The 72,089-nt window shown below is 45.5% G+C and overlaps 2 protein-coding genes across 2 annotated transcripts in view; both read right to left on the minus strand.

The window, feature by feature from the left end:
* Positions 1–4,591: 4,591 nt before the first annotated feature.
* Positions 4,592–34,029, minus strand: LOC139575400 (synaptic vesicle glycoprotein 2B-like). Its single transcript, XM_071400327.1, has 12 exons — positions 33,270–34,029; positions 19,015–19,195; positions 16,206–16,357; positions 13,786–13,919; positions 12,155–12,244; positions 10,738–10,851; positions 8,781–8,869; positions 8,377–8,541; positions 8,117–8,250; positions 6,099–6,302; positions 5,664–5,823; positions 4,592–5,362 (listed from the first exon to the last, which is right to left on the minus strand). Exons 1-12 carry the CDS (start codon positions 33,745–33,747, stop codon positions 5,179–5,181), a joined length of 2,085 nt encoding a protein of 694 aa, XP_071256428.1. The 5' UTR covers positions 33,748–34,029; the 3' UTR covers positions 4,592–5,178.
* Positions 34,030–70,114: 36,085 nt separating this feature from the next.
* LOC139575136 (aminopeptidase N-like) overlaps positions 70,115–72,089 on the minus strand; it is a 14,770-nt gene continuing 12,795 nt past the window's right edge. The window contains exons 8-9 of the mRNA XM_071400139.1: positions 71,560–71,641; positions 70,115–70,378 (exon numbers count right to left, since the gene is read on the minus strand). Of these exons, the coding sequence (XP_071256240.1) occupies positions 70,226–70,378; positions 71,560–71,641 (235 nt within the window). The 3' untranslated portion in view covers positions 70,115–70,225. The remainder of the gene's footprint in view (positions 70,379–71,559; positions 71,642–72,089) is intronic.

Genomic DNA, 72,089 nt, shown 5'->3' on the forward strand with positions numbered 1-72,089 from the left:
CCTTGTAACTTATGCTTTATGACTTGTATATTATGCTTTACGACTTGTATCTTATGCTTTATGACTTGTATCTTATGCTTTATGACTTGTATCTTATGCTTTATGACTTGTATCTTATGCTTTATGACTTGTATCTTATGCTTTACGACTTGTATCTTATGCTTCATGACTTGTAGATTATGCTTTACGACTTGTATGTGAGTCCATTGGTTTTACAAAGTAATTAAATCCACTTGTATTTAGACTCCAGTCTCAGACCTTTCTTCATCGTCTATTACTCCATCTCAACCATAGTCTCTGGTATATTGCTAATTATCTTTATGGAGTCAGATAAACATTTTTTTATAGACCAATTGCTTAGTCTTATTACGATTGGCACGTGAGGTACAGTATTTATAATATCATACATACTGTATATACACATTTTAAACACATTACTGCCCACTAGAATGATGGATGAGCTCCAGCTCCAGACATACTACAGCATTTCAACTCCACAGAGACAGAAACGAGACACACATTACAACACAATTTAATTGTTTTACCATCACAAAACAAAACAAAACAAAAAGGTTAGTATGTTTTCTTGTCTACCATCTCATAGTGGTCTTTCCTTTGGGGGGGGGGGGGGGTTCTGCAGGTCAGGGTTATAATAATGGGTTAAGGCTGACTCCAAATAACACATCTGGCTGCAGCTATCCTGAAGAAACTAGCTATTACCTTTAAAAGACGAGGTTTGTTTTAGTCAACTTTAGTTCTGTCCTGAAGAAACTAGCTATTACCTTTAAAAGATGAGGTTTGTTATAGTCAACTTTAGTTCTGTCCTGAACTTCCCTCCTTTTACTAGGACGCTGTTGTTCCTTTTGTGAATCAAGACATTGAGTAAAGTGAAGTGAATGTGTCCTGATATGACTAAAGTGAATAGATGTGTCCTGATATGACTGTACCACCATGAAGGGTTGATGTGACTTATATCATACAGCTTTTATTTTACAACTGGTCTAATATTGTACAACAACAAATACAACATTGGTCGTCAAACTAAAGTATTTACTAAATAAACAGACAGCATTTGGATTTAAGATACACACACACACACACACACACACACACACACACACACACACACACACACACACACACACACACACACACACACACACACACACACACACACACACACACACACACACACACACACACACACACACACACACACACACACACACACACACACACACACACACACACACACACATACACAGCTCAATCAAGTCAAAAAGTACCATTCTCCTTAGAAATGTGGATACAGGTTTTTGATGTAAATATAGCATCAACAACCTGGGGTGTACTGGAGGACCAGGGTTGGGGGTACAGGAGGACCGGGGTTGGGGGGGTACAGGAAGACCAGAGTTGAGATATTAGGGTGTACTGGGGGACCAGGGTTGGGGGTACAGGACGACCAGGGTTGGGGGGTACTGGAGGACCAGGGTTGGGGGTACAGGAGGACCAGGGTTGGGGGTACAGGAAGACCAGAGTTGAGATGTTGGGGGGTACTGGAGGACCAGGGTTGAGATGTTGGGGGGTACTGGAGGACCAGAGTTGAGATATTGGGGGGGTACTGGAGGACCAGGGTTGAGATGTTGGGGGGTACTGGAGGACCAGGGTTGGTGGTACAGGAGGAGCAGAGTTGAGATGTTGGGGGGTACTGGAGGACCAGGGTTGGGGGTACAGGAGGACCAGAGTTGAGATGTTGGGGGGTACTGGAGGACCAGGGTTGGGGGTACAGGAGGACCAGAGTTGAGATGTTGGGGGGTACTGGAGGACCAGGGTTGGGGGTACAGGAGGACCAGAGTTGAGATGTTGGGGGGTACTGGAGGACCAGGGTTGAGATGTTGGGGGGTACTGGAGGACCAGGGTTGGGGGTACAGGAGGACCAGGGTTGGGGGGTACAGGAAGACCAGAGTTGAGATGTTGGGGTGTACTGGAGGACCAGGGTTGGGGGTACAGGAAGACCAGGGTTGGGGGGTACTGGAGGACCAGGGTTGGGGGTACAGGAGGACCAGGGTTGGGGGTACAGGAAGACCAGAGTTGAGATGTTGGGGGGTACTGGAGGACCAGGGTTGGGGGTACAGGAGGACTAGGGTTGGGGGGTACAGGAAGACCAGAGTTGAGATGTTGGGGTGTACTGGAGGACCAGGGTTGGGGGTACAGGAAGACCAGGGTTGGGGGGTACTGGAGGACCAGGGTTGGGGGTACAGGAGGACCAGGGTTGGGGGTACAGGAAGACCAGAGTTGAGATGTTGGGGGGTACTGGAGGACCAGGGTTGGGGGTACAGGAGGACCAGAGTTGAGATGTTGGGGGGTACTGGAGGACCAGGGTTGAGATGTTGGGGGGTACTGGAGGACCGGGGTTGGGGGTACAGGAAGACCAGAGTTGAGATATTGGGGGGGGTACTGGAGGACCAGGGTTGAGATGTTGGGGGGTACTGGAGGACCAGGGTTGGTGGTACAGGAGGAGCAGAGTTGAGATGTTGGGGGGTACTGGAGGACCAGGGTTGGGGGTACAGGAGGACCAGAGTTGAGATGTTGGGGGGTACTGGAGGACCAGGGTTGGGGGTACAGGAGGACCAGAGTTGAGATGTTGGGGGGTACTGGAGGACCAGGGTTGGGGGTACAGGAGGACCAGAGTTGAGATGTTGGGGGGTACTGGAGGACCAGGGTTGGTGGTACAGGAGGACCAGAGTTGAGATGTTGGGGGGTACTGGAGGATGAGGGTTGAGATGTTGGGGGGTACTGGAGGACCAGGGTTGGTGGTACAGGAGGACCAGAGTTGAGATGTTGGGGGGTACTGGAGGATGAGGGTTGAGATGTTGGGGGGTACTGGAGGACCAGGGTTGGGGGTACAGGAAGACCAGAGTTGAGATGTTGGGGGGTACTGGAGGACCAGGGTTGGGGGGTACTGGAGGACCAGGGTTGGGGGTACTGGAGGACCAGGGTTGGTGGTACAGGAGGACCAGAGTTGAGATGTTGGGGGGTACTGGAGGACCAGGGTTGGGGGTACAGGAGGACCAGAGTTGAGATGTTGGGGGGTACTGGAGGACAAGGGTTGGGGGTACAGGAGGACCAGGGTTGAGATGTTGGGGGGTACTGGAGGACCAGGGTTGGGGGTACAGGAGGACCAGAGTTGAGATGTTGGGGGGTACTGGAGGACCAGAGTTGTGGGTGCTGGAGGACCAGGGTTGGGGGTGCTGGAGGACGAGGGTTGGGGGTACAGGAGGACCAGAGTTGAGATGTTGGGGGGTACTGGAGGACCAGGGTTGGGGGTACAGGAGGACCAGAGTTGAGATGTTGGGGGGTACTGGATGACCAGAGTTGGGGGTGCTGGAGGACCAGGGTTGGGGTTGCTGGAGGACGAGGGTTGGGGGTACAGGAGGACCAGAGTTGAGATGTTGGGGGGTACTGGAGGACCAGAGTTGGGGGTGCTGGAGGACCAGGGTTGGGGGTGCTGGAGGACCAGGGTTGGGGGTACTGGAGGACCAGGGTTGGGTCTGCTGGAGGACCAGGGTTGGGGGTACTAGAGGACCAGGGTTGGGGGTACTGGAGGACCAGGGTTGGGGGGTACTGGAGGACCAGGGTTGGGGGGTACTGGAGGACCAGGGTTGGGGGTACTGGAGGACCAGGGTTGGGGGTACTGGGTAAATGATACTTAGGGACTTTAAAAATAGAGTAAAATATAATCATGTCTAAACTCACATTTTCACATAATTATTTGAAAAAAAATATCTTACATTGTCATGGCAACCAAGACAGGATTTAATAGAATCAGTATCTAAAACACAGCTCTTCTGGAAAAGGAGAGACTGAACACAGACTAGACAGGATTTAACAGAATCAATATCGTTCTACTGGAAAAGGAGAGACTGAACACAGACTAGACAGGATTTAACAGAATCAATATCGTTCTACTGGAAAAGGAGAGACTGAACACAGACTAGACAGGATTTAACAGAAATAATATCGTTCTACTGGAAAAGGAGAGACTGAACACAGAATAGACAGGATTTAACAAAATCAGTATCTTGAACACAGCTCTACTGGAAAAGGAGAGACTGAACACAGACTAGATAGGATTTAACAGAATCAGTATCTAGAACACAGCTCTACTGGAAAACGAGAGACTGAACACAAACAATACAACAAACATATTGGTACGTCAACAGATGCATCCACTGTGCAGCAGATGAGGTTGTTGTCCTGGTTAATAGATACAACAGGAGATGAGGTTGTTGTCCTGGTTAATAGATACAACAGCAGATGAGGTTGTTGTCCTGGTTAATAGATACAACAGGAGATGAAGATGCTGAGCGATACAAAGGGATGAATATATATAACTAGAGTCCTTGGAGAGAAGGGGGATGTGGAATAGAACAGAGGGGATTCTGGACCACATTCAGTGTCATGACCAGCTGGAAAGTTAAGGGCAAAGAGGAAATGGGACAATTCAAACACCTGGCTGCCGTAGATGAAAGCTCTTATCACAAAATGGAATGGAACAAGGACACTGGGAAATTGGTTCTGAATCGTACAATAGCGTTCCGTTGAAACATTAGCCGTCGTTGAATTCCAACCCGAATGTCAACCCAATACCTTTCCTGAACTGTTGGTTTCAAATCAAAAGCACAACATGGTTCAACTGGCTGTCGTCTTCCAAGTAGATATATTTCTCATCTCTCCTATTCTTTCATTTTCATTTAAAATAATTTAAAACACATTTTAAAACATACCAAATACAGAGTGACTTGTCCTGCACTAATGGGGGGGTGGTATTTTAAGGTGCACAGAAGAGAAACACAATTTCAAACAATGTAAAATGGTGACAAGTCTTGATGAGGGTACCATTCGTTCTTTACATCCCCATGGGAACAGAAAGCCCATCCCCTTATTCTGTCACACACACAGCTCACATCCCATGTGGAAGTCTCCCAACTGGACCACCCTATATGTACAGACAGCTTTATTTGGCCGTGACGTTGTAAAGGTTTGCAAAATTCCACTAACTTTCCCCAAATCCCCACGTTTAAGCAGGAAGTCTGGGAATCCTCCAACCAAGATGTTTTGAAAACCTGTGGAAAGTTACAGGAATTGTACAACCCTTGATCCCGTAGATGTTTGTTTTCACTCCAGGATCTTCTCCCGCGTGTCGGGTAGTTTAGTGGCCAGCAGACCTCCGCAGGCCAGCGCTGCGAACGCCAGGAAAATGGGGACGATCTTTGTGATCCCGATGAACTTGGCAAAGACGACGCTGCCAATAATGGCTGCCAGCTTACAGGTACCGTTCAGCACTCCGAACGCTGTGCATCTGAGGAAGAGAAAGGTACAGACATCGGTGGGTTTAGGACGGGTGCTTAAAGGACAGTTTACAACAGTGGTTCTCAACCGGTGGGTCGGGAGGTTTTCAATGGATCACGGGTGTCTGAGTAAAAACTACCTGGTTCAATTTCAAACAGCCTGAAAACCTTTGGTTTATAGTATTTATCCACAAAACTCTTTCAATTATTCACAATTTCCAAAGACCACCTAAATCCCTCATCATGACTGACACTGACATCAGTCTGATACCAGGACATTGACATGGGGATTGGGATTGTGGTTCTCTGTACCTTTTAGCAGAAGGGTAGATTTCTACTGTGATAACCTCCAGTCCGTTCCAGGCCGCGACGCTGGTAGCGTAGAAAAGGCACTGAAATAATATAACTGCCCCCTGACTGAAGCTGAGGAGCAGGAGGAACGTACAGACTGCTGAGATCAGCATAGAACCACCTGGTGGAGAGAGAGAGGAGGGGGAGAGAGAGAGAGAGAGAGTGAGGGAGAGAGAGAGACAGACCGAGAGAGAGGGAGGGGACAGAGAGGGAAACAGAGAGTGAAAGAGACAGAGAGGGAAAGAGACAGAGAGTGAAAGAGACAGAGAGGGAGAGAGAGAGAGAGAGAGAGAGAGAGAGAGAGAATGATTTCAGAGTTGCTGCCATAGTTTCAGTTTGTTTTGTACCATTGATTATTTTCCCATTGAGCCACATACGTGTCTTCACTTCCCTCACCTATAATTTTGATCCTTCCTATCTTGTCCATGAAGAGGGCTGACAGGATGTTGCCTGGCAGTGTCGCTAGACTCCCCAGGAAGCTGACCATGTAGATGACGATGTCGTTCTCCTCCTGGAAGTTCAGATGGCAGCCTTTCTTCGGATGGAGAAACGTGGCGTTCTCCATCCGACAGTCTATAAACTTAGAGTCTTCCCAAAGGTCTGCCAATCACAGAGATAAAGGACAAATGAGATCATAAGGGGGATCTGTGCTATGTTCAATGTCCACATCTCATTTACATTCAGAAAGAATTCAGACCCCTTAACTTTTTCTACATTGTGTTACATTACAGCATTATTCTACAATATGTTTTTAATTCCCTGAATTATATATATATGAATACACCAGAATTACAAAGCAAAAACAGGTTTTAAGAAATCTTTGCAAATGTCTTAAAATAAAAAAAAATGGAAATATCACATTTACCTAATTATTCAGACCCTTTACTCAGTACTTTGTTGAAGCACCTTTGGCAGTGATTACAGCCTTGACTTGTCTTGGGTATAAAGCTACAAGCTTGGCACACCTGTATTTTGGGAGTTTTTTCTCTGCATATCCTCTCAAGTTCTGTCAGGTTGGATGGGGAGCGTTGCTGCTCAGCTATTTTCAGGTCTCTCCAGAGATGTGAGTTCAGGTTCAAGTCTGGGCTCTGGCTGGGCCACTCAAGGACATTCAGAGACTTGTCCCCGAAGCCACCCCTGCATTGTCTTGGCTGTGTGCTTAGGGTCGTTGTCCTGTTGGAAGGTGAACCTTTGCCCCAGTGTGAGGTCCTGAGCACTCTGGAGCAGGTTTTCATCAAGGATCTCTCTGTACTTATCTCAGTTCATCTTTCCCTCGATCCTAACTAGTCTCCCAGTCTCTGCCGCTGAAAAACATCCCCAGAGCATGATGCTGCCACCACCATGCTTCACCGTAGGGATGGTGCCAGGTTTCCTCCAGACGTGACGCTTGGCACTCAAGCCAAAGAGTTCAATCTTGGTTTCATCAGACAGGGGAATCTTGTTTCTCATCGTCTGAAAGTCTTTAGGCGCCTTTTGACAAACTCCAAGTGGGCTGTCATGTGCCTTTTACTGAGGAGTGGCTTCCGTCTGGCCACTCTACCTTAAAGGCCTGATTGGGAAAGTGCTGCAGAGATGGTTGTCCTCCTGGAAGGTTCTCCCATCTCCACATAGAAACTATGGAGCTCTGCCAGAGTCAGGTTCTTGGTCACCTCCCTGACCAAGGTCCTTCTCCCACGATTGCTCAGTTTGACTGGGCGGCCAGATCTAGGAACAGTCTTGGTGGTTCCAAACTTCTTCGATTTAAGAATGATGGAGGCCACTGTGTCCTTGGGGACCTTCAATGCTGCAGAAGGGTTTTTGTACCCTTCCCCAGAACTGTGCCTCAACACAACCCTGTCTCGGAGCTCTACGGACAATTCCTTCAACCTCATGGTTTGGTTTTTGCTCTGACATGCGCTGTCAACTGTGGGACCTTATATAAACTGGTGTGTGCCTTTCCAAATGATTTCAAATGTGTAGAATTTTCCACAGGTGGACTTCAATCAAGTTGTAGGAACATCTCAAGGATGATCAATGGGGAAACAGGATGGACCTGAGCTCAATTTCGAGTGTCATAGCAAAGAATCTGAATATTTATGTAAATAAGGTATTTATTTTTTATAAATTAGCAAACATTTCTAAAAACATGTTTCCGCTTTCTCATTATGAGGTATTTTATTTTGATGAGGATTTTTTTTATTTCTAATCCATTTTAGAATAGGGTTGTAACGTAACAAAATGCGAAAACATTTGAGAGGTCTGAATACCTTCCAAATGCACTGTACATCACATCCATAATACACCTCACATATCCAGATAGTCTCAGAAAGAGGTTCAATGGCTAAGGTGAACAGGTACAACCTTGTCTGGTCTCTCTGTGGCGCTTGAATCAGGGACAAATTAATTGAGAATCGTTGCACAGATATTACACCTACCTGTGTTATAGAAGACCGTGTTCTTGATGGTGCAGTTCTCGAAGTACGTGTTGGTCGACCTGACGTCCTCAAAGTAGCAGTTCTCAAACAGGGAATCTTCAAACTTCACAGACTTAATCTCTATATCCATGAACCTAGACGAGAGATAGCACAAGTCTTTTTTAGAGAGAACAGCCCTGCTTCAGTGGAGACGTCTGACAACATTGTAACGTACTAGTTGTCCAGTCAAAATATCCCATCGTGTCATCACTGTGACATACTTGTCGTGGACATATTCTCCCTCTTTGTGGATCTGGTTGACCAGGGAGAAGTTGAAGTGGAATCGCTCCACTCGTTCTCGATGGAAGAGTTTCACCTTGGACTCGTACTCCTCATACTGCATGTACTTGATCATGTCGGGGAACCACACCGACAGTCCGTGGTAGCTGAGAAACAGAAGTAACAGTCAACCCGTCATGATTGACACGTCCAATAGTGACTGAACAGTGCTCTCGACAAGTAGCAAGCTATCACGTGTTAGTTTTAGATATGCAGACGTTCACCATCTGGATAGCTTTCACTGGATTGGATATCTCCTGTGTTGGTTGAGGAGCACCTGACGGAATAACAGGGGGATTTGTTGAATTGTTAAACTCACAACAAAAGGTTACTACTGTTTGTTTACCTGAAGGCCATGGTGAACCAGACGATAGCCAGGAAGAGACCCTGCAGTCTGAGGTCTGGTGCTGCCAGTGACATCACGTTCTGCATCACCTGGAGAGGAAACAACACAAACCATCCTCCTGGTTCAGACACACTCTTATCAGCAGTGTTATTGACAGTTTAACACACTCTTATCAGCAGTGTTATTGACCGTTTTCAACACACTCTTATCAGCAGTGTTATTGACAGTTTTCAACACACTCTTATCAGCAGTGTTATTGACAGTTTAACACACTCTTATCAGCAGTGTTATTGACAGTTTAACACACTCTTATCAGCAGTGTTATTGACAGTTTAACACACTCTTATCAGCAGTGTTATTGACCGTTTTCAACGCACTCTTATCAGCAGTGTTATTTACAGTTTTCAACGCACTCTTATCAGCAGTGTTATTTACAGTTTTCAACGCACTCTTATCAGCAGTGTTATTTACAGTTTTCAACACACTCTTATCAGCAGTGCTATTGACAGTTTAAGTGTTATTGACAGTTTAACACACTCTTATGAGCAGTGTTATTGACAGTTTTCAACACACTCTTATGAGCAGTGTTATTGACAGTCTAACACACTCTTATCAGCAGTGTTATTGACAGTTTTCAACAAACTCTCTAACATTTTGAATCAAGAACATGTATTGTAGCAATCTAAATCCATAACCTAGCGTCCTCCTAGGGTTTAGGATCTCTTGGTGTCTGAAGTTTTGTGTTGACATTCGCTGGATGCTGATTGATTCCCGGTTGGGGCTCCTCCCTGAAATGGCTCCTATATGTTACCTGTTTGAGGAGGTTGGTGTGTCTGACAGTCCAGCTGTTACCTGTTTGAGGAGGTTGGTGTGTCTGACGGTCCAGATGTTACCTGTTTGAGGAGGTTGGTGTGTCTGACGGTCCAGCTGTTACCTGTTTGAGGAGGTTGGTGTGTCTGACAGTCCAGCTGTTACCTGTTTGAGGAGGTTGGTGTGTCTGACGGTCCAGCTGTTACCTGTTTGAGGAGGTTGGTGTGTCTGACAGTCCAGCTGTTACCTGTTTGAGGAGGTTGGTGTGTCTGACAGTCCAGCTGGTACCTGTTTGAGGAGGTTGGTGTGTCTGACAGTCCAGCTGTTACCTGTTTGAGGAGGTTGGTGTGTCTGACAGTCCAGCTGTTACCTGTTTGAGGAGGTTGGTGTGTCTGACGGTCCAGATGTTACCTGTTTGAGGAGGTTGGTGTGTCTGACAGTCCAGCTGTTACCTGTTTGAGGAGGTTGGTGTGTCTGACGGTCCAGATGTTACCTGTTTGAGGAGGTTGGTGTGTCTGACAGTCCAGCTGTTACCTGTTTGAGGAGGTTGGTGTGTCTGGTGGTCCAGCTGTTACCTGTTTGAGGAGGTTGGTGTGTCTGACAGTCCAGCTGTTACCTGTTTGAGGAGGTTGGTGTGTCTGACGGTCCAGCTGTTACCTGTTTGAGGAGGTTGGTGTATCTGACGGTCCAGCTGTTACCTGTTTGAGGAGGTTGGTGTGTCTGACGGTCCAGCTGTTACCTGTTTGAGGAGGTTGGTGTGTCTGACGGTCCAGCTGTTACCTGTTTGAGGAGGTTGGTGTGTCTGACAGTCCAGATGTTACCTGTTTGAGGAGGTTGGTGTGTCTGACGGTCCAGCTGTTACCTGTTTGAGGAGGTTGGTGTCTGACAGTCCAGCTGTTACCTGTTTGAGGAGGTTGGTGTGTCTGACGGTCCAGATGTTACCTGTTTGAGGAGGTTGGTGTGTCTGACGGTCCAGCTGTTACCTGTTTGAGGAGTTTGGTGTGTCTGACGGTCCAGATGTTACCTGTTTGAGGAGGTTGGTGTGTCTGACAGTCCAGCTGTAACCTGTTTGAGGAGGTTGGTGTGTCTGACAGTCCAGCTGTTACCTGTTTGAGGAGGTTGGTGTGTCTGATGGTCCAGATGTTACCTGTTTGAGGAGGTTGGTGTGTCTGACGGTCCAGCGCTGGAAGGCTGTTCCAGTGTCACTCTGGATCTCAATGAACTCATCCTCCTGGGTCTTAGGAGTCGTGATGTTGGACACCTGACAGCAAGGACAGGAGAGACTATATCACATCATAGTGTTGTAGAACTACGTGATTACATAACATTACATTGCTGGACACCTGACAGGAGGGACAGGAGAGACTATATCACATCATATTGTTGTCGAACTACGTGATTACATAACATTACATTGTTGGACACCTGACAGGAGGGACAGGAGAGACTTTATCCCATCATATTGTTGTAGAACTAAGTGATTATATAACATTATATTGTTGGACACCTGACAGGAGGGACAGGAGAGACTATATCACATCATATTGTTGTAGAACTACGTGATTACATAACATTACATTGTTGGACACCTGCCAGGAAGGATAGGACAGACTATATCGCATCATATTGTAAACTAATAGGGAGTATATAACATTATATTGTTGGACACCTGACAGGAGGGACAGGAGAGACTATATCACATCATATTGTTGTAGAACTACGTGATTACATAACATTATATTGTTGGACACCTGACAGGAGGGACAGGAGAGACTATATCACATCATATTGTTGTAGAACTAAGTGATTATATAACATTATATTGATATAGAACTAATAGTGATTAAATAACATTATCTTGTTATAGAACTAATAGTGATTATATAACAGTATCTTCATATAGAACTAATAGTGATTAAATAACATTATATTGTTGTAGAACTAATAGTGATTCTATAACATTATATTGATATAGAACTAGTAGTGATTATATAACATTGGATTGAACTAATAGTGATTATATAACATTAGATTGAACTTGGAGTATGGTCCTCATGACTGTACTAGAGGAGAGTTGTTGGTTTGACCGGTGGTGTACTCACAGTGAACACCCTCTCTGGTTGACTGTACTAGAGGAGAGTTGTTGGTTTGACCGGTGGTGTACTCACAGTGAACACCCTCTCTGGTTGACTGCACTAGAGGAGAGTTGTTGGTTTGACCGGTGGTGTACTCACAGTGAACACCCTCTCTGGTTGACTGTACTAGAGGAGAGTTGCTGGTTTGACCGGTGGTGTACTCACAGTGAACACCCTCTCTGGTTGACTGTACTAGAGGAGAGTTGTTGGTTTGACCGGTGGTGTACTCACAGTGAACACCCTCTCTGGTTGACTGTACTAGAGGAGAGTTGTTGGTTTGACCGGTGGTGTACTCACAGTGAACACCCTCTCTGGTTGACTGTACTAGAGGAGAGTTGTTGGTTTGACCGGTGGTGTACTCACAGTGAACACCCTCTCTGGTTGACTGTACTAGAGGAGAGTTGTTGGTTTGACCGGTGGTGTACTCACCGTGAACACCCTCTCTGGTTCTCCCTTGGCCTTCCAGTTGGTATCATGGACCTGTCTCAGAATCATCCAGGCCTCGTCATGTCTCCCATTCTGACAGAGACAGACAGAAACATCTGTCAGCCTATCACATGTAGCGACTGGAATATACAGCTACACTTTTAGAAAAAAGGTGCTATCTAGAACCTCAAAGGGTTCTTCAGCTGTCCCCATAGGACAACCCCTTTTTAGTTCAAGGTAGAACCGTTTTTGGTTCCAGAGAGAACTCTTTTGGGTTCCATGTAGGAACTGTCCCCATAGGAGAACCCTTTGGAGAACCCTTTGGAGAACCCTTTGGAGAACCCTTTTTGCTTATAGGTGGAATCATTTTGGTTCTACATAGAACCCGAAAGAGTTCTACCTGGAACCAAAAAGGGTTCTACCTGGAACCAAAAGTGTTTATCCTATGGGGAAAGCCGAATAACCTTTTTGGAACCCTTTTTTCTAAGAGTGTAGAATACCATGTAAAAGGGCCTGGGGGAGATGTTTCAACTGTTTCAACTCTGTGTGAAACAACACAGCAGTGGGATTTAGTTCTTGTTTTATTATGAGAGGCAGAATGCTATGTGGCTGCTGAGTCATCATAATATCAGAATGCTATGTGGCTGCTGAGTCATCATAATATCAGAATGCTATGTGGCTGCTGAGTCATCATAATATCAGAATGCTATGTGGCTGCTGAGTCATCATAATATCAGAATGCTATGTGGCTGCTGAGTCATCATAATATCAGAATGCTATGTGGCTGCTGAGTCATCATAATATCAGAATGCTATGTGGCTGCTGAGTCATCATAATATCAGAATGCTATGTGGCTGCTGAGTCATTATAATATCAGAATGATATGTGGCTGCTGAGTCATCATAATATCAGAATGATATGTGGCTGCTGAGTCGTTATAATATCAGAATGCTATGTGACTGCTGAGTCGTCATAATATCAGAATGCTATGTGGCTGCTGAGTCATTATAATATCAGAATGCTATCTGGCTGCTGAGTCATCATAATATCAGAATGCTATGTGGCTGCTGAGTCATCATAATATCAGAATGCTATGTGACTGCTGAGTCATCATAATATCAGAATGCTATGTGGCTGCTGAGTCATCATAATATCAGAATGCTATCTGGCTGCTGAGTCATCATAATATCAGAATGCTTTCTGGCTGCTGAGTCATCATAATATCAGAATGCTATCTGGCTGCTGAGTCATCATAATATCAGAATGCTATGTGGCTGCTGAGTCATCATAATATCAGAATGCTATGTGGCTGCTGAGTCGTCATAATATCAACAATCTCATCCTGATTCTTCCAATTGGTTCATTCATCCCCCCTCCTCTCCCCTGTAACTATTCCCCAGGTTGTTGCTGTAAATGAGAATGTGTTCTCAGACAACTTACCTGGTAAAATTAAGGTAAAAAAATAAGCTGCATACTGTACACACACACACACACACACACACACACACACACACACACACACACACACACACACACACACACACACACACACACACACACACACACACACACACACACACACACACACACACACACACACACACACACACACACACACACACACAGTCTGTTACCTCCAGGAAGAAGCGTGGGCTCTCTGGCATGAAGACCAGTCCAATGAGGGCAATGATGGCTGGAAACATACACACCAGGATGAATATTCTCCAGGTGTGGATCTGGTACTGTGTCCCCAGGCTGATCCCCCAGCCTGCAACAACAACATAATCATCAACAACAACAACATACACCACCATTCAAAAGTTTGGGGTCACTTAGAAATGTCCTTGTTTTTGAAAGGAAAGCACATTATTTGTCCGTTAAAATAACATCAAATTGATCAGAAATACAGTGTAAACATTGTTAATGTCGTAAATGACTATTGAAGCTGGAAACGGCAGATTCTTTTATGGAATATCTACATAGGCGTAGAGAGGCCCATTTTCAGCAACCATCACTCCTGTGGTCCAATGGCACGTTGTGTTAGCTAATCCAAGTTTATCATTTTAAAAGGCTAATTGATCATTAGTAGATCCTTTTGATTCGATTACAGGCTCAAAATGGCCAGAAACAAAGCACTTTCTTCTGAAACTCGTCAGTCTATTCTTGTTCTGAGAAATGAAGGCTTTTCCATGCGCGAAATTGCCTCTGTACGCCTATGTATATTTCCCATAAAAAATCAGCCGTTTCCAGCTACAATAGTCATTTACAACATTAACAATGTCTACACTGTATTTCTGATCAATTTGATGTTATTTTAATAGACAAAAAATAAGCTTTTCTTTCAAAAACAAGGACATTTCTAAGTGACACCAAACTTTTGAACGGTGGTGTACATCAACAACAACAACAACATCAACAATAATAATGATTATAAAATCATCCTCACCATCATCATCCTCATTACCATCATCACCAACATCATCATCACTAACATCATCATCACCATCATCACCATCACCACCATCACCACCATCATCATCACCACCATCACCACCATCATCATCCTCACCATCACCATCATCACCATCATCATCACTAACATCATCATCACCATCATCACCATCACCACCATCACCACCATCATCACCACCATCACCACCATCATCATCCTCACCATCACCATCATCACCATCATCATCACCACCATCATCACCATCATCACCATCATCACCACCATCATCACCATCACCACCAACATCATCACCACCACCACCATCATCACCATCACCACCACCATCAATCATCATCATCATCATCACCATCATCACCACCACCATCATCACCACCACCACCATCACCATCATCACCACCATCACCATCATCACCACCATCATCATCATCACTATCACCATTACCACCATCATCACCACATCATCATCATCATCACCATCACCATCATCATCACCATCATCACCATCATCACCACCACCACCATCATCACCATCACCACCACCATCACCACCATCACCACCATCATCATCATCACCATCATCATCACCACCATCACCACCACCATCATCACCACCACCACCATCATCACCATCACCACCACAATCATCACCACCACCATCATCATCACCATCATCACCACCATCATCATCATCATCATCATCATCATCACCATCATCACCATCATCACCATCATCAATATCACCACCATCACCATCACCACCATCATCATCACCACCATCACCATCATCATCATCACCACCATCACCATCACCACCATCACCACCATCACCATCAACACCATCATCACCACCATCATCATCACCACCATCACCACATCATCATCATCACCATCATCATCAGCATCACCATCATCATCACCATCATCACCACCATCACCATCACCACCATCACCTTCATCACCATCAACACCATCACCATCAACACCATCATCACCACCATCATCACCACCATCACCATCACTATCATCACCACCATCACCACCACCATCACCACCATCATCATCATCCTCACCATCATCATCATCATCACCACCATCATCATCATCCTCACCATCATCATCATCATCACCACCATCATCATCATCATCACCACCATCATCATCACCATCATCACCATCATCACCATCACCATCATCATTACCATCATCACCATCATCATCATCACCACCATCACCACCATCACTGCCATCATCATCATCATCACCATCATCCTCACCATCATCATCATCACCATCATCACCACCATCATCATCACCATCACCACCATCACCACCACCATCATCACCACCACCATCACCACCATCATCACCATCATCACCACCATCATCACCATCATCACCACCATCACCACCATCATCACCACCATCATCATCAATAACAACAACAACAGCACAGTCAGGTCCATTACCTGCTGGGTGACGTTACAGCTGAGCTCAAAGAGTGCATCAGATCAAGCCCAAACCGCTCAATTAATCTAGTATGACATTCATAAAGTATTACATAACAGCAATATGGCTTGGTACCGTAGTGAGGGATGATTCCCCAGGCGGTGAAGGAGGCGTAGAGTCCACCAAACATCCAGAACATACACAGCCAGCTAAGGTGCTCCCCTCTCTTGTCCATCTGGAGGAACTCTGCGAAGTAGGTGTACACGATGGGGATAGTCCCTCCGATCCTGGTGGAACAATACACCAGATATTAGAGACATTTAAACACGCTGAATATATTCTTTAAGATGAGCAGGAATGTTGAAACAGTGAAATGAGGTGGGAATCCTCTTGAGGAGGTATTTTCTGCCTGTTCTGTGGACTTTGTTTGAAATAGATTAAGAACAGCTCTTCTGTTGCTTCATAACTAACATGGGACTCGTTCACGTTCCGACCACACAAAACCCCAGCTCTTCTGTTGCTTCGTAACTAACATGGGACTCGTTCACGTTCCAACCACAAAACCCCAGACACCTGGACCTGTTCTCTTTGGCTCCCTGTAAAGGGTTCTGTTAAGATGTGTGTCCAAGTGTCACCTATTCCCTTTGTAATGCACCACTTCTGACCAGATCCCAGAGGAAGGGAACTTCTGACCAGATCCCAGAGGAAGTGAACTTCTGACCAGATCCCAGAGGAAGGGAACTTCTGACCAGAGCCCAGAGGAAGGGAACTTCTGACCAGATCCCAGAGGAAGGGAACTTCTGACCAGAGCCCAGAGGAAGGGAACTTCTGACCAGAGCCCAGAGGAAGGGAACTTCTGACCAGAGCTCAGAGGAAGGGAACTTCTGACCAGAGCCCAGAGGAAGGGAACTTCAGACCAGAGCCCAGAGGAAGGGAACTTCTGACCAGAGCCCACAGGAAGGGAACTTCTGACCAGAGCCCAGAGGAAGGGAACTTCTGATCAGAGCCCAGAGGAAGGGAACTTCTGACCAGAGCCCAGAGGAAGTGATCTTCTGACCAGAGCCCAGAGGAAGTGAACTTCATAGGGAATAGGCTGCCATTTGGGACTGGACCATGATGTTATGATCTTCGGGCCTTGGCTGGGTTAGGGCTGTCCTCCAGACAGAGCTGGGCTCAGGGCGTCCTCCAGACAGAGCTGGGCTCAGGGGGCGTCCTCCAGACAGGGATCAGGGGGCGTCCTCCAGACAGATCTGGGATCAGGGCGTCCTCCAGACAGGACTGGGCTCAGGGGGCGTCCTCCAGACAGATCTGGGCTCAGGGCGTCCTCCAGACAGAGCTGGGCTCAGGGCGTCCTCCAGACAGAGCTGGGCTCAGGGCGTCCTCCAGACAGATCTGGGCTCAGGGGGCGTCCTCCAGACAGGGCTCAGGGCGTCCTCCAGACAGATCTGGGCTCAGGGGGCGTCCTCCAGACAGGGCTCAGGGCGTCCTCCAGACAGGGCTCAGGGCGTCCTCCAGACAGGGCTCAGGGCGTCCTCCAGACAGATCTGGGCTCAGGGGGCATCCTCCAGACAGAGCTGGGCTCAGGGCGTCCTCCAGACAGAGCTGGGCTCAGGGGGCGTCCTCCAGACAGATCTGGGCTCAGGGGGCGTCCTCCAGACAGATCTGGGCTCAGGGCGTCCTCCAGACAGAGCTGGGCTCAGGGCGTCCTCCAGACAGAGCTGGGCTCAGGGCGTCCTCCAGACAGAGCTGGGCTCAGGGGGCGTCCTCCAGACAGAGCTGGGCTCAGGGGGCGTCCTCCAGACAGAGCTGGGCTCAGGGCGTCCTCCAGACAGAGCTGGGCTCATGGGGCGTCCTCCAGACAGAGCTGGGCTCAGGGCGTCCTCCAGACAGAGCTGGGCTCAGGGCGTCCTCCAGACAGAGCTCAGGGCGTCCTCCAGACAGAGCTGGGATCAGGGCGTCCTCCAGACAGAGCTGGGCTCAGGGCGTCCTCCAGACGGAGCTGGGCTCAGGGCGTCCTCCAGACAGAGCTCAGGGCGTCCTCCAGACGTAGCTGGGCTCAGGGCGTCCTCCAGACGGAGCTGGGCTCAGGGCGTCCTCCATACAGAGCTGGGCTCAGGGCGTCCTCCAGACAGAGCTGGGCTCAGGGCGTCCTCCAGACAGAGCTCAGGGCGTCCTCCAGACGGAGCTGGGCTCAGGGCGTCCTCCAGACGGAGCTGGGCTCAGGGCGTCCTCCAGACGGAGCTGGGTTCAGGGCGTTCACCAGACAGAGCTGGGCTCAGGGCGTCCTCCAGACAGAGCTGGGCTCAGGGCGTCCTCCAGACAGAGCTGGGCTCAGGGCGTCCTCCAGACAGAGCTGGGCTCAGGGCGTCCTCCAGACAGAGCTGGGCTCAGGGCGTCCTCCAGACAGAGCTGGGCTCAGGGCGTCCTCCAGACAGAGCTAGCCTGCAGTAATCATTATGAAAGCACTGTGTTCTGTGACCTTTATGTTGATGTGAGAAGGTAGTGGTGCTCACCCCATAAGGCTGACTGACCCACAGGACACCAGGGTCACATCAGGGACTTCCTTATTCCTTTCAATACGATCCAGGAACATTTGATTGGCCGGTCAGCCAGCCAGTCACAAATACCCCTTATATCTGAACCATTAGTTTCCATCTAACATCCCTCTCTCTCTCCATCTCTCTCTCTATCCCACTCTCTCCATTACTCTCTCCATCCCTCTCTCTCCATCTTTCTCTCCATCTCTCTCTCCATTCTTCTCTCTCCATCCCTCTCTCCATCCCTTTCTCCATCCCTCTCTCCATCCCTCTCTCCATCCCTCTCTCTCCATCCCTCTCTCTACATCCATCTCTCTCCATCTCTCTCTCAATCCCTCTCTACATTCCTCTCTCACCATCTCTCTCTCCATCTCTCTCTCCATCTCAGCAACAGAGTGTCATCTCACCCGAAGCCGGAGCAGAACCTGAAGAAGATGAAGAATCCGTATCCCTGAGCGAAGCAGGACAGGAAGCTGAAGACACAGTCGATGGCCAGACAGTAGATCAGACATTTCCTACGGCCCATCTTATCCGCCAGGCTGCCCCACACGATTGCCCCCACCATCATCGACACGTACACCAACAGACCTGTTAACAGAGAGAGAGAGAAACACAGCTCTGTCAATAAAGGCAGAGACTCTGGAGGATTGATAATTTGGTACAAATCCGAACTACAACATCAGACATTCACAGCCCAGTAAGCTGTACAACATCAGACATTCATACAGATGGGCCCAAAACAGCACAGAAGAAAACCAGAAAGCAACCAGTAACCAAATTATCCAAACACTCTGAGATAACTTTCTGGATAGCACATTCACTCACAGTAAAGTAGGCATCAATCAGTACAAAACATCAACTATATATTCAGGCAAACGGCAAAAGAAGCACAATGGAAATTGATAAAAAAAACGAAACAAAAAAGGCCATAGATGACAACTGGTTTGATGCAGATTGTAAAAGTATAAGGAAAAAACTTAGAACACTATCAAACCAAAAGTACAGAGACCCAAATAATGGTGAATTACGCCTTCATTGCTGTGAGACTTTAAAACTATATAAACGTACACTCAGAACCAAAAAAGCACAGCACAACAGCTGACGCTATTTAGATTTATTTATTTAACTAAGTCAGTTAAGAACAAACTCTTATTTACAGTGACAGCCTAGGAACAGTGGGTTAACTGCCTTGACAGATTTTTACCTTGTCAGCTTGGGGATTAGATCTAGCCCAACGCTCTAACCACTAGGCTACCTGCAGTACCCCCTCTAACCACTAGGCTACCTGCCGCCCCAGTCCATAAACACAAACAACTTCTGGAAAAATTGGAAAACCCCCCCAAAAAAATTTAATACAGGAGGAATTAGTGATATACAATCTTGACATATGGACAACCCATTTTAAAACACTCTATAACACCGTTAAAAGTGATGCAGAACAATGCCAGATAGAAAGGACAATCAAAATCCATTGGACTGCCCAATTACTGACCAGGAGCTCTATAATGCTTTATTTAACCAGGCAAGTCAGTTAAGAACAAATTCTTATTTACAATGACAGCCTAAACAGGCCAAACCCGGGCTGATTGTGCGCCGCCCTATGGGACTGGAATTGAACCAGAAAGGACAATAGAAAGGACAATCAGTGACGCCTCTAGCACTGAGATGCAGTGCCTTAGACCACTGCACCACTCAGGAGCCCAAACTCCCAGCGTGTGGCAAACTATTTGACCAAGGTTACTGATCAAAACCTTAGAAAAACCTTGACAAAGTACAGGCTCAGTGAGCACAGCCTTGCCATTGAGAAGGGTAGACACAGGAAAACATGGCTCCCTGTAGAGGAAAGGCTGTGCAACCACTGCACCACAGCAGAACCCGAGACAAAATGTAAAAGATAAAAAACAATTAGAGAGTTTCATTTCTCAAAATGTAAAACTCTTATTCAAGGTTTCAAAGACCTCTCTGATGAGGATAGGCTACCTGTCCTCTTGGGGGAGGACGCAGAGAGCTGTGGGTTGGCAGAGCACTACATTGCTGCCTGCCATAAGTTGAGGGACAGTGTCTGACAGACCAATCAACCTGCACATGTACTCTACTGTATGCTTATTGTTATTGTTCAGCATATGGTTATTTTGACCCTTGGTTATTGTTATTATTGTTGTCCTGTTGACAATATTCGCCAATATGTACAGTACATTGTTACGTCATGCCAATAAAGCAAATTGAATTGAATTGAGAGAGAGAGCGAGAGAGACAGAGAGAGACAGAGAGACAGAAAGACAGAGAAAGAGACAGAGGTATTAGTACTGCCAGGGACATAAACAGACAGACAGATATACATGAGCCAGTAGTACATTGACACTACAGTAACAAATCCGCAGGGACACAGACGGACGGATGGACCAACGGACAGACGGACAGACAGTATATCATCCCCACACCTAATCTCATTCTGTCAGTCTGTCAATCAAGCCTCATAGTACAGTAATGTTGTGCTGCCAGACTTTACACAGTGGCTCAAGGCTCATAGTACAGTAATGTTGTGCTGCCAGACTTTACACAGTGGCTCAAGGCTCATAGTACAGTAATGTTGTGCTGCCAGACTTTACACAGTGGCTCAAGGCCCATAGTACAGTAATGTTGTGCTGCCAGACTTTACACAGTGGCTCAAGGCTCATAGTACAGTAATGTTGTGCTGCCAGACTTTACACAGTGGCTCAAGGCTCATAGTACAGTAATGTTGTGCTGCCAGACTTTACACAGTGGCTCAAGGCTCATAGAACAGTAATGTTGTGCTTCCAGACTTTACACAGTGGCTCAAGGCTCATAGTACAGTAATGTTGTGCTGCCAGACTTTACACAGTGGCTCAAGGCTCATAGTACAGTAATGTTGTGCTCCCAGACTTTACACAGTGGCTCAAGGCTCATAGTACAGTAATGTTGTGCTTCCAGAATTTACACAGTGGCTCAAGGCTCATAGTACAGTAATGTTGTGCTGCCAGACTTTACACAGTGGCTCAAGGCTCATAGTACAGTAATGTTGTGCTGCCAGACTTTAAACAGTGGCTCAAGGCTCATAGTACAGTAATGTTGTGCTGCCAGACTTTACACAGTGGCTCAAGGCTCATAGTACAGTAATGTTGTGCTGCCAGACTTTACACAGTGGCTCAAGGCTCATAGTACAGTAATGTTGTACTGCCAGACTTTACACAGTGGCTCAAGGCTCATAGTACAGTAATGTTATGTTGCCAGACTTTACACAGTGGCTCAAGGCTCATAGTACAGTAATGTTGTACTGCCAGACTTTACACAGTGGCTCAAGGCTCATAGTACAGTAATGTTGTGCTGCCAGACTTTACACAGTGGCTCAAGGCTCATAGTACAGTAATGTTGTACTGCCAGACTTTACACAGTGGCTCAAGGCTCATAGTACAGTAATGTTGTACTGCCAGACTTTACACAGTGGCTCAAGGCTCATAGTACAGTAATGTTATGCTGCCAGACTGTACACAGTGGCTCAAGGCTCATAGTACAGTAATGTTGTGCTGCCAGACTTTACACAGTGGCTCAAGGCTCATAGAACAGTAATGTTGTGCTTCCAGACTTTACACAGTGGCTCAAGGCTCATAGTACAGTAATGTTGTGCTGCCAGACTTTACACAGTGGCTCAAGGCTCATAGTACAGTAATGTTGTGCTCCCAGACTTTACACAGTGGCTCAAGGCTCATAGTACAGTAATGTTGTGCTTCCAGAATTTACACAGTGGCTCAAGGCTCATAGTACAGTAATGTTGTGCTGCCAGACTTTACACAGTGGCTCAAGGCACATAGTACAGTAATGTTGTGCTGCCAGACTTTAAACAGTGGCTCAAGGCTCATAGTACAGTAATGTTGTGCTGCCAGACTTTACACAGTGACTCAAGGCTCATAGTACAGTAATGTTGTGCTGCCAGACTTTACACAGTGGCTCAAGGCTCATAGTACAGTAATGTTGTACTGCCAGACTTTACACAGTGGCTCAAGGCTCATAGTACAGTAATGTTATGTTGCCAGACTTTACACAGTGGCTCAAGGCTCATAGTACAGTAATGTTGTACTGCCAGACTTTACACAGTGGCTCAAGGCTCATAGTACAGTAATGTTGTGCTGCAAGACTTTACACAGTGGCTCAAGGCTCATAGTACAGTAATGTTGTACTGCCAGACTTTACACAGTGGCTCAAGGCTCATAGTACAGTAATGTTGTACTGCCAGACTTTACACAGTGGCTCAAGGCTCATAGTACAGTAATGTTATGTTGCCAGACTTTACACAGTGGCTCAAGGCTCATAGTACAGTAATGTGGTGCTGCCAGACTTTACACAGTGGCTCAAGGCTCATAGTACAGTAATGTTGTGCTTCCAGAATTTACACAGTGGCTCAAGGCTCATAGTACAGTAATGTTGTGCTGCCAGACTTTACACAGTGGCTCAAGGCTCATAGTACAGTAATGTTGTGCTGCCAGACTTTACACAGTGGCTCAAGGCTCATAGTACAGTAATGATGTGCTGCCAGACTTTACACAGTGGCTCAAGGCTCATAGTACAGTAATGTTATGTTGCCAGACTTTACACAGTGGCTCAAGGCTCATAGTACAGTAATGTGGTGCTGCCAGACTTTACACAGTGGCTCAAGGCTCATAGTACAGTAATGTTATGTTGCCAGACTTTACACAGGGGCTCAAGGCTCATAGCAGAGTGGACGTCCTCTCCTCCACTAGGTGGCTCACTTTGACACGTTGTCCTATTGACCTGGTCTTACTGAATTAGGAAACAGGGAAAGTCATTTTTCAAGATATCCACTCTGCTATGAGCCTTGAGCCCCCACATTCACTGAACTGAATCATGTGTGAAGTCAAAGCACAGTGACATAATCTAGCAATACACAGTGACATAATCTGGGTCAAAAAACACCTTCTAAATGAAGACAGAGGGATCCATTTGGATGTTAACACACTGACAACAACTTCTAAATGAAGACAGAGGGATCCATTTGGATGTTAACATAGTAACAACAACTTCTAAATGAAGACAGAGGGATCCATTTGGATGTTAACATAGTAACAACAACTTCTAAATGAAGACAGAGGGATCCATTTGGATGTTAACACAGTGACAACAACTTCTAAATGAAGACAGAGGGATCCATTTGGATGTTAACATAGTAACAACAACTTCTAAATGAAGACAGAGGGATCCATTTGGATGTTAACATAGTAACAACAACTTCTAAATGAAGACAGAGGGATCCATGTGGATGTTAACACAGTGACAACAACTTCTAAATGAAGACAGAGGGATCCATGTGGATGTTAACACACTAACACACTACAGTCCTAATTACAGTGGAGTCAGCAGCTACAGTATATGTCTCATGTCTCTAGGGCCTCCACTGTCCTGGGTTTATACTACAGTCCTAATTACAGTGGAGTAGGCAGCTACAGTATATGTCTCATGTCTCTAGGGCCTCCACTGTCCTGGGTTTATACTACAGTCCTAATTACAGTGGAGTAAGCAGCTACAGTATATGTCTCATGTCTCTAGGGCCTCCACTGTCCTGGGTTTATACTACAGTCCTAATTACAGTGGAGTAAGCAGCTACAGTATATGTCTCATGTCTCTAGGGCCTCCACTGTCCTGGGTTTATACTACAGTCCTAATTACAGTGGAGTCAGCAGCTACAGTATATGTCTCATGTCTCTAGGGCCTCCACTGTCCTGGGTTTATACTACAGTCCTAATTACAGTGGAGTAAGCAGCTACAGTATATGTCTCATGTCTCTAGGACCTCCACTGTCCTGGGTTTATACTACAGTCCTAATTACAGTGGAGTAAGCAGCTACAGTATATGTCTCATGTCTCTAGGACCTCCACTGTCCTGGGTTTATACTACAGTCCTAATTACAGTGGAGTAAGCAGCTACAGTATATGTCTCATGTCTCTAGGACCTCCACTGTCCTGGGTTTATACTAGAGTCCTAATTACAGTGGAGTAAGCAGCTACAGTATATGTCTCATGTCTCTAGGGTCTCCACTGTCCTGGGTTTATACTACAGTCCTAATTACAGTGGAGTAAGCAGCTACAGTATATGTCTCATGTCTCTAGGGCCTCCACTGTCCTGGGTTTATACTACAGTCCTAATTACAGTGGAGTAAGCAGCTACAGTATATGTCTCATGTCTCTAGGGCCTCCACTGTCCTGGGTTTATACTACAGTCCTAATTACAGTGGAGTAGGCAGCTACAGTATATGTCTCATGTCTCTAGGACCTCCACTGTCCTGGGTTTATACTACAGTCCTAATTACAGTGGAGTAAGCAGCTACAGTATATGTCTCATGTCTCTAGGGCCTCCACTGTCCTGGGTTTATACTACAGTCCTAATTACAGTGGAGTAAGCAGCTACAGTATATGTCTCATGTCTCTAGGGCCTCCACTGTCCTGGGTTTATACTACAGTCCTAATTACAGTGGAGTAAGCAGCTACAGTATATGTCTCATGTCTCTAGGGCCTCCACTGTCCTGGGTTTATACTACAGTCCTAATTACAGTGGAGTAAGCAGCTACAGTATATGTCTCATGTCTCTAGGACCTCCACTGTCCTGGGTTTATACTACAGTCCTAATTACAGTGGAGTAAGCAGCTACAGTATATGTCTCATGTCTCTAGGACCTCCACTGTCCTGGGTTTATACTAGAGTCCTAATTACAGTGGAGTAAGCAGCTACAGTATATGTCTCATGTCTCTAGGGTCTCCACTGTCCTGGGTTTATACTACAGTCCTAATTACAGTGGAGTAAGCAGCTACAGTATATGTCTCATGTCTCTAGGGCCTCCACTGTCCTGGGTTTATACTACAGTCCTAATTACAGTGGAGTCAGCAGCTACAGTATATGTCTCATGTCTCTAGGACCTCCACTGTCCTGGGTTTATACTACAGTCCTAATTACAGTGGAGTAGGCAGCTACAGTATATGTCTCATGTCTCTAGGACCTCCACTGTCCTGGGTTTATACTACAGTCCTAATTACAGTGGAGTAAGCAGCTACAGTATATGTCTCATGTCTCTAGGGCCTCCACTGTCCTGGGTTTATACTACAGTCCTAATTACAGTGGAGTAAGCAGCTACAGTATATGTCTCATGTCTCTAGGGCCTCCACTGTCCTGGGTTTATACTACAGTCCTAATTACAGTGGAGTAAGCAGCTACAGTATATGTCTCATGTCTCTAGGACCTCCACTGTCCTGGGTTTATACTACAGTCCTAATTACAGTGGAGTAAGCAGCTACAGTATATGTCTCATGTCTCTAGGGCCTCCACTGTCCTGGGTTTATACTAGAGTCCTAATTACAGTGGAGTAAGCAGCTACAGTATATGTCTCATGTCTCCAGGACCTCCACTGTCCTGGGTTTATACTACAGTCCTAATTACAGTGGAGTAAGCAGCTACAGTATATGTCTCATGTCTCTAGGACCTCCACTGTCCTGGGTTTATACTACAGTCCTAATTACAGTGGAGTAAGCAGCTACAGTATATGTCTCATGTCTCTAGGGCCTCCACTGTCCTGGGTTTATACTACAGTCCTAATTACAGTGGAGTAAGCAGCTACAGTATATGTCTCATGTCTCTAGGGCCTCCACTGTCCTGGGTTTATACTACAGTCCTAATTACAGTGGAGTAAGCAGCTACAGTATATGTCTCATGTCTCTAGGACCTCCACTGTCCTGGGTTTATACTACAGTCCTAATTACAGTGGAGTAAGCAGCTACAGTATATGTCTCATGTCTCTAGGGCCTCCACTGTCCTGGGTTTATACTAGAGTCCTAATTACAGTGGAGTAAGCAGCTACAGTATATGTCTCATGTCTCCAGGACCTCCACTGTCCTGGGTTTATACTACAGTCCTAATTACAGTGGAGTCAGCAGCTACAGTATATGTCTCATGTCTCTAGGGCCTCCACTGTCCTGGGTTTATACTACAGTCCTAATTACAGTGGAGTCAGCAGCTACAGTATATGTCTCATGTCTCTAGGGCCTCCACTGTCCTGGGTTTATACTACAGTCCTAATTACAGTGGAGTAAGCAGCTACAGTATATGTCTCATGTCTCTAGGGCCTCCACTGTCCTGGGTTTATACTACAGTCCTAATTACAGTGGAGTCAGCAGCTACAGTATATGTCTCATGTCTCTAGGGCCTCCACTGTCCTGGGTTTATACTACAGTCCTAATTACAGTGGAGTCAGCAGCTACAGTATATGTCTCATGTCTCTAGGGCCTCCACTGTCCTGGGTTTATACTACAGTCCTAATTACAGTGGAGTCAGCAGCTACAGTATATGTCTCATGTCTCTAGGACCTCCACTGTCCTGGGTTTATACTACAGTCCTAATTACAGTGGAGTAAGCAGCTACAGTATATGTCTCATGTCTCTAGGGCCTCCACTGTCCTGGGTTTATACTACAGTCCTAATTACAGTGGAGTAGGCAGCTACAGTATATGTCTCATGTCTCTAGGGCCTCCACTGTCCTGGGTTTATACTACAGTCCTAATTACAGTGGAGTAAGCAGCTACAGTATATGTCTCATGTCTCTAGGGTCTCCACTGTCCTGGGTTTATACTACAGTCCTAATTACAGTGGAGTAAGCAGCTACAGTATATGTCTCATGTCTCTAGGACCTCCACTGTCCTGGGTTTATACTACAGTCCTAATTACAGTGGAGTAAGCAGCTACAGTATATGTCTCATGTCTCTAGGGCCTCCACTGTCCTGGGTTTATACTACAGTCCTAATTACAGTGGAGTAAGCAGCTACAGTATATGTCTCATGTCTCTAGGGCCTCCACTCTCCTGGGTTTATACTACAGTCCTAATTACAGTGGAGTAAGCAGCTACAGTATATGTCTCATGTCTCTAGGGCCTCCACTGTCCTGGGTTTATACTACAGTCCTAATTACAGTGGAGTAGGCAGCTACAGTATATGTCTCATGTCTCTAGGACCTCCACTGTCCTGGGTTTATACTACAGTCCTAATTACAGTGGAGTAAGCAGCTACAGTATATGTCTCATGTCTCTAGGGCCTCCACTGTCCTGGGTTTATACTACAGTCCTAATTACAGTGGATAAGCAGCTTAGACTAGCGGCATGTGTTGCTGTGGTGGGCTGTCAGTGCACCTCACTGTGGATTAGTATCCTTCGAAACGCTACCCCTCTACAAACGGTATGTCCTTGTACCAGGCCTCAGGCATCACAGTTAGCCTTCAACCAGGTCACAGCTCAGTCACAGCTGGAGGTGCTGGGGGAGTGGCTGGGGGAGGGGCTGGGGGAGTGGCTGGGGGAGGGGCTGGGGGAGTGGCTGGGGGTGAGAAACACAATGAATGGGTCTGTTCTGGTGTCAGGGTCTTGTTAACTCAGTTGGAGGGTCTGGATAACACAATGAATGGGTCTGTTCTGGTGTCAGGGTCTTGTTAACTCAGTTGGAGGGGCTGGATAACACAATGAATGGGTCTGTTCTGGTGTCAGGGTCTTGTTAACTCAGTTGGAGGGTCTGGATAACACAATGAATGGGTCTGTTCTGGTGTCAGGGTATTGTTAACTCAGTTGGAGGGTCTGGGGCTGGATAACACAATGAATGGGTCTGTTCTGGTGACAGGGTCTTGTTAACTCAGTTGGAGGGGCTGGATAACACAATGAATGGGTCTGTTCTGGTATCAGGGTCTTGTTAACTCAGTTGGAGGGTCTGGATAACACAATTAATGGGTCTGTTCTGGTATCAGGGTCTTGTTAACTCAGTTGGAGGGGCTGGATAACACAATGAATGGGTCTGTTCTGGTGACAGGGTCTTGTTAACTCAGTTGGAGGGGCTGGATAACACAATGAATGGGTCTGTTCTGGTGTCAGGGTCTTGTTAACTCAGTTGGAGGGTCTGGATAACACAATGAATGGGTCTGTTCTGGTGTCAGGGTCTTGTTAACTCAGTTGGAGGGGCTGGATAACACAATGAATGGATCTGTTCTGGTGTCAGGGTCTAGTTAACTCAGTTGGAGGGTCTGGATAACACAATGAATGGGTCTGTTCTGGTGTCAGGGTCATGTTAACTCAGTTGGAGGGTCTGGATAACACAATGAATGGCTCTGTTCTGGTGTCAGGGTCTTGTTAACTCAGTTGGAGGGTCTGGGGCTGGATAACACAATGAATGGGTCTGTTCTGGTGTCAGGGTCTTGTTAACTCAGTTGGAGGGTCTGGATAACACAATGAATGGATCTGTTCTGGTGTCAGGGTCTTGTTAACTCAGTTGGAGGGTCTGGGGCTGGATAACACAATGAATGGGTCTGTTCTGGTGTCAGGGTCTTGTTAACTCAGTTGAAGGGGCTGGATTACACAATGAATGGATCTGTTCTGGTGTCAGGGTCTAGTTAACTCAGTTGGAGGGTCTGGGGCTGGATAACACAATGAATGGGTCTGTTCTGGTGTCAGGGTCTTGTTAACTCAGTTGGAGGGTCTGGATAACACAATGAATCGGTCTGTTCTGGTGTCAGGGTCTTGTTAACTCAGTTGGAGGGGCTGGATAACACAATGAATGGGTCTGTTCTGGTGTCAAGGTCTTGTTAACTCAGTTGGAGGGTCTGGGGCTGGATAACACAATGAATGGGTCTGTTCTGGTGTCAGGTTCTTGTTAACTCAGTTGGAGGGGCTGGATAACACAATGAATGGGTCTGTTCTTGTGTCAGGGTCTTGTTAACTCAGTTGAAGGGGCTGGATAACACAATGAATGGGTCTGTTCTGGTGTCAGGGTCTTGTTAACTCAGTTGGAGGGGCTGGATAACACAATGAATGGGTCTGTTCTGGTGTCAGGGTCTTGTTAACTCAGTTGGAGGGGCTGGATAACACAATGAATGGGTCTGTTCTGGTGTCAGGGTCTTGTTAACTCAGTTGGAGGGTCTGGGGCTGGATAACACAATGAATGGATCTGTTCTGGTGACAGGGTCTTGTTAACTCAGTTGGAGGGTCTGGATAACACAATGAATCGGTCTGTTCTGGTGTCAGGGTCTTGTTAACTCAGTTGGAGGGTCTGGATAACACAATGAATGGGTCTGTTCTGGTGTCAGGGTCTTGTTAACTCAGTTGGAGGGGCTGGATAACACAATGAATGGGTCTGTTCTGGTGTCAGGGTCTTGTTAACTCAGTTGGAGGGGCTGGATAACACAATGAATGGGTCTGTTCTGGTGTCAGGGTCTTGTTAACTCAGTTGGAAGGTCTGGATAACACAATGAATGGGTCTGTTCTGGTGTCAGGGTCTTGTTAACTCAGTTGGAGGGTCTGGATAACACAATGAATGGGTCTGTTCTGGTGTCAGGGTCTTGTTAACTCAGTTGGAGGGTCTGGGGCTGGATAACACAATGAATGGATCTGTTCTGGTGTCAAGGTCTTGTTAACTCAGTTGGAGGGTCTGGGGCTGGATAACACAATGAATGGGTCTGTTCTGGTGTCAGGGTCTTGTTAACTCAGTTGGAGGGTCTGGATAACACAATGAATGCGTCTGTTCTGGTGTCAGGGTCTTGTTAACTCAGTTGGAGGGTCTGGATAACACAATGAATGGGTCTGTTCTGGTGTCAGGGTCTTGTTAACTCAGTTGGAAGGTCTGGGGCTGGATAACACGATGAATGGGTCTGTTCTGGTGTCAGGGTCTTGTTAACTCAGTTGGAGGGTCTGGGGCTGGATAACATATTGACGTTCTGGATGGTAACAGCATATCTGATAACTGTAGACTTTATAACACGTTCTGGGTGGTAACAGCATTACTGATAACTGTAGACGTTATAACACGTTCTGGATGGTTACAGCATAACTGATAACTGTAGACGTTATAACACGTTCTGGATGGTAACAGCATATCTGATAACTGTAGACGTTATAACACGTTCTGGATGGTTACAGCATAACTGATAACTGTAGACGTTATAACACGTTCTGGATGGTTACAGCATAACTGATAACTGTAGAGGTTATAACACGTTCTGGGTGGTAACAGCATTACTGATAACTGTAGACGTTATAACACGTTCTGGATGGTTACAGCATAACTGATAACTGTAGACGTTATAACACGTTCTGGGTGGTTACAGCATTACTGATAACTGTAGACGTTATAACACGTTCTGGATGGTTACAGCATAACTGTAGACGTTATAACACGTTCTGGGTGGTAACAGCATAACTGATAACTGTAGAGGTTATAACACGTTCTGGATGGTTACAGCATAACTGTAGAGGTTATAACACGTTCTGGGTGGTTACAGCATAACTGATAACTGTAGACGTTATAACACGTTCTGGGTGGTAACAGCATAACTGTAGACGTTATAACACGTTCTGGGTGGTTACAGCATAACTGATAACTGTAGATGTTATAACACGTTCTGGGTGGTAACAGCATAACTGTAGACGTTATAACACGTTCTGGATGGTTACAGCATAACTGTAGACGTTATAACACGTTCTGGGTGGTTACAGCATAACTGTAGAGGTTATAACACGTTCTGGGTGGTTACAGCACAACTGATAACTGTAGACGTTATAACACGTTCTGGATGGTAACAGCATAACTGATAACTGTAGACGTTATAACACGTTCTGGGTGGTAACAGCATAACTGTAGACGTTATAACACGTTCTGGATGGTAACAGCATAACTGATAACTGTAGACGTTATAACACGTTCTGGATGGTAACAGCATAACTGTAGACGTTATAACACGTTCTGGGTGGTAACAGCATAACTGTAGACGTTATAACACGTTCTGGATGGTAACAGCATTACTGATAACTGTAGACGTTATAACACGTTCTGGATGGTAACAGCATAACTGATAACTGTAGACGTTATAACACGTTCTGGGTGGTAACAGCATAACTGTAGACGTTATAACACGTTCTGGATGGTAACAGCATAACTGATAACTGTAGAGGTTATAACACGTTCTGGGTGGTAACAGCATTACCGATAACTGTAGATGTTATAACACGTTCTGGGTGGTAACAGCATTACTGATAACTGTAGACGTTAGAACACGTTCTGGATGGTTACAGCATAACTGTAGAGGTTATAACACGTTCTGGATGGTTACAGCATAACTGATATCTGTAGACGTTATAACACGTTCTGGATGGTAACAGCATAACTGATAACTGTAGACGTTATAACACGTTCTGGATGGTTACAGCATAACTGATATCTGTAGACGTTATAACACATTCTGGATGGTAACAGCATAACTGATAACTGTAGACGTTATAACACGTTCTGGATGGTTACAGCATAACTGTAGAGGTTATAACACGTTCTGGGTGGTTACAGCGTAACTGATAACTGTAGAGGTTATAACACTTTCTGGATGGTTACAGCACAACTGATAACTGTAGACGTTATAACATGTTCTGGGTGGTTACAGCATAACTGATAACTGTAGAGGTTATAACACGTTCTGGGTGGTAACAGCATAACTGATAACTGTAGACGTTATAACACGTTCTGGGTGGTTATAGCATAACTGATAACTGTAGAGGTTATAACACGTTCTGGGTGGTTATAGCATAACTGATAACTGTAAAGGTTATAACACGTTCTGGGTGGTTACAGCGTAACTGATAACTGTAGAGGTTATAACACGTTCTGGGTGGTTACAGCATAACTGATAACTGTAGACGTTATAACATGTTCTGGGTGGTTACAGCATAACTGATAACTGTAGAGGTTATAACACGTTCTGGGTGGTAACAGCATAACTGATAACTGTAGACGTTATAACACGTTCTGGGTGGTTATAGCATAACTGATAACTGTAGAGGTTATAACACGTTCTGGGTGGTTATAGCATAACTGATAACTGTAGAGGTTATAACACGTTCTGGGTGGTTACAGCATAACTGATAACTGTAGAGGTTATAACACGTTCTGGGTGGTTACAGCATATCTTTAGACGTTACATCACATTCTGGGTGGTTATAGCATAACTGATGACTGTAGAGGTTATAACACGTTCTGGGTGGTTATAGCATAACTGATGACTGTAGACTAACGTCAAGCAGACAGTGTAGAAGGGCAGTATTCAGTGTGCTCTGTTACAACAGGATGTAGCTTCAGTGCTTTGGCAGGTCGGTGGCATGAGAGGGAGCTATAGCAGAAGCCCCAAGGACAAGCCACTAAACCCATCTCTGTCTCTTGATTTGATTTAGCTGAAGATCAGGGAAAACTGAGACTGATCATTGTAGAGCCAGGTAGGTCTACTTCTCCTTCGTGCAAGCAGATACTGTCTTCATTTTAGTCAGGCCTTAGGCATCTTCATGGGTGTCAGAGACAGAAGGACCCCATGGTGTTTGACTGACAGCTACATGCCCAACACTACAGGGTAGACTCTCTGATTGGCTGGACACAGGCTGAACACAAGGAAGCAGGCAGCAGTCCATCCAATACAGTATACCTATTAGTATGTAGAGACTATCATAAACAGTTTAGTATGTAGAGACTATCATAAACAGTTTAGAAGAACCAAACAGTTTAGAAGAACCATTCTCAGAAGGTGTTCCATAACAACAGGTTTTATTGAACCGCCCCCAAATAACTTTTACCTGTGACTTACCCAGCATGCCCTTGTTGGCGTTGGATAAGCACATGTCCTTCTCGGCGCTAGGCAACACGAAGCCCACCACAAATCCGTCCACGCCATCCGCCATCAGCGCCATGCCCAGCACGATGAACAGGGTCCACTGGAAGCGGCCATGCCCACAGTCCTCCATGATGTTCTCGTACTGTTCTGCCAGGTCCTCCTCATCCGGCATCGCTGCTGCCAGCCGGGCCTTCTTCCTGGCCTCGGCCCTGGCCGCCCGCTGGGCCGCCTTGATCTCGTCAGGGTGGGGGATCCCCTGGTACTCTCCTTCGTACATGGCCTCTGCGTCCTCGTCGTGACCCTCCGTGGCATCGCTCCTGGCATCCTCGTCTCCCCCTCCTTCCTGCTGAGGGAAGTCAGCCTGGTAGGGGTACTCCTGGCCGCCTCCCTCCCCGTAGGTGGGGATCTCAGTGCCCTGCTGGTTCACATTGTTCTGCCAATGGTCGTCCATGGTTACTGCTGGAGAGGGACTGCGTTAGCACCTCTAGAGTGGTTGTCTGCTGGAGATACTGAGGAGGCTATATTGGCATAATCCTTGGCAGGGACTCTTGTCTTGCTCTCAATGACTTCTGGTCCTTTACTCCAGACAACTGAAACTGTCAGGTTGTTATTAATGGACTCAGCTGGTGGTTCCTCTGCAGAATGGTCCTGATACAGTGTTAGATAAGGCCTCAGTATCTGTAGTTGCAGGACTCTATCTCTGGTGACAAGGCTCTCTCTCCTGGTAAACAGATGTGCAAGGCCTCGTGCTGGACCTGGAAAAGAGAGAAAACATCATATTTATAATTCATGACGAGGCAAACATCAAATCTCATCAATTATGCCTCAGCATGACTAGAGAAATTTAGTTGAACACTTTTCATCATACATCAGACAGACCTGTCCAAACTGTACACCAGACAGACCTGTCCAAACTGTACACCAGACAGACCTGTCCAAACTGTACACCAGACAGACCTGTCAAAACTGTACACCAGAAAGACCTGTCCAAACTGTACACCAGACAGACCTGTCCAAACTGTACATCAGACAGACCTGTCCAAACTGTACATCATACATCAGACAGACCTGTCCACACTGTACATCAGACAGACCTGTCCAAACTGTACATCAGACAGACCTGTCCACACTGTACACCAGACAGACCTGTCCAAACTGTACATTATACATCATACAGACCTGTCCAAACTGTACACCAGACAGACTTGTCCAAACTGTACATCATACATCAGACAGACCTGTCCACACTGTACACCAGACAGACCTGTCCAAACTGTACATCAGACAGACCTGTCCAAACTGTACATCATACATCAGACAGACCTGTCCAAACTGTACATCAGACAGACCTGTCCACACTGTACATCAGACAGACCTGTCCAAACTGTACACCAGACAGACCTGTCCAAACTGTCCATCAGACAGACCTGTCCAAACTGTACATCAGACAAGACCTGTCCAAACTGTACATCATACATCAGACAGACCTGTCCAAACTGTACATCATACATCAGACAGACCTGTCCAAACTGTACATCAGACAGACCTGTCCAAACTGTATATCAGACAGACCTGTCCAAACTGTACATCATACATCAGACAGACCTGTCCAAACTGTACATCATACATCAGACAGACCTGTCCAAACTGTACACCATACAGACCTGTCCAAACTGTACATCAGACAGACCTGTCCAAACTGTACACCAGACAGACCTGTCCAAACTGTACACCAGACAGACCTGTCCAAACTGTACACCAGACAGACCTGTCCAAACTGTACATCTTACATCAGACCGACCTGTCCGAACTGTACATCAGACAGACCTGTCCAAACTGTACATCAGACAGACCTGACCAAACTGTACATCAGACAGACCTGTCCGAACTGTACATCAGACAGACCTGTCCAAACTGTACACCAGACAGACCTGTCCAAACTGTACATCAGACAGACCTGTCCGAACTGTACATCAGACAGACCTGTCCAAACTGTACATCATATATCAGACAGACCTGTCCACACTGTACATCAGACAGACCTGTCCACACTGTACACCAGACAGACCTGTCCAAACTGTACATTATACATCATACAGACCTGTCCAAACTGTACATCAGACAAACCTGTCCAAACTGTACATCAGACAGACCTGTCCAAACTGTACATCATACATCAGACAGACCTGTCCAAACTGTACACCAGACAGACCTGTCCACACTGTACATCATACAGACCTGTCCACACTGTACATCATACATCAGACAGACCTGTCCAAACTGTACATCAGACAGACCTGTCCACACTGTACATCAGACAGACCTGTCCAATCTGTACATCAGACAGACCTGTCCAAACTGTACATCAGACAGACCTGTCCAAACGGTACACCAGACAGACCTGTCCAAACTACACCAGACAGACCTGTCCACACTGTACATCAGACAGACCTGTCCAAACTGTACACCAGACAGACCTGTCCAAACTGTACACCAGACAGACCTGTCCAAACTGTACATCAGACAGACCTGTCCAAACTGTACATCAGACAGACCTGTCCAAACTGTACACCAGACAGACCTGTCCAAACTACACCAGACAGACCTGTCCAAACTGTACATTATACATCAGACAGACCTGTCCAAACTGTACATCAGACAGACCTGTCCAAACTGTACATCAGACAGACCTGTCCAAACTGTACACCAGACAGACCTGTCCAAACTGTACATCAGATAAACCTGTCCAAACTGTACATCAGACAGACCTGTCCAAACTGTACATCAGACAGACCTGTCCAAACTGTACATTATACATCAGACAGACCTGTCCAAACTGTACATCATACACCAGACAGACCTGTCCAAGCTGTACATCAGACAGACCTGTCCACACTGTACATCAGACAGACCTGTCCAAACTGTACACCAGACAGACCTGTCCAAACTGTACATTATACATCAGACAGACCTGTCCAAACTGTACATCATACATCAGACAGACCTGTCCAAACTGTATATCAGACAGACCTGTCCAAACTGTACATCATACATCAGACAGACCTGTCCACACTGTACATCAGACAGACCTGTCCAAACTGTACATCAGACAGACCTGTCCACACTGTACACCAGACAGACCTGTCCAAACTGTACATTATACATCATACAGACCTGTCCAAACTGTACACCAGACAGACTTGTCCAAACTGTACATCATACATCAGACAGACCTGTCCACACTGTACACCAGACAGACCTGTCCAAACTGTACATCAGACAGACCTGTCCAAACTGTACATCATACATCAGACAGACCTGTCCAAACTGTACATCAGACAGACCTGTCCACACTGTACATCAGACAGACGTGTCCAAACTGTACACCAGACAGACCTGTCCAAACTGTCCATCAGACAGACCTGTCCAAACTGTACATCAGACAGACCTGTCCAAACTGTACATCATACATCAGACAGACCTGTCCAAACTGTACATCATACATCAGACAGACCTGTCCAAACTGTACATCAGACAGACCTGTCCGAACTGTACATCAGACAGACCTGTCCAAACTGTACATCATATATCAGACAGACCTGTCCACACTGTACATCAGACAGACCTGTCCACACTGTACACCAGACAGACCTGTCCAAACTGTACATTATACATCATACAGACCTGTCCAAACTGTACATCAGACAAACCTGTCCAAACTGTACATCAGACAGACCTGTCCAAACTGTACATCATACATCAGACAGACCTGTCCAAACTGTACACCAGACAGACCTGTCCACACTGTACATCATACAGACCTGTCCACACTGTACATCATACATCAGACAGACCTGTCCAAACTGTACATCAGACAGACCTGTCCAATCTGTACATCAGACAGACCTGTCCAAACTGTACATCAGACAGACCTGTCCAAACGGTACACCAGACAGACCTGTCCAAACTACACCAGACAGACCTGTCCACACTGTACATCAGACAGACCTGTCCAAACTGTACACCAGACAGACCTGTCCAAACTGTACACCAGACAGACCTGTCCAAACTGTACATCAGACAGACCTGTCCAAACTGTACATCAGACAGACCTGTCCAAACTGTACACCAGACAGACCTGTCCAAACTACACCAGACAGACCTGTCCAAACTGTACATTATACATCAGACAGACCTGTCCAAACTGTACATCAGACAGACCTGTCCAAACTGTACATCAGACAGACCTGTCCAAACTGTACACCAGACAGACCTGTCCAAACTGTACATCAGATAAACCTGTCCAAACTGTACATCAGACAGACCTGTCCAAACTGTACATCAGACAGACCTGTCCAAACTGTACATTATACATCAGACAGACCTGTCCAAACTGTACATCATACACCAGACAGACCTGTCCAAGCTGTACATCAGACAGACCTGTCCACACTGTACATCAGACAGACCTGTCCAAACTGTACACCAGACAGACCTGTCCAAACTGTACATTATACATCAGACAGACCTGTCCAAACTGTACATCATACATCAGACAGACCTGTCCAAACTGTATATCAGACAGACCTGTCCAAACTGTACATCATACATCAGACAGACCTGTCCACACTGTACATCAGACAGACCTGTCCAAACTGTACATCAGACAGACCTGTCCACACTGTACACCAGACAGACCTGTCCAAACTGTACATTATACATCATACAGACCTGTCCAAACTGTACACCAGACAGACTTGTCCAAACTGTACATCATACATCAGACAGACCTGTCCACACTGTACACCAGACAGACCTGTCCAAACTGTACATCAGACAGACCTGTCCAAACTGTACATCATACATCAGACAGACCTGTCCAAACTGTACATCAGACAGACCTGTCCACACTGTACATCAGACAGACCTGTCCAAACTGTACACCAGACAGACCTGTCCAAACTGTACATCAGACAGACCTGTCCAAACTGTACATCAGACAGACCTGTCCAAACTGTACATCATACATCAGACAGACCTGTCCAAACTGTACATCATACATCAGACAGACCTGTCCAAACTGTACATCAGACAGACCTGTCCAAACTGTATATCAGACAGACCTGTCCAAACTGTACATCATACATCAGACAGACCTGTCCAAACTGTACATCATACATCAGACAGACCTGTCCAAACTGTACACCATACAGACCTGTCCAAACTGTACATCAGACAGACCTGTCCAAACTGTACACCAGACAGACCTGTCCAAACTGTACACCAGACAGACCTGTCCAAACTGTACACCAGACAGACCTGTCCAAACTGTACATCTTACATCAGACAGACCTGTCCGAACTGTACATCAGACAGACCTGTCCAAACTGTACATCAGACAGACCTGACCAAACTGTACATCAGACAGACCTGTCCGAACTGTACATCAGACAGACCTGTCCAAACTGTACACCAGACAGACCTGTCCAAACTGTACATCAGACAGACCTGTCCGAACTGTACATCAGACAGACCTGTCCAAACTGTACATCATATATCAGACAGACCTGTCCACACTGTACATCAGACAGACCTGTCCACACTGTACACCAGACAGACCTGTCCAAACTGTACATTATACATCATACAGACCTGTCCAAACTGTACATCAGACAAACCTGTCCAAACTGTATATCAGACAGACCTGTCCAAACTGTACATCATACATCAGACAGACCTGTCCAAACTGTACACCAGACAGACCTGTCCACACTGTACATCATACAGACCTGTCCACACTGTACATCATACATCAGACAGACCTGTCCAAACTGTACATCAGACAGACCTGTCCAAACGGTACACCAGACAGACCTGTCCAAACTACACCAGACAGACCTGTCCACACTGTACATCAGACAGACCTGTCCAAACTGTACACCAGACAGACCTGTCCAAACTGTACACCAGACAGACCTGTCCAAACTGTACATCAGACAGACCTGTCCAAACTGTACATCAGACAGACCTGTCCAAACTGTACATCAGACAGACCTGTCCAAACGGTACACCAGACAGACCTGTCCAAACTACACCAGACAGACCTGTCCACACTGTACATCAGACAGACCTGTCCAAACTGTACACCAGACAGACCTGTCCAAACTGTACACCAGACAGACCTGTCCAAACTGTACATCAGACAGACCTGTCCAAACTGTACATCAGACAGACCTGTCCAAACTGTACACCAGACAGACCTGTCCAAACTACACCAGACAGACCTGTCCAAACTGTACATCAGACAGACCTGTCCAAACTGTACATCAGACAGACCTGTCCAAACTGTACACCAGACAGACCTGTCCAAACTGTACATCAGATAAACCTGTCCAAACTGTACATCAGACAGACCTGTCCAAACTGTACATCAGACAGACCTGTCCAAACTGTACATTATACATCAGACAGACCTGTCCAAACTGTACATCATACACCAGACAGACCTGTCCAAGCTGTACATCAGACAGACCTGTCCACACTGTACATCAGACAGACCTGTCCAAACTGTACACCAGACAGACCTGTCCAAACTGTACATTATACATCAGACAGACCTGTCCAAACTGTACATCAGACAGACCTGTCCAAACTGTATATCATACATCAGACAGACCTGTCCACACTGTACATCAGACAGACCTGTCCAAACTGTACATCAGACAGACCTCTCCAATCTGTACACCAGACAGACCTGTCCAAACTGTACACCAGACAGACCTGTCCAAACGGTACATCATACACCAGACAGACCTGTCCAAACTGTACATCAGACAGACCTGTCCAAACTGTACATCAGACAGACCTGTCCAAACTGTACATCAGACAGACCTGTCCAAACTGTACATCATACATCAGACAGACCTGTCCAAACTGTACATCAGACAGACCTGTCCAAACTGTACATCATACATCAGACAGACCTGTCCAAACTGTACATCAGACAGACCTGTCCAAACTGTACATCAGACAGACCTGTCCAAACTGTACACCAGACAGACCTGTCCAAACTGTCCATCAGACAGACCTGTCCAAACTGTAAATCAGACAGACCTGTCCAAACTGTACATCATACACCAGACAGACCTGTAGAGGACAGTTCAGTACAGTAGAGAACAGTACAGTAGAGTAGAAAACAGTACAGGACAGTACAGTAGAGAACAGTAGAGTACAGTTCAGTACAGTAGATAATAGTAGAGAACAGTTCAGTACAGGACAGTAGAGAACAGTAGAGAACAGTTCAGTACAGTACAGTAGAGAACAGTTCAGTACAGGACAGTAGAGAACAGTAGAGAACAGTTCAGTACAGTACAGTAGAGAACAGTAGAGAACAGTTCAGTACAGTATAGTACAGTAGAGAACAGTAGAGAACAGTTCAGTACAGTACAGTAGAGAACAGTTCAGTACAGTACAGTAGAGAACAGTAGAGAACAGTTCAGTAGAGTACAGTAGAGAACAGTTCAGAACAGTAGAGAATAGTAGAGAACATTTCAGTACAGTAGAGAACAGTAGAGAACAGTTCAGTACAGTAGAGAACAGTAGAGAACAGTACAGTACAGTTCAGTACAGTACAGTAGAGAATAGTTCAGTACAGAACAGTAGAGAACAGTAGAGAATAGTTCAGTACAGTACAGTAGAAAACAGTAGAGAACAGTTCAGTACAGTAGAGAACAGTACAGTACAGTAGAGAATAGTAGAGTACAGTAGAGAACAGTAGAGAACAGTTCGGTACAGTACAGTAGAGAACAGTAGAGAACAGTTCAGTACAGTAGAGAACAGTAGAGAACAGTTCAGTACAGTAGAATATAGTAGAGTACAGTTTAGTACAGTAGAGAACAGTAGAGAACAGTTCAGTACAGTACAGTACAGGACAGTTCAGTACAGTACAGTAGAGAAGAGTAGAGAACAGGTCAGTACAGTAGAGAACAGTAGAGAACAGTTCAGTTCAGTACAGTAGAGAACAGTAGAGAACAGTATAGTGCAGTAGAGTACAGTAGAGTACAGTAGAGAACAGTTCAGTACAGTAGAGAACAGTAGAGTACAGTTTAGTACAGTAGAGAACAGTTCAGAAGAGTAGAGCACAGTTCAGTGCAGTGCAGTAGAGAACAGTAGAGAACAGTTCAGTACAGTACAGTAGACAACAGTAGAGAACAGTTCAGTACAGCAGAGAACAGTAGAGAACAGTACAGTACAGTAGAGAATAGTAGAGTACAGTAGAGTACAGTGGAGAACAGTTCCGTACAGTAGAGAACAGTTCAGTACAGTAGAGAACAGTAGAGAACAGTTCAGTACAGTAGAGAACAGTAGAACAGTAGAGAACAGTTCAGTACAGTAGAGAACAGTTCAGTACAGTAGAGAACAGTAGAGAACAGTTCAGTACAGTAGAGAACAGTTCAGTACAGTAGAGAACAGTAGAGAACAGTTCAGTACAGTAGAGAACAGTAGAGAACAGTTCAGTACAGTAGAGAACAGTTCAGTACAGTAGAGAACAGTAAAGAACAGTTCAGTACAGTAGAGAACAGTGGAGAACAGTAGAGAACAGTAGAGAACAGTTCAGAAGAGTAGAGAACAGTTCAGTGCAGTGCAGTAGAGAACAGTAGAGAACAGTTCAGTACAGTACAGTAGACAACAGTAGAGAACAGTTCAGTACAGCAGAGAACAGTAGAGAACAGTACAGTACAGTAGAGAATAGTAGAGTACAGTAGAGTACAGTAGAGAACAGTTCAGTACAGTAGAGAACAGTAGAGAACAGTACAGTACAGTAGAGAACAGTAGAGAACAGTTCAGTACAGTAGAGAACAGTAGAGAACAGTTCAGTACAGTAGAGAACAGTAGAGAACAGTTCAGTACAATAGAGAATAGGAGAGTACAGTTTAGTACAGTAGAGAACAGTAGAGAACAGTAGAGAACAGTTCAGTACAGTACAGTAGAGAACAGTAGAGAACAGTAGAGAACAGTTCAGTACAGTAGAGAACAGTAGAGAACAGTTCAGTACAGTAGAGAACAGTAGAGAACAGTAGAGAACAGTTCAGTACAGTAGAGAACAGTTCAGTACAGTAGAGAACAGTAGAGAACAGTTCAGTACAGTAGAGAACAGTTCAGTACAGTAGAGAACAGTAGAGAACAGTTCAGTACAGTAGAGAACAGTTCAGTAAAATAGAGAACAGTAGAGAACAGTTCAGTACAGTAGAGAACAGTGGAGAACAGTAGAGAACAGTAGAGAACAGTTCAGTACAGTACAGTAGAGAACAGTAGAGAACAGTTCAGTACAGTATAGTACAGTAGAGAACAGTAGAGAACAGTTCAGTACAGTAGAGTAGAGAACTGTAGAGAACAGTTCAGTACAGTACAGTAGAGAACAGTAGAGAACAGTTCAGAACAGTAGAGAATAGTAGAGCACATTTCAGTACAGTAGAGAACAGTAGAGAACAGTTCAGTACAGTAGAGAACAGTAGAGAACAGTACAGTACAGTTCAGTACAGTACAGTAGAGAATAGTTCAGTACAGAACAGTAGAGAACAGTAGAGAATAGTTCAGTACAGTACAGTAGAAAACAGTAGAGAACAGTTCAGTACAGTAGAGAACAGTACAGTACAGTAGAGAATAGTAGAGTACAGTGGAGAATAGTAGAGTACAGTAGAGTACAGTAGAGAACAGTTCAGTACAGTAGAGAACAGTAGAGAACAGTACAGTACAGTAGAGAACAGTAGAGAACAGTTCAGTACAGTAGAGAACAGTAGAGAACAGTTCAGTACAGTAGAGAACAGTAGAGAACAGTTCAGTACAATAGAGAATAGGAGAGTACAGTTTAGTACAGTAGAGAACAGTAGAGAACAGTAGAGAACAGTTCAGTACAGTACAGTAGAGAACAGTAGAGAACAGTAGAGAACAGTTCAGTACAGTAGAGAACAGTAGAGAACAGTTCAGTACAGTAGAGAACAGTAGAGAACAGTAGAGAACAGTTCAGTACAGTAGAGAACAGTTCAGTACAGTAGAGAACAGTAGAGAACAGTTCAGTACAGTAGAGAACAGTTCAGTACAGTAGAGAACAGTAGAGAACAGTTCAGTACAGTAGAGAACAGTTCAGTAAAATAGAGAACAGTAGAGAACAGTTCAGCACAGTAGAGAACAGTGGAGAACAGTAGAGAACAGTAGAGAACAGTTCAGTACAGTACAGTAGAGAACAGTAGAGAACAGTTCAGTACAGTATAGTACAGTAGAGAACAGTAGAGAACAGTTCAGTACAGTAGAGTAGAGAACTGTAGAGAACAGTTCAGTACAGTACAGTAGAGAACAGTAGAGAACAGTTCAGAACAGTAGAGAATAGTAGAGCACATTTCAGTACAGTAGAGAACAGTAGAGAACAGTTCAGTACAGTAGAGAACAGTAGAGAACAGTACAGTACAGTTCAGTACAGTACAGTAGAGAATAGTTCAGTACAGAACAGTAGAGAACAGTAGAGAATAGTTCAGTACAGTACAGTAGAAAACAGTAGAGAACAGTTCAGTACAGTAGAGAACAGTACAGTACAGTAGAGAATAGTAGAGTACAGTGGAGAACAGTAGAGAACAGTTCGGTACAGTACAGTAGAGAACAGTAGAGAACAGTTCAGTACAGTAGAGAACAGTAGAGAACAGTTCAGTACAGTAGAATATAGTAGAGTACAGTTTAGTACAGTAGAGAACAGTAGAGAACAGTTCAGTACAGTACAGTACAGGACAGTTCAGTACAGTACAGTAGAGAAGAGTAGAGAACAGGTCAGTACAGTAGAGAACAGTAGAGAACAGTTCAGTTCAGTACAGTAGAGAACAGTAGAGAACAGTACAGTGCAGTAGAGTACAGTAGAGTACAGTAGAGAACAGTTCAGTACAGTAGAGAACAGTAGAGTACAGTTTAGTACAGTAGAGAACAGTTCAGAAGAGTAGAGAACAGTTCAGTGCAGTGCAGTAGAGAACAGTAGAGAACAGTTCAGTACAGTACAGTAGACAACAGTAGAGAACAGTTCAGTACAGCAGAGAACAGTAGAGAACAGTACAGTACAGTAGAGATTAGTAGAGTACAGTAGAGTACAGTAGAGAACAGTTCAGTACAGTAGAGAACAGTAGAGAACAGTACAGTACAGTAGAGAAAAGTAGAGAACAGTTCAGTACAGTAGAGAACAGTAGAGAACAGTTCAGTACAGTAGAGAACAGTAGAGAACAGTTCAGTACAGTAGAGAACAGTAGAGAACAGTTCAGTACAATAGAGAATAGTAGAGTACAGTTTAGTACAGTAGAGAACAGTAGAGAACAGTTCAGTACAGGACAGTAGAGAACAGTAGAGAACAGTTCCGTACAGTAGAGAACAGTTCAGTACAGCAGAGAACAGTAGAGAACAGTTCAGTACAGTAGAGAACAGTAGAGAACAGTTCAGTACAGTAGAGAACAGTTCAGTACAGTAGAGAACAGTAGAGAACAGTTCAGTACAGTAGAGAACAGTTCAGTACAGTAGAGAACAGTAGAGAACAGTTCAGTACAGTAGAGAACAGTAGAGAACAGTTCAGTACAGTAGAGAACAGTTCAGTACAGTAGAGAACAGTAGAGAACAGTTCAGTACAGTAGAGAACAGTTCAGTACAGTAGAGAACAGTAGAGAACAGTTCAGTACAGTAGAGAACAGTTCAGTAAAATAGAGAACAGTAGAGAACAGTTCAGTACAGTAGAGAACAGTGGAGAACAGTAGAGAACAGTAGAGAACAGTTCAGTACAGTAGAGAACAGTTCAGTACAGTAGATAACAGTAGAGAACAGTTCAGTACAGAGATAATGTGTGGTCACTGGATGAATGACGTGTGTTCTCTGATTGAACCAGGAGTCTACTTCTTCCCTTAACACTGACAGAGATTACAGGAATCTATTTCTTCCCGTAACACTGACAGAGATTACAGGAGTCTACTTCTTCCCTTAACACTGACAGAGATTACAGGAGTCTACTTCTTCCCTTAACACTGACAGAGATTACAGGAGTCTACTTCTTCCCGTTCTGTAACACTGACAGAGATTACAGGAGTCTACTTCTTCCCGTTCTGTAACACTGACAGAGATTACAGAAATCTACTTCTTCCCTTAACACTGACAGAGATTACAGGAGTCTACTTCTTCCTTTTCTGTAACACTGACAGAGATTACAGGAGTCTACTTCTTCCCGTTCTGTAACACTGACAGAGATTACAGGAGTCTACTTCTTCCCGTTCTGTAACACTGACAGAGATTACAGGAGTCTACTTCTTCCCGTTCTGTAACACTGACAGAGATTACAGGAGTCTACTTCTTCCCTTAACACTGACAGAGATTACAGGAGTCTAATTCTTCCCGTTCTGTAACACTGACAGAGATTACAGGAGTCTATTTCTTCCCGTTCTGTAACACTGACAGAGATTACAGGAGTCTACTTCTTCCCGTTCTGTAACACTGACAGAGATTACAGGAGTCTACTTCTTCCCGTTCTGTAACACTGACAGAGATTACAGGAGTCTACTTCTTCCCGTTCTGTAACACTGACAGAGATTACAGGAGTCTACTTCTTCCCGTTCTGTAACACTGACAGAGATTACAGGAGTCTACTTCTTCCCGTTCTGTAACACTGACAGAGATTACAGGAGTCTACTTCTTCCTGTTCTGTAACACTGACAGAGATTACAGGAGTCTACTTCTTCCCGTTCTGTAACACTGACAGGGATTACAGGAGTCTACTTCCTCCCGTTCTGTAACACTGACAGAGATTACAGGAGTCTCCCTCTTCCTGTTCTGTAACACTGACAGAGATTACAGGAGTCTACTTCTTCCCGTTCCGTAACACTGACAGAGATTACAGGAGTCTACTTCTTCCTGTTCTGTAACACTGACAGAGATTACAGGAGTCTACTTCTTCCTGTTCTGTAACACTGACAGAGATTACAGGAGTCTACTTCTTCCCCTTCTGTAACACTGACAGAGATTACAGGAGTCTACTTCTTCCTGTTCTGTAACACTGACAGAGATTACAGGAGTCTACTTCTTCCTGTTCTGTAACACTGACAGAGATTACAGGAGTCTACTTCCCCCCGTTCTGTAACACTGACAGAGATTACAGGAGTCTACTTCTTCCTGTTCTGTAACACTGACAGAGATTACAGGAGTCTACTTCTTCCTGTTCTGTAACACTGACAGAGATTACAGGAGTCTACTTCCCCCCGTTCTGTAACACTGACAGAGATTACAGGAGTCTACTTCTTCCCGTTCTGTAACACTGACAGAGATTACAGGAGTCTACTTCTTCCTGTTCTGTAACACTGACAGAGATTACAGGAGTCTACTTCTTCCTGTTCTGTAACACTGACAGAGATTACAGGAGTCTACTTCTTCCTGTTCTGTAACACTGACAGAGATTACAGGAGTCTACCTCTTCCCGTTCTGTAACACTGACAGAGATTACAGGAGTCTACTTCTTCCTGTTCTGTAACACTGACAGAGATTACAGGAGTCTACTTCTTCCCGTTCTGTAACACTGACAGAGATTACAGGAGTCTACTTCTTCCCGTTCTGTAACACTGACAGAGATTACAGGAGTCTTTGACCTTTTCCTCCAAGGTGTCCATTACTCTGTGCCTTGCCAGTGTCTGTCTGTCAGTCTGACCCTCCATGTTTCTTTATGGCTCACTGGCTGACTGTCACTCCATAGTCTCTCACGGAGACAGAGAGTACGGAGAGAGAGTGGGCGTACAGCCAGAGTAGTTCCTGTGTGTACACTCCATAGTCTCTCACAGAGACAGAGAGTACGGAGAGAGAGTGGGCGTACAGCCAGAGTAGTTCCTGTGTGTACACTCCATAGTCTCTCACGGAGACAGAGAGTACGGAGAGAGAGTGGGCGTACAGCCAGAGTAGTTCCTGTGTGTACTAGTTGACACCGGTAGCAAGCCTCTCTGTGTGTGTGTCCTCATGACGGATTAATCCAGATTAAGACTGCAGAAATGTCATTCTGCCTTCCCTGTCCTGTGTCCACCTCTCCACCTCTATCCTTCCCCTATGTCCTATTATCCACTGCTAGACTTCCCTGTTACCTGTATCCACCTCTATACTTCCCCTGTGCCCTGTATCCACCTCTAGACTTCCCCTGTGTCCTGTATCCACCTCTAGACTTCCCCTGTGTCCTGTATCCACTGCTAGACTTCCCCTGTGTCCTGTATCCACCTATAAAAGGCAGAGGTGTTGCTAACATTTACGAAAGCAAATTTCAATTTACAAAAAATAAAATGACGTTTTCGTCTTTTGAGCTTCTAGTCATGAAATCTATGCAGCCTACTCAATCACTTTTTATAGCTACTGTTTACAGGCCTCCCGGGCCATATACAGCGTTCCTCTCTGAGTTCCCTGAATTCCTATCGGACCTTGTAGTCATAGCAGATAATATTCAAATTTTTTGTGATTTTAATATTCATATGGAAAAGTCCACAGACCCACTCCAAAAGGCTTTCGGAGCCATCATCGACTCAGTGGGTTTTGTCCAACATGTCTCTGGACCTACTCACTGCCACAGTCATACTCTGGACCTAGTTTTGTCCCATGGAATAAATGTTGTAGATCTTAATGTTTTTCCTCATAATCCTGAACTATCGGACCACCATTTTATTACGTTTGCAATCGCAACAAATAATCTGCTCAGACCCCAACCAAGGAGCATCAAAAGTCGTGCTATAAAATCTCAGACAACACAAAAATTCCTTGATGCCCTTCCAGACTCCTTCTGCCTACCCAAGGACGTCAGAGGACAAAAATCAGTTAACCACCTAACTGAGGAACTCAATTTAACCTTGCGCAGTAGCCTAGATGCAGTTGCACCCCTAAAAACGAAAAACATTTGTCATAAGAAACTAGCTCCCTGGTATACAGAAAATACCCAAGCTCTGAAGCAAGCTTCCAGAAAATTGGAACGGAAATGGCGCCACACCAAACTGGAAGTCTTCCGACTAGCTTGGAAAGACAGTACCGTGCAGTATCGAAGAGCCCTCACTGCTGCTCGATCATCCTACTTTTCCAACTTAATTGAGGAAAATAAGAACAATCCAAAATTTATTTTTGATACTGTTGCAAAGCTAACTAAAAAGCAGCATTCCCCAAGAGAGGATGGCTTTCACTTCAGCAGTAATAAATTCATGAACTTCTTTGAGGAAAAAATCATGATCATTAGAAAGCAAATTACGGACTCCTCTTTAAATCTGCGTATTCCTCCAGGGCTTAGCTGTCCTGGATCTGCACAGCTCTGCCAGGGCCTGGGATCGGGAGAGACACTTACATTTACATTTACATTTTAGTCATTTAGCAGACGCTCTTATCCAGAGCGACTTACAGTAGAGTGCATACATTTTATTACATTTTTTTATATATATATATTTTTTTATACATACTGAGACAAGGATATCGCTACCGGCCAAACCCTCCCTAACCCGGACGACGCTAGGCCAATTGTGCTTTAGAACTATATCTCTTGACACAATGATGAAAATAATCACGGCCTCTAAACCTTCAAGCTGCATACTGGACCGTATTCCAACTAAACTACTGAAAGAGCTGCTTCATGTGCTTGGCCCTCCTATGTTGAACATAATAAACGGCTCTCTATCCACCGGATGTGTACCAAACTCACTAAAAGTGGCAGTAATAAAGCCTCTCTTGAAAAAGCCAAACCTTGACCCGGAAAATATAAAAAACTATCGGCCTATATCGAATCTTCCATTCCTCTCAAAAAAAAAATGAAAAAGCTGTTGCGCAGCAACTCACTGCCTTCCTGAAGACAAACAATGTATACGAAATGCTTCAGTCTGGTTTTAGACCCCATCATAGCACTGAGACTGCACTTGTGAAGGTGGTAAATTACCTTTTAATGGCATCAGAACGAGGCTCTGCATCTGTTCTCGTGCTACTAGACCTTAGTGCTGCCTTTGACACCATCGATCACCACATTCTTTTGGAGAGACTGGAAACCCAAATTGGTCTACACGGACAAGTTCTGGCCTGGTTTAGATCTCATCTGTCGGAAAGATATCAGTTTGTCTCTGTGAATGGTTTGTCCTCTGACAAATCAACTGTACATTTCGGTGTTCCTCAAGGTTCCGTTTTAGGACCACTATTGTTTTCACTATATATTTTACCTCTTGGGGATGTTATTCGAAAACATAATGTTAACTTTCACTGCTATGCGGATGACACACAGCTGTACATTTCAATGAAACATGGTGAAGCCCCAAAATTGCCCTCGCTAGAAGCCTGTGTTTCAGACATAAGGAAGTGGATGGCTGAGAACTTTCTACTTTTAAACTCGGACAAAACAGAGATGCTTGTTCTAGGTCCCAAGAAACAAAGAGATCTTCTGTTAAATCTGACAATTAATCTTGATGGTTGTAAAGTCGTCTCAAATAAAACTGTGAAGGACCTCGGCGTTACTCTGGACCCTGATCTCTCTTTTGACGAACATATCAAGACTGTTTCAAGGACAGCTTTTTTCCTTCTACGTAACATTGCAAAAATCAGAAATTTTCTGTCCAAAAATGATGCAGAAAAATTAATCCATGCATTTGTTACTTCTAGGTTAGACTACTGCAATGCTCTACTTTCCGGCTACCCGGATAAAGCACTAAATAAACTTCAGTTAGTGCTAAATACGGCTGCTAGAATCCTGACTAGAACCAAGAAATTTGATCATATTACTCCAGTGCTAGCTTCCCTACACTGGCTTTCTGTTAAGGCAAGGGCTGATTTCAAGGTTTTACTGTTAACCTAAAAAGCGTTACATGGGCTTGCTCCTACCTATCTTTCCGAGTTGGTCCTGCCGTACATACCTACACGTAAACTACGGTCACAAGACGCAGGCCTCCTAATTGTCCCTAGAATTTGTAAGCAAACAGCTGGAGGCTTTCTCCTATAGATCTCCATTTTTATGGAATGGTATGCCTACCCATGTGAGAGACGCAGACTCGGTCTCAACCTTTAAGTCTTTACTGAAGACTTATCTCTTCAGTAGGTCATATGATTGAGTGTAGTCTGGCCCAGGAGTGTGAAGGTGAACGGAAAGGCTCTGGAGCAACGAACCGCCCTTGCTGTCTCTGCCTGGCCGGTTTCCCTCTCTCCACTGGGATTCTCTACCTCTAACCCTATTACAGGGGCTGAGTCACTGGCTTACTGGTGCTTTTTCATGCCGTCCCTGGGAGGGGTGCGTCACTTGAGTGGGTTGAGTTACTGACGTGATCTTCCTGTCTGGGTTGGCGCCCCCCCTTGGTTTGTGCTGTGGTGGAGATCTTTGTGGGCTATACTCGGCCTTGTCTCAGGATTGTAAGTTGGTGGTTGAAGATATCCCTCTAGTGGTGTGGGGGCTGTGCTTTGGCAAAGTGGGTGGGGTTATATCCTTCCTGTTTGGCCCTGTCCGGGGGTTTCTTCTGATGGGGCCACAGTGTCTCCTGACCCCTCCTGTCTCAGCCTCCAGTATTTATGCTGCAGTAATTTATGTGTCGGGGGGCTAGGGTCAGTTGGTTATACCTGGAGTACTTCTCCTATCTTATCCAGTGTCCTGTGTGAATTTAAGTATGCTCTCTCTAATTCTCTCGTTCTCTCTTTTTTTCTCTCTCTCGGAGGACCTGAGCCCTAGGACCATACGTCACGGCAAACCGGGCATGATGACTCCTTGCTGTCCCCAGTCCGCCTGGCCTTGGTGCTATTCCAGTTTCAGCTGTTCTGCCTGCGGTTATGGAACCCCTACCTGTCCCAGACCTGCTGTTTTCAACTCTTAATGATCGGCTATGAAAAGCCAACTGATATTTATTCCTGATTATTATTTGACCATGCTTGTCATTTATGAACATTTTGAAAATCTTGGCTCTCTCTAATTCTCTCTTTCTTTCTCTCTCTCGGAGGACCTGAGCCCTAGGACCATACGTCAGGACTACCGGGCATGATGACTCCTTGCTGTCCTCAGTCCACCTGGCCTTGCTGCTATTCCAGTTTCAACTGTTCTGCCTGCGGTTATGGAACCGCCACCTGTCCCAGACCTGCTATTTTCAACTCTTAATGATCGGCTATGAAAAGCCAACTGAAAATTATTCATGATTATTATTTGACCATGCTTGTCACTTATGAATATTTTGAACATCTTGGCATAGTTCTGTTATAATCTCCACCCGGCACAGCCAGAAGAGGACTGGCCACCCCTCATAGCCTGGTTCCTCTCTAGGTTTCTTCCTAGGTTTTGGCCTTTCTAGGGAGTTTTTCCTAGCCACCGTGCTTCTACACCTGCATTGCTTGCTGTTTGGGGTTTTAGGCTGGGTTTCTGTACAGCACTTCGAGATATTAGCTGATGTACGAAGGGCTATATAAAATAAACTTGATTTGATTTGATTTATGCCCTGTATCCACCACTAGTCTTCCCCTATTCCCTGTATCCACCACTAGTCTTCCCCTATTCCCTGTATCCACCACTAGTCTTCCCCTATTCCCTGTATCCACCACTAGTCTTCCCCTGTTCCCTGTATCCACCACTAGATTTCCCCTGTTCCCTGTATCCACCACTAGTCTTCCCCTGTGCCCTGTATCCACCACTAGATTTCCCCTGTGCCCTGTATCCACCACTAGTCTTCCCCTGTTCCCTGTATCCACCACTAGATTTCCCCTGTGCCCTGTATCCACCACTAGTCTTCCCCTATTCCCTGTATCCACCACTAGATTTCCCCTGTGCCCTGTATCCACCACTAGACTTCCCCTATTCCCTGTATCCACCACTAGACTTTCCCTGTGCCCTGTATCCACCTCTAGTTTCCCCCTGTGTCCTGTATCCACCACTAGTCTTCCCCTGTTCCCTGTATCCACCTCTAGATGTCCCCTGTATCCACCGCTAGATGTCCCCTGTGTCCTGTATCCACCTCTAGATGTCCCCTGTTCCCTGTATCCACCTCTAGACTTCCCCTGTGTCCTCTATCCACCACTAGTCTTCCCCTATGCCCTGTATCCACCTCTAGATGTCCCCAAGGTTACTCTACAACGTTAGAGTCTGTCCTCAATGCCATGTTACTCTGTAAGGTTACCCTACAACGTTAGAGTCTGTCCTCAATGCCATGTTACTCTGCAAGGTTACCCTACAACGTTAGAGTCTGTCCTCAATGCCATGTTACTCTGCAAGGTTACCCTACAACGTTAGAGTCTGTCCTCAATGCCATGTTACTCTGCAAGGTTACTCTACAACGTTAGAGTCTGTCCTCAATGCCATGTTACTCTGCAAGGTTACCCTACAACGTTAGAGTCTGTCCTCAATGCCATGTTACTCTGCTAGGTTACCCTACAACGTTAGAGTCTGTCCTCAATACCATGTTACTCTGCTAGGTTACCCTACAACGTTAGAGTCTGTCCTCAATGCCATGTTACTCTGCAAGGTTACTCTACAACGTTAGAGTCTGTCCTCAATGCCATGTTACTCTGCTAGGTTACTCTACAACGTTAGAGTCTGTCCTCAATGCCATGTTACTCTGCAAGGTTACCCTACAACGTTAGAGTCTGTCCTCAATGCCATGTTACTCTGCAAGGTTACCCTACAACGTTAGAGTCTGTCCTCAATGCCATGTTACTCTGCAAGGTTACCCTACAACGTTAGAGTCTGTCCTCAATGCCATGTTACTCTGCTAGGTTACCCTACAACGTTAGAGTCTGTCCTCAATGCCATGTTACTCTGCAAGGTTACTCTACAACGTTAGAGTCTGTCCTCAATGCCATGTTACTCTGCAAGGTTACCCTACAACGTTAGAGTCTGTCCTCAATGCCATGTTACTCTGCAAGGTTACCCTACAACGTTAGAGTCTGTCCTCAATGCCATGTTACTCTGCAAGGTTACCCTACAACGTTAGAGTCTGTCCTCAATGCCATGTTACTCTGCAAGGTTACTCTACAACGTTAGAGTCTGTCCTCAATGCCATGTTACTCTGCAAGGTTACCCTACAACGTTAGAGTCTGTCCTCAATGCCATGTTACTCTGCTAGGTTACCCTACAACGTTAGAGTCTGTCCTCAATGCCATGTTACTCTGCTAGGTTACCCTACAACGTTAGAGTCTGTCCTCAATGCCATGTTACTCTGCTAGGTTACCCTACAACGTTAGAGTCTGTCCTCAATGCCATGTTACTCTGCAAGGTTACCCTACAACGTTAGAGTCTGTCCTCAATGCCATGTTACTCTGCAAGGTTACCCTACAACGTTAGAGTGTGTCCTCAATGCCATGTTACTCTGCAAGGTTACCCTACAACGTTAGAGTCTGTCCTCAATGCCATGTTACTCTACAAGGTTACCCTACAACGTTAGAGTCTGTCCTCAATGCCATGTTACTCTGCAAGGTTACCCTACAACGTTAGAGTCTGTCCTCAAAGCCATGTTACTCTGCAAGGTTACCCTACAACGTTAGAGTCTGTCCTCAATGCCATGTTACTCTGCAAGGTTACCCTACAACGTTAGAGTCTTTCCTCAATGCCATGCTACTCTGCAAGGTTACCCTACAACGTTAGAGTCTGTCCTCAATGCCATGTTACTCTGCAAGGTTACCCTACAACGTTAGAGTCTGTCCTCAATGCCATGTTACTCTGCTAGGTTACCCTACAACGTTAGAGTCTATCCTCAATGCCATGTTACTCTGTAAGGTTACCCTACAACGTTAGAGTCTGTCCTCAATGCCATGTTACTCTGCAAGGTTACCCTACAACGTTAGAGTCTGTCCTCAATGCCATGTTACTCTGCAAGGTTACCCTACAACGTTAGAGTCTGTACTCAATGACATTTTACTCTGCAAGGTTACCCTACAACGTTAGAGTCTGTCCTCAATGCCATGTTACTCTGCAAGGTTACCCTACAACGTTAGAGTCTGTCCTCAATGCCATGTTACTCTGCTAGGTGACCCTACAACGTTAGAGTCTGTCCTCAAAGCCATGTTACTCTGCAAGGTTACCCTACAACGTTAGAGTCTGTCCTCAATGCCATGTTACTCTGCAAGGTTACCCTACAACGTTAGAGTCTGTCCTCAATGCCATGTTACTCTGCAAGGTTACCCTACAACGTTAGAGTCTGTCCTCAATGCCATGTTACTCTGCTAGGTTACCCTACAACGTTAGAGTCTGTCCTCAATGCCATGTTACTCTGCAAGGTTACCCTACAACGTTAGTCTGTCCTCAATGCCATGTTACTCTGCTAGGTTACCCTACAATGTTAGAGTCTGTCCTCAATGCCATGTTACTCTGCAAGGTTACCCTACAACGTTAGAGTCTGTCCTCAATGCCATGTTACTCTGCTAGGTTACCCTACAACGTTAGAGTCTGTCCTCAATGCCATGTTACTCTGCAAGGTTACCCTACAACGTTAGAGTCTGTCCTCAATGCCATGTTACTCTGCAAGGTTACCCTACAACGTTAGAGTCTGTCCTCAATGCCATGTTACTCTGCAAGGTTACCCTACAACGTTAGAGTCTGTCCTCAATGCCATGTTACTCTGCTAGGTTACCCTACAACGTTAGAGTCTGTCCTCAATGCCATGTTACTCTGCAAGGTTACACTACAACGTTAGAGTCTGTCCTCAATGCCATGTTACTCTGCAAGGTTACCCTACAACGTTAGAGTCTGTCCTCAATGCCATGTTACTCTGCAAGGTTACCCTACAACGTTAGAGTCTGTCCTCAATGCCATGTTACTCTGCTAGGTTACCCTACAACGTTAGAGTCTGTCCTCAATGCCATGTTACTCTGCAAGGTTACCCTACAACGTTAGAGTCTGTCCTCAATGCCATGTTACTCTGCAAGGTTACTCTACAACGTTAGAGTCTGTCCTCAATGCCATGTTACTCTGCAAGGTTACCCTACAACGTTAGAGTCTGTCCTCAATGCCATGTTACTCTGCTAGGTTACCCTACAACGTTAGAGTCTGTCCTCAATGCCATGTTACTCTGCAAGGTTACCCTACAACGTTAGTCTGTCCTCAATGCCATGTTACTCTGCTAGGTTACCCTACAACGTTAGAGTCTGTCCTCAATGCCATGTTACTCTGCAAGGTTACCCTACAACGTTAGTCTGTCCTCAATGCCATGTTACTCTGCTAGGTTACCCTACAACGTTAGAGTCTGTCCTCAATGCCATGTTACTCTGCAAGGTTACCCTACAACGTTAGAGTCTGTCCTCAATGCCATGTTACTCTGCAAGGTTACTCTACAACGTTAGAGTCTGTCCTCAATGCCATGTTACTCTGCAAGGTTACCCTACAACGTTAGAGTCTGTCCTCAATGCCATGTTACTCTGCTAGGTTACCCTACAACGTTAGAGTCTGTCCTCAATGCCATGTTACTCTGCTAGGTTACCCTACAACGTTAGAGTCTGTCCTCAATGCCATGTTACTCTGCAAGGTTACCCTACAACGTTAGAGTCTGTCCTCAATGCCATGTTACTCTGCAAGGTTACCCTACAACGTTAGAGTCTGTCCTCAATGCCATGTTACTCTGCAAGGTTACCCTACAACGTTAGAGTCTGTCCTCAATGCCATGTTACTCTGCTAGGTTACCCTACAACGTTAGAGTGTGTCCTCAATGCCATGTTACTCTGCAAGGTTACCCTACAACGTTAGAGTCTGTCCTCAATGCCATGTTACTCTGCTAGGTTACCCTACAACGTTAGAGTCTGTACTCAATGACATTTTACTCTGCAAGGTTACCCTACAACGTTAGAGTCTGTCCTCAATGCCATGTTACTCTGCTAGGTTACCCTACAACGTTAGAGTCTGTCCTCAATGCCATGTTACTCTGCAAGGTTACCCTACAACGTTAGAGTCTGTCCTCAATGCCATGTTACTCTGCTAGGTTACCCTACAACGTTAGAGTCTGTCCTCAATGCCATGTTACTCTGCTAGGTTACCCTACAACGTTAGAGTCTGTCCTCAATGCCATGTTACTCTGCTAGGTTACCCTACAACGTTAGAGTCTGTCCTCAATGCCATGTTACTCTGCTAGGTTACCCTACAACGTTAGAGTCTGTCCTCAATGCCATGTTACTCTGCTAGGTTACCCTACAACGTTAGAGTCTGTCCTCAATGCCATGTTACTCTGCTAGGTTACCCTACAACGTTAGAGTCTGTCCTCAATGCCATGTTACTCTGCAAGGTTACCCTACAACGTTAGAGTCTGTCCTCAATGCCATGTTACTCTGCAAGGTTACCCTACAACGTTAGAGTCTGTCCTCAATGCCATGTTACTCTGCTAGGTTACACTACAACGTTAGAGTCTGTCCTCAATGCCATGTTACTCTGCTAGGTTACTCTACAACGTTAGAGTCTGTCCTCAATGCCATGTTACTCTGCTAGGTTACTCTACAACGTTAGAGTCTGTCCTCAATGCCATGTTACTCTGCAAGGTTACTCTACAACGTTAGAGTCTGTCCTCAATGCCATGTTACTCTGCTAGGTTACCCTACAACGTTAGAGTCTGTCCTCAATGCCATGTTACTCTGCAAGGTTACCCTACAACGTTAGAGTCTGTCCTCAATGCCATGTTACTCTGCTAGGTTACCCTACAACGTTAGAGTCTGTCCTCAATGCCATGTTACTCTGCAAGGTTACTCTACAACGTTAGAGTCTGTCCTCAATGCCATGTTACTCTGCTAGGTTACTCTACAACGTTAGAGTCTGTCTTCAATGCCATGTTACTCTGCAAGGTTACCCTACACCGTTAGAGTCTGTCCTCAATGCCATGTTACTCTGCTAGGTTACCCTACAACGTTAGTCTGTCCTCAATGCCATGTTACTCTGCTAGGTTACCCTACAACGTTAGTCTGTCCTCAATGCCATGTTACTCTGCTAGGTTACCCTACAACGTTAGTCTGTCCTCAATGCCATGTTACTCTGCTAGGTTACCCTACAACGTTAGAGTCTGTCCTCAATGCCATGTTACTCTGCTAGGTTACCCTACAACGTTAGAGTCTGTCCTCAATGCCATGTTACTCTGCAAGGTTACCCTACAACGTTAGAGTCTGTCCTCAATGCCATGTTACTCTGCAAGGTTACCCTACAACGTTAGAGTCTGTCCTCAATGCCATGTTACTCTGCTAGGTTACCCTACAACGTTAGAGTCTGTCCTCAATGCCATGTTACTCTGCTAGGTTACCCTACAACGTTAGAGTCTGTCCTCAATGCCATGTTACTCTGCTAGGTTACCCTACAACGTTAGTCTGTCCTCAATGCCATGTTACTCTGCTAGGTTACCCTACAACGTTAGAGTCTGTACTCAATGACATTTTACTCTGCAAGGTTACCCTACAACGTTAGAGTCTGTCCTCAATGCCATGTTACTCTGCTAGGTTACCCTACAACGTTAGAGTCTGTCCTCAATGCCATGTTACTCTGCAAGGTTACCCTACAACGTTAGAGTCTGTCCTCAATGCCATGTTACTCTGCTAGGTTACCCTACAACGTTAGAGTCTGTCCTCAATGCCATGTTACTCTGCTAGGTTACCCTACAACGTTAGAGTCTGTCCTCAATGCCATGTTACTCTGCTAGGTTACCCTACAACGTTAGAGTCTGTCCTCAATGCCATGTTACTCTGCTAGGTTACCCTACAACGTTAGAGTCTGTCCTCAATGCCATGTTACTCTGCTAGGTTACCCTACAACGTTAGAGTCTGTCCTCAATGCCATGTTACTCTGCTAGGTTACCCTACAACGTTAGAGTCTGTCCTCAATGCCATGTTACTCTGCAAGGTTACCCTACAACGTTAGAGTCTGTCCTCAATGCCATGTTACTCTGCAAGGTTACCCTACAACGTTAGAGTCTGTCCTCAATGCCATGTTACTCTGCTAGGTTACACTACAACGTTAGAGTCTGTCCTCAATGCCATGTTACTCTGCTAGGTTACTCTACAACGTTAGAGTCTGTCCTCAATGCCATGTTACTCTGCTAGGTTACTCTACAACGTTAGAGTCTGTCCTCAATGCCATGTTACTCTGCAAGGTTACTCTACAACGTTAGAGTCTGTCCTCAATGCCATGTTACTCTGCTAGGTTACCCTACAACGTTAGAGTCTGTCCTCAATGCCATGTTACTCTGCAAGGTTACCCTACAACGTTAGAGTCTGTCCTCAATGCCATGTTACTCTGCTAGGTTACCCTACAACGTTAGAGTCTGTCCTCAATGCCATGTTACTCTGCAAGGTTACTCTACAACGTTAGAGTCTGTCCTCAATGCCATGTTACTCTGCTAGGTTACTCTACAACGTTAGAGTCTGTCTTCAATGCCATGTTACTCTGCAAGGTTACCCTACACCGTTAGAGTCTGTCCTCAATGCCATGTTACTCTGCTAGGTTACCCTACAACGTTAGTCTGTCCTCAATGCCATGTTACTCTGCTAGGTTACCCTACAACGTTAGTCTGTCCTCAATGCCATGTTACTCTGCTAGGTTACCCTACAACGTTAGTCTGTCCTCAATGCCATGTTACTCTGCTAGGTTACCCTACAACGTTAGAGTCTGTCCTCAATGCCATGTTACTCTGCTAGGTTACCCTACAACGTTAGAGTCTGTCCTCAATGCCATGTTACTCTGCAAGGTTACCCTACAACGTTAGAGTCTGTCCTCAATGCCATGTTACTCTGCAAGGTTACCCTACAACGTTAGAGTCTGTCCTCAATGCCATGTTACTCTGCAAGGTTACCCTACAACGTTAGAGTCTGTCCTCAATGCCATGTTACTCTGCAAGGTTACCCTACAACGTTTAAAAGGCAAATCCCATTTGAAAACTAACCCTCTGAGAACTACCCAACCTCTCATAAAGGGACCCGGTATAGATAATGATGAGACGTTTTGTAGTGTGTCATGGCTGAAAACACACATGGACTGGGTAGTGATGTCATCAGAAGGAGACAGTTAGTTGAGGGCACAGAGCCAATAGGAAGGGCATGTTTGTCTGCGGCAGTTCTAAATGTTCAGGTAGAATGTGGAAGTTCACGCTGAGCTCAACAGGTCCCTGATGGCGTGGAGAGGTCAAAGGGGAATCCTTCTACTTCCCTGTACTGTAGTTCATACTGGACACAGAGAGGTCAAAGGGGAATCCTTCTACTTCCATGTACTGTAGTTCATACTGGACACAGAGAGGTCAAAGGGGAATCCTTCTACTTCCCTGTACTGTAGTTCATACTGGACACAGAGAGGTCAAAGGGGAATCATTCTACTTCCCTGTACTGTAGTTCATACTGGACACAGAGAGGTCAAAGGGGAATCCTTCTACTTCCCTGTACTGTAGTTCATACTGGACACAGAGAGGTCAAAGGGGAATCCTTCTACTTCCCTGTACTGTAGTTCATACTGGATACAGAGAGGTCAAAGGGGAATCCTTCTACTTCCCTGTACTGTAGTTCATACTGGACACAGAGAGGTCAAAGGGGAATCCTTCTACTTCCCTGTACTGTAGTTCATACTGGACACAGAGAGGTCAAAGGGGAATCCTTCTGCTTCCCTGTACTGTAGTTCATACTGGACACAGAGAGGTCAAAGGGGAATCCTTCTGCTTCCCTGTACTGTAGTTCATACTGGACACAGAGAGGTCAAAGGGGAATCCTTCTGCTTCCCTGTACTGTAGTTCATACTGGACACAGAGAGGTCAAAGGGGAATCCTTCTGCTTCCCTGTACTGTAGTTCATACTGGACACAGAGAGGTCAAATGGGAATCCTTCTGCTTCCCTGTACTGTAGTTCATACTGGACACAGAGAGGTCAAAGGGGAATCCTTCTACTTCCCTGTACTGTAGTTCATACTGGACACAGAGAGGTCAAAGGGGAATCCTTCTACTTCCCTGTACTGTAGTTCATACTGGACACAGAGAGGTCAAAGGGGAATCCTTCTACTTCCCTGTACTGTAGATCATACTGGACACAGAGAGGTCAAAGGGGAATCCTTCTACTTCCCTGTACTGTAGTTCATACTGGACACAGAGAGGTCAAAGGGGAATCCTTCTACTTCCCTGTACTGTAGTTCATACTGGACACAGAGAGGTCAAAGGGGAATCCTTCTACTTCCCTGTACTGTAGTTCATACTGGACACAGAGAGGTCAAAGGGGAATCCTTCTACTTCCCTGTACTGTAGTTCATACTGGACACAGAATATTGTCAATTAGATCATCCACTACGTACCCTTTGTGTCCCCTTTGCACCTCCTCAACTAAATCATTATTTTAGGATGATGCATATGACAGATGACTCTTTTGGAATGGCTGTGACATCATAGTTTCTGTTTTATTTTGATGTAAATGACCATGGAAATCAGCGATGTATTTTCAGTTGATCAAGCTCATATCCAACTGTTATATCAGAACGGGACGTCCCATCCTGATGTGGCCGCGGAGTGTAACGCAGTATTACCTTCCTATTTGAAAGAATATCACTTTTTACCATTAAAATATCCCACTTCCCAAACATTTTCCCTTCTTATATACAGTATATATGAAGAAGACCTTATTTCTCCTCCTAGACTCTGAGTTTACAGCTCGACAGACACAGCACTGCAAGGAGACCAAAATAAATGGACTCTATAATTGTAACGATCAGTAATGTTATTCCAGCAGTACCTGTACTTTCTGTCCTCTTCACTGGAAAGCAACTCAACATGTAGTGGAAAATGGGACGTCATTTCATTTGACTTTCAAAGGTGATAATGGACAAAACATCACAATAAGAAATCCCCCCCCAAAAAATCAACCAATTATTTTCTTACCAGACTTGGCATTCCCTTGGCATTAAAGTCAATAAAAAAATATCCAGGATTGAGATCCAACATCCAGAATTGAGATCCAACATCCAGGGAAAGAGAGTTGTAAAGGCAGATTCAACATATCAGTTTATCAGCCGGCAGTTTTACAGACCAGGGGATTAGTCTCCAACGTCACGACCCCCCACACACACACATCCCTCCCCACACAGGCCTCCACCCGCTTAACAACATGGTACAGTCCAGCCAGGTTATACAGCTACAGGCTCCTCCCCACACAGGCCTCCACCCTCCCCCGGGATTAACAACTTGGTACAGTCCAGCCAGGATATATAGCTACAGTATGAGTGGGTGGGTGGCCAGACGGGGGTTGTGTGTTGGGTGTGTGAGTGAGTAGGTGGGTGGATGGCCAGACTCTCAGGATCAATGAGTCAGACTAACAGGTACAGAAGTGTTCACCTCTCTCTCTCTCTGTAGGCTCAAGAACCAGGCCCCAGAGTTCCTCAAGTTCAGATCACAACAGCTCAACGCAACAGGGGTTACAGCGAGTTTACTACCCCTTCCAGCCTGTCAGTCCCCACCCCAGCACCCCTCCAGCATTGGGACTTGGTATGTCCCTCTATGGGACATCTTTACACAGAGTAGATGTCTTCACTGACATGTTCAACCTCTCCCTGACCCAGTCTGTAATATCTACATGTTTAAAGCAGACCACCATAGTCCCTGTGCCTACGACCACCAAGGCAAGATGTCTAAATGACTACTGAACCGTAGCACTCACATCTGTAGACATGAAATGCTTTGAAAAGCTGATCATGGCTCACATCAACACCATCATCCCAGACACTCTGGGCCCACTCCAATTTGCATACCGCCCAAACAAATCCACAGATGATGCAATCTCTATTGTACTCCACACTGCCTTTCCCACCTGGACACGAGGAACACCTACGTGAGAATGCTATTCATTGACTACAGCTCAGCGTTCAACACCATAGTGTCTTCAAAGCTCATCACTAAGCTAAGGACCCTGGGACTAAACACCTCCCTCTGCAACTGGATCCTGGTCTTCCTGACGGGCCGCCCCCAGGTGGTAAGGGTAGGCAACAACACATCCACCAACCTGCCCCTCAGGGGTGTGTGCTTAGTCCTTTTCATCAGGGATCCCCCACTCCCCCCTCTTTTCCCATCTATTAGATCTTTGGAGTGACTCTACTCCTGTACTCTCTGTTCACCCATGACTGAAGGGCCGCCCTCACGGGTGTGTGCTTAGTCCCCTCCTGTACCCCTTGTTCACCCATGACTGACGGGCCGCCCTCAGGGGTGTGTGCTTAGTCCCCTCCTGTACTCCCTGTACTCCACGACTGACGGGCCACCCTCAGGGGTGTGTGCTTAGTCCCCTCCTGTACCCCTTGTTCACCCATGACTGACGGGCCGCCCTCAGGGGTGTGTGCTTAGTCCCCTCCTGTACTCCCTGTACTCCACGACTGACGGGCCACCCTCAGGGGTGTGTGCTTAGTCCCCTCCTGTACTCCCTGTACTCCACAACTGACGGGCCGCCCTCAGGGGTGTATGCTTAGTCCCCTCCTGTACTCTCTGTTCACCCATGACTGACGGGCCGCCCTCAGGGGTGTGTGCTTAGTCCCCTCCTGTACTCCCTGTACTCCACGACTGACGGGCCACCCTCAGGGGTGTGTGCTTAGTCCCCTCCTGTACCCCTTGTTCACCCATGACTGACGGGCCGCCCTCAGGGGTGTGTGCTTAGTCCCCTCCTGTACTCCCTGTACTCCACGACTGACGGGCCACCCTCAGGGGTGTGTGCTTAGTCCCCTCCTGTACTCCCTGTACTCCACAACTGACGGGCCGCCCTCAGGGGTGTATGCTTAGTCCCCTCCTGTACTCTCTGTTCACCCATGACTGACGGGCCACCCTCAGGGGTGTGTGCTTAGTCCCCTCCTGTACTCCCTGTACTCCACGACTGACGGGCCGCCCTCAGGGGTGTGTGCTTAGTCCCCTCCTGTACTCCCTGTACTCCACGACTGACGGGCCGCTCTCAGGGGTGTATGCTTAGTCCCCTCCTGTACTCTCTGTTCACCCATGACTGACGGGCCGCCCTCAGGGGTGTGTGCTTAGTCCCTTCCTGTACTCCCTGTTCACCCATGACTGACGGGCCACCCTCAGGGGTGTGTGCTTAGTCCCCTCCTGTACTCCCTGTACTCCACGACTGACGGGCCGCCCTCAGGGGTGTGTGCTTAGTCCCCTCCTGTACTCCCTGTTCACCCATGACTGACGGGCCGCCCTCAGGGGTGTGTGCTTAGTCCCCTCCTGTACTCCCTGTACTCCACAACTGACGGGCCACCCTCAGGGGTGTATGCTTAGTCCTCTCCTGTACTCCCTGTTCACCCATGACTGACGGGCCGCCCTCAGGGGTGTGTGCTTAGTCCCCTCCTGTACTCTCTGTTCACCCATGACTGACAGGCCGCCCTCAGGGGTGTGTGCTTTGTCCCCTCCTGTACTCCCTGTTCACCCACGACTGACGGGCCGCCCTCAGGGGTGTGTGCTTAGTCCCCTCCTGTACTCTCTGTTCACCCACGACTGCATGGCACAACTTCAACACCATCATTATGTTTGCTGGACGACACAACGGTGGTTGGCCTGATCATCAACGACAATATGCTTCAAGTTTTAACATCACATGCACAAGTACAACGAAATGTCTTTCTTGCAAACTCAAAACCCCAAAATGCAATAATCAATACAATGTATTTCTAGAAAAAATAACAATAAATAAGAATAGGAAATATGAAATACACAATAATGTCAGTAAGTAAGCATACTATATACAGGAACTATTTAAAAAGTCAGTTCCAATACCATATTTACATGTACAGAGATACTGGAGTGATGGAGGTAGATATGTATAGGGGGAAGGAGACAGGGATACTGGAGTGATGGAGGTAGATATGTATAGGGGGAAGGAGACAGGGATACTGGAGTGATGGAGGTAGATATGTATAGGGGGAAGGGGACAGGGATACTGGAGTGATGGAGGTAGATATGTATAGGGGGAAGGGGACAGGGATACTGGAGTGATGGAGGTAGATATGTATAGGGGGAAGGGGACAGGGATACTGGAGTGATGGAGGTAGATATGTATAGGGGGAAGGGGACAGGGATACTGGAGTGATGGAGGTAGATATGTATAGGGGGACAGGGATACTGGAGTGATGGAGGTAGATATGTATAGTTGGAAGGGGACAGGGATACTGGAGTGATGGAGGTAGATATGTATAAAGGGAAGGGGACAGGGATACTGGAGTGATGGAGGTAGATATGTATAAAGGGAAGGAGACAGGGATACTGGAGTGATGGAGGTAGATATGTATAGGGGGAAGGGGACAGGGATACTGGAGTGATGGAGGTAGATATGTATAGGAGGAAGGGGACAGGGATACTGGAGTGAACAACAGAAAGGTCATATTTATTTAGTATTCAGACTTATGTAAATGTAGAAGCACCTTTTGCAGCGATTACTGCCTTGAGTCTTCTTGGGTATGACGCCACAAGCTTGGCACACCTGTATTTGGGGAGTTTCTCCCATTCTTCTCTACAGATCCTCTCAAGCTCTGTCAGGTTGGATGGGGAGCGTCGCTGCACAGCTATTTTCAGGTCTCTCCAGAGATGTTCGATCGGGTTCAAATCTGGGCTCTGGCTCGGCCACTCAAGGACATTCAGAGACTTGTCCCAAAGTCACTCCTGCGTTGTCTTGGCTGTGTGCTTAGGGTCGTTGTTCTGTTGGAAGGTGAACCTTCACCCCAGTCTGAGGTCCTGAGCGCTCTGGAACAGGTTTTCTTCAAGGATCTCTCTGTACCTGGCTCAGTTCATCTTTCCCTCGATCCTGACTCGTCTCCAAGTCCCTGCCGCTGAAAAACATCACCACAGCATGATGCTGTTACCACCATGCTTCACTATAGTGATGGTTCCAGGTTTCCCTCAGACACTTGACATTCAGGCCAAATAATGAAATATTGGTTTCATCAGACCAGAGAATCTTGTTTCTCATGGTCTGATAGTCTTTAGGTGCCTTTTTGCAAACACCAAGTGGGCTGTCATGTGCCTTTTACTGAGGAGTGGCTTCCGTCTGGCCACTCTACCATAAAGGCCTGATTTGTGGAGTGCTGCAGAGATGGTTGTCCTTCTGGAAGGTTCTCCCATCTCCACAGAGGAACCCTAGAGCTCTGTCATAGTGACCATTGGGTTCTTAGTCACCTCCCTGACCAAGGCCCTTCTCCCCCAATTGCTTAGTTTGGCCGGGCGGCCAGCTCTAGGAAGTCTTGGTGGTTCCAAACTTCTTCCATTTAAGAATGATGGAGGCCACTGTGTTCTTGGGGACCTTCAATGCTGCAGAAATGTTTTGGTTCCCTTCCCCAGATCTGTGCCTCGACACAATCCTGTCTCGGAGCTCAACGGACAATTGTCTCGTCTCGAGCTCAACGGTATTGTGATGTCATGATGGGGTATTAGGTGTAGATTCATGAGGGGGAAAAAACATTTAATGCACATTGACTCAGTACTGGTACTCCCTGTATATACCCATGTTATTACCTGGTACTCCCTGTATATAGCCATGTTATTACCTGGTACTCCCTGTATATAGCCATGTTATTACCTGGTACTCCCTGTATATAGCCATGTTATTACCTGGTACTCCCTGTATATAGCCATGTTATTACCTGGTACTCCCTGTATATAGCCATGTTATTACCTGGTACTCCCTGTATATAGCCATGTTATTACCTGGTACTCCCTGTATATAGCCATGTTATTACCTGGTACTCCCTGTATATAGCCATGTTATTACCTGGTACTCCCTGTATATAGCCATGTTATTACCTGGTACTCCCTGTATATAGCCATGTTATTACCTGGTACTCCCTGTATATAGCCATGGTATTACCTGGTAGTCCCTGTATATAGCCATGTTATTACCTGGTACTCCCTGTATATAACCATGTTATTACCTGGTACTCCCTGTATATAACCATGTTATTACCTGGTACTCCCTGTATATAGCCATTTTAGTACCTGGTACTCCCTGTATATAGCCATGGTATTACCTGGTAGTCCCTGTATATAGCCATGGTATTACCTGGTAGTCCCTGTATATACCCATGTTATTACCTGGTACTCCCTGTATATAGCCATGTTATTACCTGGTACTCCCTGTATATAGCCATGTTATTACCTGGTACTCCCTGTATGTAGCCATGTTATAACCTGGTACTCCCTGTATATAGCCATGGTATTACCTGGTACTCCATGTATATAGCCATGTTATAACCTGGTACTCCCTGTATATAGCCATGATATTACCTGGTACTTCCTGTATATAGCCATGTTATTATTACCTGGTACTTCCTGTATATAGCCATGTTATTACCTGGTACTTCCTATATATAGCCATGTTATTACCTGGTACTCCCTGTATATAGCCATGTTATTACCTGGTACTCCCTGTATATAGCCGTGTTATTACCTGGTACTCCCTGTATATAGCCATGTTATTACCTGGTACTCCCTGTGTATAGCCATGTTATTACCTGGTACTCCCTGTGTATAGCCATGTTATTACCTGGTACTCCCTGTATATAGCCATGTTATAACCTGGTACCCCTCCACATTGACTTAGTACTGGTACTCCCTGTATATAGCCATGTTATTACCTCGTACAAATACAATTTCATTTGATTTCATAGAGGCACCATAGTGGTAAAGCTGCCTGGTAATCCTAATTCAGGCCAAAGAGGATTAGCTCCACCCCAGCCGAGCCATTGGCTAAATTTAGAGCAACATAGTGACCACTCTCCATTTACCCCTCCCCCTCCATCCCTTAGCCCCACCTCTACATTCCCCACCCAGCCGTCAAGCCATCCACCCAACCAATCACATTCCACCATGAACACTGGCATCAGCGTGACTGACGGGTTGCTCTGTGTGGACCACTGCAGACACAATAGAGAAATAAAATGATCTAGTGTGGAGAAAACATGTAGTTGTCAGTGATCTTTAGGTTGTTGTGTAAACTATGCAGTTCAACCTCACAGTCAAAGGCTACAAGGCCATCAGCCTGGTGAATGTGACCTGCACTACTCCTGGCTGTGTCTCTCTGCCCTTCATCATCTGGGCTCGTCCTCTAGCTGCTAGCTTCCGTGTTGGGATTACAGACAACAGATTCCCCCTGACCGTTGGCACGCAATGGGAGGGGCACGGCTCGCTGGCTCAGTGCAGTCTCTATAACACAGGGCATTCTGGGACATTCTGGGCCCATCTCATGCTATTTAGTAAAATAGAGAGGATAGAGAGGATATAGACCACTAATGAAGGGAGATACTGTCAGTTTCAGAGGGATGATGACAGAGAGGATATAGACCACTAGATGAAGGGAGATACTGTCAGTTTCAGAGGGATGATGACAGAGAGGATATAGACCACTAATGAAGGGAGATACTGTCAGTTTCAGGGGGATGATGACAGAGAGGATATAGACCACTAATGAAGGGAGATACTGTCAGTTTCAGAGGGATGATGACAGAGAGGATATAGACCACTAGATGAAGGGAGATACTGTCAGTTTCAGAGGGATGATGACAGAGAGGATATAGACCACTAATGAAGGGAGATACTGTCAGTTTCAGGGGGATGATGACAGAGAGGATATAGACCACTAGATGAAGGGAGATACTGTCAGTTTCAGAGGGATGATGTAAACTGAAGGAGAGGAGAGGTGCTGGTCCCTGACTGATGAGGAAGGTAGTAAACTGAAGGAGAGGAGAGCTGTTGGTCCCTGACTGATGAGGAAGGTAGTAAACTGAAGGAGAGGAGAGGTGTTGGTCCCTGACTGATGAGGAAGGTAGTAAACTGAAAGAGAGGAGAGGTGTTGGTCCCTGACTGATGAGGAAGGTAGTAAACTGAAGGAGAGGAGAGCTCTTCTCCTTTCCGCTCCTCCTCTCCTCCTTCCTCTCCTCTCTTCCTGTCTTGTATAGTTCTTCTATAACCTTTTGTCAATAGGGGGAGCTGTTAGCATTATTTATTTTTTTACATTTCCAAATTAAACTGCCTCGTACTCAATTCTTGATCGTACAATATGCATATTATTGTTATTATTGGATAGAAAACAGTCTATAGTTTCTATAGGAGTTGAAATTTTGTCTCTGAGTGGTACAGAACAATTTCTACAGCACTTTTCATGACAGGGTTCAGATTTCAGAAATTTTTACCTCTGATCTGGGGTCTGTTTATAAGGCCACAGTGAATGCTATGAAGAAACCGACACTACCTACGTCTTCCTCTGGGTGTCTGTACGTCATCACGTTTTCAATGAACTCTATGGGACGTTCACAGCCATTATAAATGACAAAAATGTACAGAGACCCCTCTTTCTCAACGTGCGCCTCAAGCGTGAAGGCCATCGGACCTGCCTCGTTCCAAATCGTTTTCTAACCAGCAGTATTTCTCCGGTCATGTTTTCAGTCGTTATAGTTGTTAAAAACATCATAAGGTAGTGAATTTTAACCGTTTTATAGCAATTTATATCCGTTTAGTGCGATTCTGAGGAATTTATTTGTCGTGCACTTTCTAGCTTTGGGAACGTTTCGCGGTCTCGGTCGTTGTTAGTGGACATTTCGAAGGACAGAGGACATCTATCGACCAAAAGACGTTTATAACATAGAAAGGATACATTGCCCAAGAATATGATGGAAGATCAGCTCAAAGTAAGCAATATTTAATATGATAAACCGTGTTTCTGTCGAAATATTTTAAACGCATACATCGCCATTTTGTTTGGTATAGCTTCACTTGGCCAACCCTGTATTGAAAAGTAAGGATAATTTTAAAAATGTAAATCAGCGGTTGCATTAAGAACTAATTTGTCTTTCGATTCCTGTCAACCCTGTATTTTTTAGTCAAGTATATGATTAGCTTTTAATTAAACTAGATCACTCTGATAGATGACGTCAGACATATTGAGGCTTGATTTCCTAGTATTTTCATTGTGTAACCACGGTTTTGTATGGCTAAATATGCACCTTTTCGAACAAACTGTATATGTATGTTGTAAAATGATGTTACAGGAGTGTCATCGGAAGAATTCTGAGAAGGTTAGTGAAAAAATTAATATCTTTTGGCGGTGGTTACGTTATAGCGCTCTTTGGCTGGAATCGATGCTCTGGTAACGTTGGAACATGTAGTATGCTAACTTATCGATTTATTGTGTTTTCGCTGAAAAACGCTTAGAAAATCTGAAATATGGTCTGAAATCACAAGAACTGGGTCTTTCCATTGCTATGCTTTGTCTATTTTTATGAAATGTTTTATGATGAGTAAATTGGTCATACACGTTGCTCTATCTAGTAATTCTAGTGGATTTGTGATGGTCGGTGCAATTGTAAACTGTGATTTCTACCTGAAATATGCACTTTTTTCTAACAAAAACTATCCTATACCATGAATATGTTATCAGACTGTCATCTGATGGTTTTTTTTATAGGTTATTGGCTATCAATATCTTAGTTGAGCCGAATTGGTGATAGCACCTGAAGGAGTAAGAAACTGATGGAGTTAGAATAGTGGTGTATTTTGCTAACGTGTTTAGCTAATAGATTTACATATTTTGTCTTCCCTGTAAAACATTTTAAAAATCTGAAATGGTGGCTTTATTCACAAGATCTGTATCTTTCATCTGGTGTCTTGGACTTGTGATTTAATGATATTTAGATGCTACTATCTACTTCTGAAGCTATGCTATCTATGCTAATCAGTGTGTGGGGGGTGGGGGGTGCTCCCGGATCCGGGTTTCTGAGGCAGTAAAAGTTAAAGACTGATTATAAAGCTGAACCTGTCTGACTTAACACTCTCCTGACTCAAACTTCTCTACTTTTTTTACACAATACAATATATTCTATATATTTTTACAATGTAAACTTTATTGGTTCTGGATAAAAATTCTAGGCAAATATTTCAGAAAAATATTGAACTCCACATTATGAAACACTAAATACTTGCATTCCCCACATATGAATTTAATCTCCAAACAGTCCACAAATAAATTTATGCTGAATTAACAGTGAACCATGTGAGGACGTCTCCCTTGTTCTCTGCGACCCACTTGATGTTGGCTTTGGTTCTCTCCAGGGCCTGGTCCACTGCTAGTGTGGCTGAACCAAAACCCTGCTCTGCATTCTCCTCAATGAACTGCTGCAACTATTGGACCAGAGAATGGACAGGTTATTAAGACAGTATTAATCTATAGGACCAGAGAATGGACAGGTTATTAAGACAGTATTAATATACAGGACCAGGGAATGGACAGGTAATTAAGACAGTATTAATCTATTTCTGAAGGGGAGGGGACATTTGGCCCATGTTTGCCTGAGAGTTTCTGTTTCCTAGATGATGACAGTATCCACCCTGATAAAGGTATGTTTTACTGAACCGTTGTTGAATAGATCCATTAAATGTTTGGAAGCATCTGGACCACCAGTGGGCTGGCGTTTTTCTATTCGTTAACCAGACCTGTTTCTCTCTCATTATACCTGTTCACACGTCAGGAGATAACACTCTTATTGTGTTAATTATAGCAGCGTGACATCACCAACCAGGAAGACACCTGGACGTCTGGGGTTGGATCACAGGCACACAGCGACACAGAACCTCTGAATGGGGTTGGATCACAGTCACACAGAGACACAGAAGCTCTGATTGGGGTTGGATCACAGGCACACAGAGACACAGAAGCTCTGAATGGGGTTGGATCACAGGCACACAGAGACACAGAAGCTCTGATTGGGGTTGGATCACAGGCACACAGAGACACAGAAGCTCTGAATGGGGTTGGATCACAGTCACACAGAGACACAGAACCTCTGATTGGGGTTGGATCACAGGCACACAGAGACACAGAACCTATGATTGGGGTTGGATCACAGTCACACAGAGACACAGAAGCTGTGAATGGGGTTGGATCACAGTCACACAGAGACACAGACGCTCTGATTGGGGTTGGATCACAGTCACACAGAGACACAGAAGCTGTGAATGGGGTTGGATCACAGTCACACAGAGACACAGACGCTCTGATTGGGGTTGGATCACAGTCACACAGAGACACAGAAGCTCTGATTGGGGTTGGATCACAGTCACACAGAGACACAGACGCTCTGATTGGGGTTGGATCACAGTCACACAGAGACACAGAAGCTCTGATTGGGGTTGGATCACAGTCACACAGAGACACAGAAGCTCTGATTGGGGTTGGATCACAGTCACACAGAGACACAGAAGCTGTGAATGGGGTTGGATCACAGTCACACAGAGACACAGAAGCTGTGAATGGGGTTGGATCACAGTCACACAGAGACACAGAATCTCTGAATGGGCTGTACCTGTTTCAGTTCAAACTCTGAGGAGAAGCGCCTGGTGATGCCTTCAATGAGCCGTGCGAAGGACAACGATCCCCCTCCGTAACTACAAGACGAGAAGACATAAATATGGTCCACATTCAACACATTGAAAAGTCATTGACAAAGTACCAAGCCAAAGACAGGCCTACAACATTACCCTATATGACCAGAGGTAGTGTACTATATAGGGATTAAGGTGCCACTACTTTGACCAGAGGTAGTGTACTATATAGGGTTTAGGGTACCACTACTTTTGACCAGAGGTAGTGTACTATATAGGGATTAGGGTGCCACTACTTTTGACCAGAGGTAGTGTACTATATAGGGATTAGGGTGCCACTACTTTTGACCAGAGGTAGTGTACTACATAGGGATTAGGGTGCCACTACTTTTGACCAGAGGTAGTGTACTACACAGGGATTAGGGTGCAATTTGGGACGTAAACATTATAATGAATAACTGCCAATACATTACAGTGTTCACATTAGACAGATGCATTATAAACATGCTGG

Source organism: Salvelinus alpinus, chromosome 5 (genome assembly GCF_045679555.1).
Source record: "Salvelinus alpinus chromosome 5, SLU_Salpinus.1, whole genome shotgun sequence".
In the NCBI taxonomy this organism is placed as follows: domain Eukaryota; kingdom Metazoa; phylum Chordata; class Actinopteri; order Salmoniformes; family Salmonidae; genus Salvelinus; species Salvelinus alpinus.

What these genes read in the sequence shown, in the direction of transcription:
- LOC139575400 (XM_071400327.1), bottom strand. Translation starts at nt 33,747, where the DNA reads ATGGACGACCATTGGCAGAACAATGTGAACCAGCAGGGCACTGAGATC. An exon ending in AACCAGAGAGGGTGTTCACG is followed by an intron (nt 10,852 to 12,154) that starts GTGAGTACACCA and finishes CCTTGCTGTCAG; the next exon opens with GTGTCCAACATCACGACTCC. An exon ending in TGGTTCACCATGGCCTTCAG is followed by an intron (nt 8,542 to 8,780) that starts GTAAACAAACAG and finishes TCTGTTTCTCAG; the next exon opens with CTACCACGGACTGTCGGTGT.